The sequence below is a fragment of the Urocitellus parryii genome, chromosome 6 (genome assembly GCF_045843805.1).
Source record: "Urocitellus parryii isolate mUroPar1 chromosome 6, mUroPar1.hap1, whole genome shotgun sequence".
Lineage (NCBI taxonomy): Eukaryota > Metazoa > Chordata > Mammalia > Rodentia > Sciuridae > Urocitellus > Urocitellus parryii.
Window position 1 is genome coordinate 104132544 of NC_135536.1, and position 72089 is coordinate 104204632.

The window sequence follows — 72089 nt, forward strand, 5'->3', positions numbered from 1 at the left end:
CAGTCAGAGATGTCATGAGTATGACCATATATACCCAGGAACAAACATTTATAAGAACTTTAAGGAGATCCCTCCTCCTATCAAGGGAAGGGCTTCAGAGTGACCCCTGGCTCCCATCTTTCACAATGTATCGACATGCAGAATGCTGAGTTTACCAAGAATCTAGACTGGATTACTCATCACTGATTTCTATGAATGGACAAGGAAAGATTTCATGAAGGAGGTGGTGTTCAGAGTTTACCTGGAAAGTCTTTCCTAGAAAAGACTTGGAAAAAGTACCATAAGAATAGTGGTAAACTTCCTTTCTTCCTTCCTTTCTCTCCTTTCCCTCTCTTTCTTTCTCATTCTGAAGACTGAACTCAGGGTCTTGCATGTGCTAACCAAGTATTCTATCACTACACATTTGACCCCTAGCAGTTATCTCTAATGAATTAAGAGAGTGTGCTGCTAGTACTGGGGTAGGGTCAGAGCTAGATCTATTTCCTAGAAACAAACATCCAAAGACTTCCTTTAAAGTTCTATGGCTAGTAAGTTACTTTGTGGATCACACCAGAAAGGACTGGAGGACTAACTCCTAAAGAGCTGGAAACAAAGACACATACACTTCCAGGTGTGGATTTTTATTTTCACAAAAAGACAACAATGTCTTTCCACATACAAGTATTTACAAAACCCAACTGATTCACCAATCTAGAATCTGGGTTTTTTCCACTTCTCAACATAGTTGGGAACATGGAAACATTAATACCCACACAATTCCCAGAGATGGAATTTATCCATCACACAGTGCAGATTACCTAAAAGTGCACTTACCTGCACAACTCAGTCTAAGAACTTCGTGATACAAACCTTGGCCAAGGTTTTGTTAATCTATTTGGTTTCATACCATGCAAACCTGAACAAGTGTGCTGCTACACTAAACTGAAAATCAGTTCTCATTTTACAATTAAAAAGGTTCTCAACACTTTAGCAACTATACAGAATATGAAGGTTTATTTCAAAAAAGATTACATTTTTTTTTAAACCAGGATACACAGATGCACTTAATGTAACAGTACCTTCTGCAAAAATAGGTTACATAATACTCAGAAATGCAAGGAACAATCTTATTCTCTAAAAATTAAGACAGCAGACTTTTAAGCTTAGACAGCCTCCAAAATGGAGCCTGAAAATGCTTGGTGACAAGAAGTAACTCTAGAGCCCGACACCGCAGAGGTAACGCTGCAAATTAAACCACTACCACACGGCTGCAAACTACTCTTCATATTCACACAGCATTAAACAAAACAGTTTCAATTCCAATCTTTTCGAATGTGTCTTGGTGCTGCAAGAAAAAAAGTTGAATGATACACAAAACTATTAAAAGTTACAACAGAACTATTTAACATCTTCTCTAAAATTGAGAAAAGCAATCATGTTAAATTTTTAAAAAAGAAAAAAAAGTCTGACAGAACTCTCAAGCAAGTCAGAGGTCCTCTTCATAAGTAGTCAAGTAAAGTTTACAGGAGATTTCAATAAATTATCTCAAAACCATGGCAGAGAGCTCATTTTCAAAATCGCCGTGGGGGTCCACCCTTAAATGGCTTAAATCCAGAGCCACTTCCTCTTGGCATGGAATTGCCACTGATCTGTACAATTCTATTAATTGGAGATGCATTACTGAAAGAGGTTTAAAAGAAAAAAATGTCAGAGAACAAAGAACAAATAATCACACAAATACCAACATAGAACATTTTATCAGACTTTGTTCTTTACTGTACTTTATCTACATTAAATCGATTACTCTTTTCCAAAGCCCTATGAGGTATATATATCAACAGTAATCCTGATTTACTTGATGGAGTAATTGAGACCTTGAGATAAAGCAACTAATGGTGGAGTGTGAATCTGAATTTGGCCGTCTTATTTCTGTGTCCCTCTTCAGAGGCCATTTGATGGCCTACGTAAGAATGGACCGCAGATCAACAACATTAGCACCAAACAGAAGGTTATTAGAAATGCAAATTCCACCTCCCCAATTCTACTGTAGTACTAGGGACTGAATACAGGGGCACCCTCCCACTGAGCTATATCCTAAGATGTCTTTTTGTTAGTTTTTAATTTGGAGATGGTCTAAGTTGCTGAATTCTCCTGCCTCAGCCTCTAGAGTTGCTAGAATTACAGGCATACACCACACTGTGCTATTAGAAATGTGAATTCTTTTCAGATTGGACCCAGGGGTGCTCAACCACTGAGCATATCCTTAGCCCTTTTTTATTTTGAGACAGGATCTAGCTAAATTGCCAAGACTGGCTTTGAACTTTCAATCCTTCTGCCTTAGCCTTTAGAGCTGCAGGGATAACAGGCATGCTGCACCACCATGCTCAGGTTAGAAATGTGAATTCTTAATCCCTACCTCAGACCACTGCAGGAGAAATTCTGGGGGTAGGACCCCCAACTGTCTGTTTTAATAAGCCTTTCATGAGATTCTGCTGTTCATAAAAGCTTGAGGAACCTATGTGTTATAAAAAGTCACTCAAGAAATGTTTCTGGAATCTTTATATATAATGCAACTTTATGTATAATTGTATTATATATAAAGTAGTAAAAAGACCCACTCCAAAAGAACAATAATGAAACTGACAAAAATCTACAGTAATGGATAGGCACAGCAGCATATGCCTGTAATCCTAGCTACTTGGGAGGCTGAGGCAATAGGATCACAAGTTCATGGCCAGCCTAGGTAACATAGGGAGACCCTGTCTCAACCAACAATCGCACCACCCCCCCCAAATAAAATGGTTTAAATAGAATAAAACCTATTATAAAAAGGTCTGAATTCCAGGCTGGAGCAAGTAAATGATATACCAAATTGGGAATTTCCAACAGTTAAGACCAAGATGAGGTTCATGTTTTTCTAGTTGGAGAAAGTGAGACAGTTGCTGGCATTGGCCAAGTAAAAGAAGTTTCAGGCAACAAAAGGGACATGAGGGTTGAAACAAGAGAAAAATTTACTTGTGACCATGAATTGATGGAGATAGTTAAAGCATTTTCACGGAGGTGGCAACATACAGTTAACAATAAACAGCAGTGTCTACAGCTCAGTCATTGGTGGAGCCAGGAAAGAGAATCAAAAAGTGAAAAAATTATATAACCTTAGAAAATAAAAGACTTTAAAAATGAGGAAAAACAAAAGTGTAAAATAAAGCTTAACTATGTTAAGGAGCCTGAGAACTAAGAAAATTATCAAGAAAAAGTCATTGGTGATCTTCAGACAGGTAGGGATTACAGGCCTACAACATCATGCCCAGCTAATATTCAAGTCTGATGATATAAGTGATCAATAGGACAGCAGTGATTGGGGTCACTCAGCCAAGCTAGTATCTTCTTTAAGACAAGGAAATGGGAAATAAAGAACGACAAGAGAGAGATGGAGGTAGAGAGGCTAAAGATTGCCTGCTGAAGGGCAAAAGGACGATGATGTGAAGGTGTGGGGGAAGGAAGCAAAACAAACTTGCTTCTTCGCATATGAACAGGCTTTGGGTTAAATGTCCAAGAGTTTTGCTAGTTATTTGAAAGAGCAAGAAATAGAACATACCTTCAATTTCTTCTTCCTATGAATATTAGGAATGCTAGGTAGTGAATAACATGATGGTTCCAAAATGAGGTTAATGTTAATTACCCACTGAATTCTGACACACAGGCATACACGTATCTAGATGAACTTGCCAAAATGCCAATCAATCAACTTCAATGAGGAATACAAACTAACAAATTAATATCAGTTGCCCTGCATGTAATCTTGTAGAGATTCTGAGTCAATAAAATGGGATATGTTTGGCAGACCTAGTTTTTATTAACTGTAATTTAATCTCAGAAACTATAATGGCCTTTAAGGAAAGTATAAAAGTTTGGTTGTGTGATAGCAGAAAATGTCTTAACAGATTAGCTATTTACCTTGAATGTTGGCTTATCATGCCCGTTCCTGCCCGGCCATCACCCATTCGCCTTGTATCATGATAGCCAGGCCCTTGAGAAGGTGGACCATGCCACTCTTTCCTTGGTCCACTTGTGTCCCGTCCATGGCGTTCAACCACATGTCGTTCTTCAGGATAGTGCTAAAGAATAGCATATGAAAAGAAAAGTCACTGACAAAGTCAGTTTCATACTAACTTATTTATACTGTTGGATTTTTTTTTTTTTAGTTGTAGTTGGACACAATACCTTTATTTATTTATTTTTATGTGGTGCTGAGGATTGAACCTAGTGCCCCTGACGTGCTAGGCTAGCCCTCTACCACTAAGCTATAACCCCATTTCTAAACTGGTATGCTTTTAATACTAGAAGCAAAGTAATAAAGTACCCGAGAAGATCAAAAGGATAAGCGATAGAACAGTATACAAAGAGTGCCCATCTGTGTTGTACTGAGAAGCTACTCAGGCTTCGGGGTAGTGTTTAAGGGAAAGGGTTGAGAACCTTAATTTCTATTTTTATAGCTTTCAGCACCATAGCATTTTTTGGCCCTAAGTATTTCAAATGCCTGGATCTATATATATTATATGAAGGCACATACACGCACACACTCAAAAAAGGTCAAAACCTTAAGACAAATCAGGTTGAGAGTATATGAGCAACCTATCAGGACAATGTGCAAATGGAACCTAGAAATAGGAGATGTCATCTTCTTTTAAATTAATTAATTAATTAATTAATTAATTAATATGCAGCGCTGAGGATTGAACCCAGGGCCTCACACATGCAGGCAAGTGCTCTACCACTGAGCCATAACCCCAGCTCAAGAGTTGTCATCTTATTTTACACAATACTAGTTAGTGCTATGGCTCTTACAAGGTGCCACATCCATGACTACAAAAATACAAAGCAGTTAGCATAAAGAAACGGAAGCCATAGAACTAAAGATCTGAGGAAGAGTCAAGAGTTGTGACACCTAGCTTACAGGAAACTGAAGGTGTCCACAGAAATACTTAGAGACAACTTAAGGAGCAACATTGTGAAAAAGAGAATTTTCCTGGGATAATACAGGATCTCCTCCTTAAGATATGTTTTCTAAAAATACACCTGAAAGCAGGTGGTCAGTTTATGAGACTTACTTAAGTTTTACTCTAAATGAGGCAGAACATATAGACTACATACTCAGTCTTAAAAGTTCTGTTCAACCAACCTAGGTACCCTTCAACAGACGAACGGATAAAGAAAATGTGGTATAAATACGCAGTGAAATAAAAAAAATGAAATTATGGCATCTGCAGGTATATAGATGGAACTGAAGATTATAGTAAAGGAAATAAGCCAATAATAAAAAAAAAAAGAAGAAGAAACAAAGGCTAAATGTTCTCTCTGACATGCAGATACTAATATACAATGCTTGTAGTCCCTATCAACATTCACTGGATTAGACAAGGGGAATGAAGGGAAGGCAAGGGAGGTGGGAATAGAAAAGACAGTGGAATGAATTGGACATAACTTTCCTATGTTCATATATGAATACACCACCAGTAAAATGCTACATCATGTATGACCATAAGAATGGGATCCTCATTAGAATAAGTTACACTCTATGTACGTATAATAAGTCAAAATACACTCTACTGTCATGTAAATCTAAAAAGCACAAATAAAATTTTTTAAAAAAGAGAAACTTATTATAAATACTTGTCCAAAAAAAAGATCTGGCTGAGCACAGTGTTATATGCCTGAAATCCCAGAGGCTCCGGAGGTTGAGGGAGGAAAATTGTGAGTTGAAAGCCAGCCTCAACAACAGCGAGGTACTAAGCAACTCAGTGAGACCCAGTCTCTAAATAAAATACAAAGTAGGGCTGGGGATATTGCTCAGTGGTTGAATGCCCCTGAGTCCAATCCCCAGTTTAAAAAAAAAGTTCTGTTCAAGATAAATAGCTCAATGAACCTGTCTATTAAACATTTTTACTTATTAGAAACATAAAAATTTATACAGCCACAAGGCCCAAATCTGTTTCATATATATGCTGGGTAAAATGATATATAATACTAAAAAGAATGCAAAGAGATTTTTGGCCAGATTCCTGGTCAAAAAATATTATTACAAAACCTAATATGTATGTATTCAAATGCAAAATGAAACACCAGGATACAATACAAAGACACACTTCAGAGGATTCTTTTTCTTTTTTTTTTTTTTGTAGTTGTAAATGGACAGAATGACTTTATTTTATTTGTTTATTTTTATGTGGTGTTGAGGATTGAACCCAGTGCCTCACGCATGCTAGGCAAGCACTCTGCTGCTGAGCCCCAGCCCCAGCCACTCAGAATTCTTTTTGATATTCAATTTTATAGAAGTATATTCTATTCATGCTAGTGTCAACTCAAATACCAATATTTCATCAATAAAATGAATTTATATAAGGCAAAAGTTTTTTGCCCATTCAAGCCATTAGGAAATCAAAACTTTCCTCTGCCTAGCTCATTAATTTACAAAACTTTCAAGTCAATACTGTCACAAGAATTAAGCAATTAAGGAGCTCGGTGGGATGGCACACACCTACAATCCCAGCAAGTCAAAAGGCCAAGGCAGAGGAGAACAAGTTCAAGGCCAGTGTGGGCAACTTAGTGAGACCCTGTCCAAAAGCAAAAATAAAAAGCACTGGGAATGCAACTCAGTGGTAGAACACCCCTGGGTTCACTCCTCAATTCCACAAAAATAAAAAATGAAAAGCAATTAAAATATATATTCTACTCATCTTCCTTTATTTAGAAGAGAACAAAAAAAGTTTTATTGCATTTCTATACTAAGCTACTTAATGAAGGAAAGGAGACAATTAAAATAAAGTCATCATTAAGAAGGTTCATTTACCAAATGTAATAATTCTCAAATTATAGCAGCAAGCTTAATAAAAATGAAGTAAATATGTCAAGGTTAGTACCCTACTTTTTTACTACTGATGATTACTGACAGTTCAACTGAGAAAGAGTTAGATTTTTTGAAAGAAACAGTCTCTCGGTCATTTCAATCTAACTAATTTAGGCCACATTATAATGATACTCCATATTTGCAGAGTATGAGTTTCCAGTAAATCATCCTCAGCATTTACCTGGGCTCCACTCCCTCGATCTGAGATGATTCCTCTGTCTCCTTCTCTGCTTCCATAACCTGTGGCATTACTGCGATTTCCAGGGGGAGCGCCTCTCACGCTGTGTCCTGATACTTCTCTACCGGACCGTTCCGGCCTTTCAACTCTATTAAATAAACCACAGAAACAAGATATAATCAAAACTTCATTATAATTTTTTTTAAATCCAAATGCATTATATACTGTTAGAAAGGTGTTAAAAGTACACAAATACCTTGCCTCACGTTTATCTGCAGACATGCTTCCTTCACTTTTCCAGGAGGTTGGTCTAGAAGGATTGGGCCCTGCTTCTCGAGGGTGTCTAGCGTGAGCAATATCAGGCCTGTCATGAATGATCACTGTTCTCCTCTCATCTCGTTCCCCTCGTACCTCTCGTCTGTCTGTTTCTCTAAGTTCGTTTCTTGGTGGTGGAGGCTCATTTCTTCTGGAATCACTGAAATTTTTGGGATACCTTTCAAAGCTTGGATCTTCTCTTCGTGCAGTTGGTCGTGCTTTTTTCCCTTCACTCGGACCAACAAAGCGTTCTCGCCTGTTGTGGAAAAACAACGTAGGTCCTAAGAAGTACTCACTTTGTCTTCTTCTGAACTTTACTCGTATAACCTGTAACTTATGCCACCTTCTTTTCAAAAAAACTAAAGGCAAGACCCACCAAAAAGCTAACTTTAAGAATTTTCATTTAAATTTAGCTAAATGGGGGCTGGGGATGTGGCTCAAGCAGTAGCACGCTCGCCTGGCATGCGTGCGGCCCGGGTTCGATGCTCAGCACCACATACAATCAAAGATGTTGTGTCCGCCGATAACTAAAAAACAAAATATTAAAATTCTCTCTCTCTTTAAAAAAAAAATAATAAAAAAAAATTTAGCTAAATGTCTGGCAGGATAGTTGTTTTTTTTAGAATAAGGAGAAATAATGTCACTCAAATCACTAGCAACTTTAAGAATATTTTATTGTATGTAACAACTGAAGTACTTGTTAAGCTATGTGTTCCCACTCAGTATTAAAGGTAAGAAGATAAAGCCAGCCAACCCACTTAACCTTGCTATAGTGGCCTATTTAACTAATTTTGAATATTGAACCACATTCCCATTAACAAAAAGCAAAATTAGACAAACACATTTTGATCTGAACATTCACTTCTGGCTTAGTACTTCTTTTTTGTGTAAAACCCAGGACTTTGCACATGCTAAGTGTTCAGTGTTCTCCACTGAGCTATACCCCAGTCCCATGATTCAACACTACTTAATTAATATTTTAATAGAGAACCAGAGTTAGCAATAACAAGTCTCAATTTTTAACATATCTACCTACCTTTCAAAAGATGAAGACTGTACAGCTGAACTCTCGGGAAACCTGCCCCTTTCCCGGTGATCAAAGTCATTAAATCTGTTCTGTTGCCGAGAGTAGTCAGATCCATGACTGAATCGTGCATCTGTATCTAGAGACAACTTTTTATTCTCGCTCCAGTAAGGGTCATCTCGCCTTAAAGAGAAATTTTTGCTCATTTATATGAAATGACTTTTACAATAATCAAAACCCATTCACTTGGAGTCATACATACCATGTTAGAACTGTGGACACAAGAAGCTACTAAACTCAAGACACAACACAATTTAGTTAGGAGTGCAAACTAGCAAGGAATTAACTGCTAAATTCTGTAAAGTCATATAATGTTAGAGGAATTTAAACAGAAGAGAAAAATAGTCTTAAAAATCTGCCTGTTTTAAAAATCATTAAATGGAAAAGACAGATAAAACACTTGATGCAATGTTATAATAAACTCTAACTAGCAGTCCACAACCTTTGCAGTTATCTTTAACTTTGGAAAAGCAAGTCTCAAGCACATTCATTCCACCTAGTTGTTCACACAATCTACTAAAGCTCACAGTATTTATATTAAGATAATTAAATGAATATATTTATATTTTTAAATCTATTATTAATGAACACAAACACAAAAGAATTCAGTCTTTCCTAGTTTATGACTTATATTTTTGAACTATCTGCATTACTGATAAAAACTTTCAAAATGGGTCTGAGTTTGAGAATCATTATCAAAACCTACCATGACTACATATTTTCAATCATAACAAAAAATCATTTGGCATTAAAGAAGGAGAAAAGGGAGAGAAAGAAAAGCAGACTATTCCTACTTGATACTGCACTGGGTCCATTCCAGTACTGAAATCCTTCCCATCCCACTTGGCCATGACCTTTTATTCCAGGGACAGGAGCCTGTACTTTTTAGTTCTTTAGTCTTGGCTTGATAGGAATGATAGAGCAAGTAAGGAAGAAAGTAAACAAATACCTATGATCTACATCATGTGGGCGTTTCAAAGAATTCCTTTTTTCTTGTTCATAACGTAGCTGCTGCTGCTGCCTTCTGAGTTCCTCTCGTTCTCGAGCAATCCGTTCGGCTTCCTTACGACGTTCCTTTAGATGACACAGAAGGAAGAACCAGCCAATACAAAATGAAGATAGAAGGTAAGCATATATGCAACTGTGTTTTAATCCAGTCAGTAAAAACCCATCATAGGCTAGTGCCAAGCAAAACACACACCTGGGACAAATAAATTTGATTTCAATAATCTACACTACATGTAACTATTGTTCTGCAACATTAAATATAACAGGGTTGAGTGGTGAAAGCTGGCAAGTATTTGGGAAGGTCAGATTTAGTTTACTCATTTGACTAAAACAAAAGCACTTAAAAGGGAATTAGATATAGAACTCTTAATATGTAGGAAACTAAGTGCCTTAAAACCCTGGATTGCAATTGTACAAAGAGAGGCATTATTTCCTTCCATCCGTGGGATTTTATTCCCACTATCATATGTAAGAAAATACTTATTGTTTTCTAAGATTGGGATAGTGACAGAGCCTGGATTACAACTACTCTGGACTCAGAGTCCTATGCTCAGACTATTAGGCTGCCATTATATTGCAGAGCTACAGTTATTACCAATTATCTAGAACAGACTCACTATTAAACGTATTTTGAACTAGTACCTAATTCATTGTTATCTTTCAGGGATACTTAAATGCTCATTAGTTTAACTCAATCTATAAAAGCTTTACAATAAGTAAAGCAAATTTTAGGAAAAAAATCACAGTGTTTGAAAAAGGTGAGTTATTTAAGATGAAAAGATTTTCTGACTGCACCTGTTCAATACGAATGCGTTCCCTTTCCAAGCGTTCGCGTTCCATTCTCTCTCTCTCTAGTTTTTGCCTTTCAATTTCTAGGCGCTCTCTCTCTCTCTGTAAGCGTTCCCGTTCTTCCCGTTCACGAATTATTCTAATGCGTTCTCGCTCTCGACGCTCTCTTTCTGCAATCTCTCTTCGTCTAACAAAAATCAGTATTTAGAAATACTTAAATTATGCTAGCACTGTGTGAAAGAGAATAGCTGTTGAATTTTTCCTTGAGGTTGTCAATTTTAAACTTCAACTTAATCTCAGTCGTTTTAAGGTAATTGGAAAGAGAACTCAAAATAAAACTTTAAACAGATTCCAATATTGTCACTTTTTTATAAGACTGTCAACTGAACGCTAAATTTTTATAGAATCGTTGCCTTTTAGATGATTCCTGTTTAAACAAAAACCCCACTGAAATAGCCCACTAATTGTCATTTTTAAAAAGATATTCTATAATATATAAATTTATAAAAACTACAAATTTGTCTAACATATATTCTATCTCCTTAAATAATTAATGTACTTTATTCTGATGACTTGGAATTATAACTAAAAACATCAATTATAGCAAATGCTATATATTAAAAAAAATGGTGCTCAAGAGTCCCGTTTGGTGCATTTAACAGATGGCTCCAGGTAACATGCTTTCTGGAGTCAGAGGTAGCTCAATCATTTAAACTAAATTAAAACACTATTTATACTTTTTATAGTGTTTTTGTCTTTCCTCACTCTCAGGTAGTCAGCATACTTTTCTGTCCCTCATCATGTCTTCCTCTAGCAACCTAGTGGTTCTCTCATTGAGTCAATGTTACTCCCATGGAAGCTGAAGGGGCACTTTAAATGACCATGGGGCTGTTCCTAGAATTTAGTAGTTGGGGACCAAGAACTCTAAAAACCTTATGATGCATGAATTGTCAAGAGTAATCCTACACAACAAAAACCATCCAACATGCCTTTCAAATGCTACAGTGGATATTCATGTCATTTATAAATCAAAAGCCTTAAAATAACATCTGAGTCTAGAACCTAACTTCATTTTAATAAATGCTAGTCTTGTTTACTTACTTTTACATATTAATATGTAAGTATTAGTTTTACATATTAAATTTTTTCAGTAATGAAACTCCATGTAAACAGAGGGAATATAATGCTTTTTTTGAGAACTTCACCAAGAGTTGTTCACCATTTCAGAAATCACATTATAATGTAAACACCACTCCTGGTATTTGACTCACCAATCAGTCTGTATTTGCAGTTTTCACATTCACAGTGAGTCTAAATAAGGTACAAATACCTGACTACTCCATTAAGTCTTCTAGGGAGTCATGCCTAAACATTCATATCTGGAATATATATTTTATAATAATAATAATAATAATAATATTATAATTATAATTATAATATATTATTCATTTCTCATTTAGACTTAAATCATTATGTTGATTCTCTGGAAATTATTTGTATAGGTGGATATGTTATGCATCAATGTCATTTCAGGCAAGTAAGAAGGGCATCTGAAATAGTTTTTTATTTAAAAAGGAGTATTTCGGCTAGGTGTACTGGTGCAGGCCTTTAGTCTTAGCAACTTGTGAGGCTGACAAAAAGGATCCCTTGAGCTGGAATTCAAGGCCAGCCTGGGAAACAGTGAGTCTCTATCTCAAAAATAAATAAAAAAGGGGTATTGGTCTAACAGGTTTGAGAATCCCTGTCCTACCAACTCCTTATTCTTCTCTCCTCAAAACCTGTTAATTAAACAAACAGGAAGCTAAGCACATTGTGCCTTCATCTAAAAAGGAAAAAAGGTTTTAGTGAAGCTGTATGGTAATGACTGTATTACTTAAGTTGCTAAAAGTATCTCTGGCAAATGAGTAGATGAAATCCCATAATTGACCTCTGGACAAGATAGTTTAGCATTTGGAAAAATATATTAAAAAACACATTCACAAGAATATTTCAAATGCCATCCAAAAATTGGTAGATGAAGGTAAACTGGAACTCATGATTATCTGTTGAGGTATCACCACTAGAAACAGAAACAAAATTTTTTGTTTTCAGTCTGATTTAAAAAAAAAATGCCTATGTAGGGATGGAATTTGAATACAGTAACATTTATTGGTTGAGCAAGTCTTCCCTCACTTGGGCAATAACAAACTAAAGAACAATATATTTTTATTGATGAGTTTTGTGTTAAAATTTAAGCACAGCATTTGAATTCTGTAACTTACTGTGAAACTATCTCAAAATTTTTTTCCTTTAAAGTCTTTTTTTTTTTTTTTTAATGGCAGCAGCTTTGGAGTACAGGAAAGAGCATTGGACTTGGAGTCAGAAGACTTGGATCTGAGTCCCGACTCTGCCACTCAATAGCCATGTGGTTTTAGAAGAGTCATTTAGCCTCTCTGGGCCTCCACATTTTTGTATGAAATACTGCACATAACTAACCTTAATAAATTGTGATTGGAGATAACAGATGGGAAAATGCTTTCTAAAATTTTGTAAAGTGCTATGAAAATTTAAGAAATCATAAATAGTACTACATTTCTTTAAAGTGGCAAATAGTCTTCTGCAGGACTATAATTTCCAGAAATCTGGCTGGTAACTAGAATTAAAGATGTACTAATATAAAACAAGTATAAAATGGACTCTTTCCTACCTTCGGAGGGAAATTGCTCGTCGCAGTCTTTCAAAACGAACTAAATGTTCTCTCAATCTTTGTTCCTTCATCTTTTCAAAAGGCAAAATCTCTTTCCTTCTGTAGTCTTTGTCCCTTTTTTTATCTAGGCTAGCTCTGTCCTTTTCCTTGCTTCTTCCATGAATCTATCAGGGGGGAAAAAAAAGAGGATTAAAAGTTAAAATTATATTGGGTTTTATTTTTCAGTTTAACAGATCAATTAAAAAGTTCAAATGCTTGAGTAACATTTTTTCTTAGGTTTTCCAGCATGCACATATACAAAAATGGTTACACAATTATCTTCTTTGGTAAACAACTGAAAGAGTCTCAAAGACTTACTTTTTCATATCTTCCTCTTCTTGATGGCCTACAATGATCTCCCTTAGTTTTGTCTAATATTACCATGTGTCCTGGACTCTTTGAACCTAAAAAGAGAAAAAAATATACAGGTAAACAAACATCTAAAAAATATTTTGTTGAAAAGAACATATACACGTAAAAAATGCTGAATTCTTATACAGATATTCACAAGCCAATACATGAAATAAAAAAAGTTTCTTATTCTGAGAAATTAAATGGGAGATTTTTAAATAGTTCAACCTGCTAACATAAATAATTTCAATGAAACTAAAAGGTCCTAACTCAATATTATAAATCAATGATCATTTTAAGACAGCTTAGATTTTTTTTTTGCTACATTCCAAATCAGCTCAAATATTTAAAGAGAAGACAGTTAGTCCTACTAAAACTTCTTCTCTACCACAGACACCTAACAACAAAGCTTAAATATTCACCTGGATTTGTAATCTCAGGTTTTCCCTTCCACTGTAAAAAGTAAGTAGTAGATTGCATTAGAAAGGGATTGAGAAGAAATATACATAGCATACTTATTCGCTTCTTTTCTTCACTTTTTTTAATCGATTCTGAAGTTTGGCCACTTCCTCCATTATCATTCTTCTCATCTTTACCTTCTATTTTCTTAGCATCCTTGCTTTCTTTTTTTTCAAATTTTTCAGATGACCTTTTCTCTTCTTTTTTGACAGAGGCTTGTATCCTGACCATATCACCCCAGACAAGAAAACAGAATGAGGACTACTTCATTAATGTACCAAAAAGTCTATATGTATATTAAAAACAAAACAAAACAAAATGTAACCTAGCACTAAATAAAACTATTATGGTTTGGATATGAGGTGTCCCCCAAAATCTCCTGTGCTAGTGCAGGAATTTATAGATGAAATGATTGGATTGTGAGAGGTGTAATCTAATCAGTCCATTCTTGTTTGAATGGAATGATTGGATGTTAACTGTAGGCAGATGGGACATAGTTGGAGGTGGCAGGTCATTGGGTTGTACCCTGGAAAAGTGTATTTTCCCTGTTATCCCTTCCCTCTCTCTACTTCCTGACCCCTCCATTTGCTGAGCAGTAAGCTGGGGCCTTCCTTCATGATGTGCACAGAGTAACGGAGTCAGGCACCTCCAAAATGAGACCTCTGAAACCGTAAGCCCCAAATAAACATTCTTCTCAGGTATTTGGTCACAGTGAGAACCACTTCACTAATGTACCAAAAAAGTCTGCTTAACAAAACAAAACAAACCTGAACCCAGCACTAAATAAAATAAATAAATCCTTACTTGCTACTTCTATCACTCATATTTTTTTTATCTCCAGAACTTCTTGAACTACTCTTTTCATCATTTTCTTTCTTCATTTCTTTCTTAGAAGGATCACCTTTTACCTGAAAGGTTTAAGCCAGAAAAAAAAAATAAATCTTTAAATTTTAAAGTTACATTATGATTATAAAAAGTGTGTTGATAGCAGAAAACTTGGAAAACACAGAAAATTATTTTTATAAAAAAGTAAATTAAAAAGTGAATGCAGGGTCTGGGGTTGTGGCTCAGTGGTAGAGTGCTCACTTAGCAAGTGTGAGGCACTGGGTTTGATTCTCAACATCGCATATAAATAAATGAATAAAATAAAGGTTCATCAACATCTAAAAAATATAATTTTTTAAAAAAGTGAATGCATAAAAATAAAACTCACTCTGATATTACTTCCTGCCCGTATCATCCTTAAATTGAAAATTACAGATTGATTATCTCTTCTGAAATGCTCAGGACCAAACTGTTCCATGTCTGAATTTTGGAATATGTACACAGGCTTTACAATTTGAGCATACTAATTCTGAAACTCTAAAAAATAAACAATGCTCTGAAGTTTGAAGCAGTTTAAAGAGTTTCAGATTTTGGATTTCCAGATTTGTGATTTTCAACCAGCCTTTGTCATCGAATTAATCTCCTTCTTATGAACAATTAGGCAAACTTACTTTTTCAACAGAAATCAGCTGACCATGCAGCTCAGTGCGATGAAGATGTGCAATACATCTGGCCACCTCTGTGCTTGACGACATAGTTACAATGCCATAGCATTTTGCCCCAGGACTTCGAGCATTTGTAACTACCTTTGCACTAAGAACCTATAAAATGAGATTATACTTTAGTAAGTTTTATAATTTAACAACTAATTACACATTTCAAAATAGATAAAACTTCAGAACTGAGACTATTCAAATTAAAGGATATAGTGAAGACATTAATTCAAGACAAATTCTGTATATGTGCCATTCTGTTTCAAGCTCTTATGATCAATATATCTGCCTTATCAATATGAACTTAGTGCTCACGGGAAGGTAAGTGTTAAAAAGCAATTTAAAATACTTTTTAAATTTATTTATTTACCTATTCTCCCACCCCAAAATGTACCTCCAAACAACTAGTCATATCAATAAAGTAATGATATGATTCACAAAAGCAAAGTGACCAGATACGTTTCTAGATTATAGACAAATGTTAACACTTTCCTATGAGTCACTTTGTATTTCAAAAATGAATAAAGAACCAGTCACTTGTTTAAAAAAAAAAAAAAAAAAAGCAAGACTTAAAAATACATCCTTGGGCTGGGGTTGTGGCTAAGTAATAGAGTGCTTGCCTAGCATGTATGAGGCACTGGGTTCAATTCTCAGCACCACATATAAACAAATAAAGGTTCATTGACTACTAAATTAAAAAAAAAATCCTAAAAATATATATCCCCAAATTTAAAAAACAACACCTATATAATTTCAAAATATTTATTAATACAAAAATGACAAATACTTTCAATTCTATAGAATGGATAGTTAAAAGAGACAAAGCAGGTATGGATGAGTGAGAAGAAAAGTGAAAACAATAATTCAATGCTGAGCAAGGAGGAACAAAGACACAATGCCAGGAAGAGGTAAACAGTTAATTTAAGAGGTTTTACAGTATGAGTGGCAAGAAACTATCAGGTTTTATTGTCCCACAACAATTTAAATTTTAAGTCCAAGGTCCTATTATATCAAATAGATATATCCTTATATAGGTTTAGTCCTAACAAATACCAACATTCAAATATTGCTTTTGCCTAACAATACATTACTGAAAATAGAAATATATACCACAGTTGATTAAGGTACTACAATCCTCAGTGTCCTAAATCTGATACCTCAAGAACCTCATTTGCTCAGGTTACTCTCTAATGCTGAAGAAAAAAGCCCTCCTAAAGTCAGCAAGACAGGTTTTTGCAATATTCATTAATGGCTATATACCAATACTGGCTATTCATTTAATAAATATTCAAACCCTGTCATAGACAAAGTACAGTAGATAAGGCTCCTGCCCTCAAAGAAACACTGATGTAAGTGAAAAACTTAATGTAAGGAAAAAAGTACTTTGTGCCTTAAGAGATACACACTGCAGTCCAATGCCACAGGAATACATTGACTCTTCTTTAACCACTACTTCTTTTTAGTTTTCCCCTTAAATGCCAGAGAAACATTTCCTAACGAATGAGACACCCCTCCCCGACTCTGAACACTCCACAGTCTTCCTTCCTTCGCACTCAGAACAACTTCTGATTATTTAAACACACACACACACACACACACACACACACACACACACACACGGAAATCCCTAGAAATATATATCCAGTTTTACATTTTTCCGTATCACTGGAATGGAATCTCTGAAACAAATCATATTTGGGGTTTTCCTCCTCAAAATACATAACTCCTATTACCTAATACCAGCCTGGTTACATTTGCAAGATGACCAAATTAACCTCAGCAACGTGCTAGATCCCATGCTAAATAAAGTACTAGAAAAAATCATGACGAATAAAACTCAGTCCTTTTAAGCTTTGGAAAATAAAGATCATCAGGGCTCAAAGTGAGATAAAACACCATTCAACCCTTTACCCCAATCTATCATTACCTCAGTATTCAATAATTATACTTGTAATCATCCAAAGAGATACAAAAATGACAATACATTTAAATAATATTGTTTTGAATATAATCTGTTTCAACTGCAGATACTAGAAAGATGGATAAGAAGGTAAAAAGAATGTACCTTTCCATATTTGCCAAAGAGGTTCTTCAAATCAGCAGCTTTGGTATTAGAAGAAAGTCCACTAACCCAGATATTTTTAGTTGAGCTTCCACTGCTACCACTAGTACTACTTGTACTTCCTAGAATAGATTTAATATCAGATGTTTAAGTATCTTACTCAGAATTTTTTTTTCAAAAATTAAAAGGGCCATGTTCTTTCAAAGTATCAAATCCTTTCATTTCAATTGATAATATGATCATACTATATGCAAAATCCTATGAATCTGCTAGTATTACAATCAACCAGAATAACTTATAACATAATTAGTAAGCAAAGAAATATTATTTGAACACTTCCTATAACATGAATGTTAAGTCAAAGTGGGTGAAAATCAAATGTGTGTCTTGGACCTTTTCTGTTCAGTTTTAATAATTTAAACACTATTACTGCACTGAACAAGACAAACAATAAACAGTCATCTGGAATGAACAGACTGCTTAATTCCTTATCTGTTGGGGGCTTTAGATTTTGAGAAATTGTAGTGGAAGAGGGATAAGTCAGAGCAAAGGATAAAGTGCTTTCAAGTATCTAAATGGTTAATAACAAAGCCTAAGACTAACTAACCGATTCATCACCTTCATAGTCTTTTAGAAAAAGGATAAGAGAAAATGGGAATTATATACAGTTAGATAATACTGGATCCATGATTCATACATATACATTATATATGAGAATACAAGCCCAGTCAATCACCCTTTAATGCTTTTCTTCAAACATGCCACAATAGAACAATTTTTATAATTCCATGCTACTATATGTAGAAAGAGTAAATTTTTCAATACTTTAAAGAGTTGCATGACATAGGCAGTTGAAAAACTACTCAGTGTCCACTTATAGGAGAGAGACAATGTATTGATTCAAATATTTTAAATATTAATGGCTTATGCTTTTCTAATTTTAAGAATAACATTCATCAAAGAATCTATTTTATCTTATGAAAGGTTAGAAGTTTGTGTATCTTTTTTGTTACTAGTAACATTCTGGGTCACATATCTTATTACAAAAAAAGAAAATAACAGGAAAAATAAAAAGCACTACTTAACCAAGAATCAAGCTTCTACATTTAAAGGATAATTTTATGAACTTTTTGTATCTTATTCATTAACCTAAACTATAAGAAATGTGAGTATTCCAACTGTCAATTAGTGAATCAAATCACTATAATTTCTAACTATTAAAATATACTAACAAAATGCACTAAATAAACCATAAAGGAGGCATATGATCCTCCTTTAGACACTAAAGAGGTATTTTAGGACTTTGTATTACCTAAATGGTAGATTTACTCTAAAATGCTTTTATTAGAAAACAAACATTTTTCAAGTAGACACAGCATTATATACAAGATGATTTTTTGTATGTATTATTTACAAATAATATGTATTATTTGTAGCTTGTGACCATGAGATAACCAGTGATTTTCCAAAACAAAAAGCAATCAAATATTACATCTTGAAACTTAAAAGACTTTTTTTAAAAAATTATTTTTCCACAAAGTAAGCCAAGTTAGGAAGTAAATTCTAAAGCATTAAGATCATGTAAGCAGGTTGTATTCATAGACGTATGCTCTGATTTAAAGAATGAAGAAAGTAAAACCAAAGTGTAGAGACTAATTATCTTTAAAAAACTTGACTCCATGAATTCACACAAATAATATTTATTATTTACATTTCCTCCTCAAGAGAATGGGAAAATGAATGTGGTCCATGTACAGTGGTTACAAATGACTGCAACTAAAGATAAAATACTTCTGAAATTATAAGCATGAAATATCTATTAATGTTCAATACAATTGCTTAGAATACAATCGATAAATTTCCCTAGCAAATGGTTTTTTAACATACTCATACCAATTTACAAAGTAATTAAATAATAATACTTTATTCATAGTTACACAAAGGCAAAATTTTTAGTTAATAAAAATTATAAGAACTGAATGTCAAAGAAAATAACAGACAACTATTACTTTTTAGTGAAATTATGCAATGCTATCACTGAAATAGGAAAAAATCCATTACCTTTGTCATCTTTAGATGATGTCTTGCTGTCTTTAGATTCCTTTGAAGAGCTAAAGAGGCAAATCATCAGAAGAAAATTGAAAACAAAAAACAAAAACAAAACAAAAACCGAGCAGTTTGATATTGAATATATTGCAAACTAGTGCTATTCATACAAATTAACAATTCCAAAAGCCTAGAATAGGTTATTTGAACAAATGACTCCCTTAGGATTCTTGCACTGATTTTCCCCAAGATGCCTGAAGATCTAGATTTTCTGATAATTCTATTCAGTGGATATATGGCCATCTTCTCCAGATTTCAGGACTGGGACTTGACTTCATTTTGTGTTCTTAGAACTGATAGTTGTTCATTAACCATCATCACAAGGATTTTTAAAAATAAAACACAAAAAAATTGTCAATTTGAAAAACAAAAACAAAAACAAAAACAACCAAAAAACCAAATATATGCTGACAATTCGACAATGCAATCAGTAGGACACACTGCATATTATGAAGGTCTTGAATTTTTTTTAAAAGTAACTTATGACGGTCAAAAATATTATAGGCAGGATCATAAGATACTAATTACTGTACATGGTCTTGAAGCCACCCCCTTAATGTAGAGTGATCTTATTGAATGCTGGAATTCAGTATCGTAAAGAACTGACATAGAAAAACAAACCTCTTTGCTTGACCAGAGGCCCCAGTAGACGAGGGCCCTTTCTTCAAAGTATCCTTTTCTTTTTCTCCAGATTCTGCTTTCTTAGAACTTTCTCTGGCTTCCTTCTCGACAGGATCACCCTTCACGCAGTCTTCCTTCTTACCATCTTTATGGTTCGCATTCATCTCATAATCCTTGGTTTCCTTCTCCGGGCTCTGTGCAATGGCGTCCTGCCCATCTTTTGGCTTACTTGCTTCAGAATCTGTAATTTTCACATTTTTACCTGTTTCTAGGAGGTCATCACCATCAAAATCCAGAGTGATGGCATCTTCAGCCTGGATTGTGACCGAGATGTTGTCATCCTCAGCTTCTTTCACAGTCGCATTAGCTTCCATCTCTTCATGAGCTGTGTGATCAGCCTCAGCTAGGTTCCCTTCTGAAGGAAGAGGTTTAGATACTTCTTGTGTACCATCACCAGAACCTGCTATATCTAAGAGGATTTAACAGGAATAAATATGGCAAAACAAGAAGTTTAAACAATTTCATATTCATAAGCTAGAATAGGACCTAGAAAATATAAAGCCAGTTATTAGCACTGATGGAAGGTTAGGGAGAAAAAAAAAACACAAGGGTATTAACTAACATAAACAATCCTTTACCCAGGATCACTTATTCTTCACGGAAAAAATGATCTCTACATACAAACATCAAACAACAATAGTGAGAAAATGTTCCATCCTGAAGATACCAGTTCTTCATTTCTGGTTAGAAGTTAATGACATGTGGAAGATTTTTTTTTTTTTTCCCCTCCATGTGGGATAGTGACAAATGTGTAGATTTGTTTTTTAGTGTTCAAATCATCTTGGGATTTAACCCTCTGACCTTCAGAATTCCCACAGTGACTTCTTGGAAGGTCACAGTCTGAGGATATCAGTCTTCAAAGTGTTTCAGGGCCCCATCTTTTTCATTCTTCAATTCCTGGTAGTCCAGAATCGAATGGAAAACTGCTACGGAGAGCTCCGATGATGCTCCTGCTTCATAACGTCCAGGAAATTGGTTATTTCCAGTCTTCATCCTGTCCAGCCAGTCCGCAATTACCATTTTTCAAAGATGTCTTGCATTCCCGAAAAATAGAAAGGCCTCAGGCATGTGTGATTTTCAGTCAGTAGCTTGATTTATTCATCATTACTTCTAGGCTGTTTATTCTGCCTTCCTTAGAAGCCTGCTCCATGTCCTTTCTAGTCCAAAGTAGGATCCTTTGTGACTTCTGTCCAAGAATTCAACCTCATATTGATCACAAGAATTGCTACTGATGTCCCTGTAATTGTATTGGATGATATAGCTCTCCTAAACTACTAAAACTATTGAAATACTATATGAAAATTTCTTTAAACAACAAACACAAAGTCAGTTTCCTGGTCACTCATCATTTTTAGAACTAGTTGCAAAATTCATTATGAGTTATATACCAGGACTCCAATAAGCACATATGAGTTACTGCAGTGTTGGTCTTAAGGACACAATCAACTTACCGTATGGTATGGTAGAAGTTATCTTTAAAATAAAGTACAAAATGGCATAGTTCACTTACAGTAACTGATATGTACTATTAAGATAGAACATATCTTAAGTGGTCAAAAGAAAATTAAAATCAATTGAAAACTTAAATCAAGACGCTAACTTAATTCACTAAATTGGTAAATTTAAAAATAAACTCATTTTAAAACTAAGATTTCATATAATAATACTGTTTTATGTAATTTACTTTTCTAAATGTTAGCAATTTTTACACTCTACTTAGCATCAAACATACCTTTCTCATTTTCTTCTTCCTCACCATCCTGAAATTTAAAGAATAATCGAATGTAAAATGAATTTATATAAAACTAGATTTTAATAAGAACACAAAAATCAGTTAAGTTAAACTGGTGGATAATTTAAGAACATTAATGAGGGATAGCTATCACTAAAAAAAATAAATATAATATTCCAGTCAGAACCAGGGCCCATTTAGAGCAGTAGCACAAGCTTGGTATATGCAGTTTTAGAAAAGAAAAGGGAAATCTGTCAAAAATTACATCAACAAACGGGGAATATTTAGTTTCATTATTCAAAGTAAGTTCATGTAACCTAAATCTTACTCATATCAAAGAACTGCCAATAAAAAGACTGACCTGATTATTTTATGTCACTCAGTTCACAGGTACTCAGTGCATATTATTCAAAACAGTACTAGAAAGCATAACCTGTAGATACATACTTTCAAGAGCTTGAATACACATTAATATATCAAAACAAATAAAAATACTCCCTCATTAAGCATTTCAGACATAAGAAGGATGACTGAGTAGTAGTCAGTTTCATACTACTCATTTTATTATTTAAAAATAAATTCATAACTGTCACATATACTGGGGGCTGACCAATTTAAAAGTGGTACTGGTGTTATGGGTAATTTTAAAATATTTAACATGTTTAATTAATCTAAAATTAAGAATATGCTATCTTGAAAACAAGAATGAATGCTGGAAAGGGAAAAGTTTTTTTATTCTATTAAGAAAATATTGCAAAAATCACTGAAGTGATCCACAGAGATACAACCAACATTTCCCAAAAAATAAGACCATAAAGAAAAGTAAAAGTAATATGCATTACAATCTCAAATGAAAATAATTTTAAGGATTTTTTTTTTGAAGGAGTAATGGGTATTTTTTATTTTGAGACAGGGTCTCATTAAGTTGCTTAAGGCCTTGATAAGTTGCTTAGGCTGCCTTGAACTTGCAATCCTCCTGTCTGAGCTGCTGGGATTATAGGCATGTGCCACCAGCACCAACCATCAGGAATATCTTGATTTTTATTTATAACTCTTAAAATTAAGCTGAGTAGAAAGAAGTAGATTGTTATAGGCCAGGTAATATGCTACCATGTTCAAAGCCTTAAAGCAGTGGTTCTCAAATTTCAGCACATATTGGAACCCTATAAGGCTAATTAAAACAGACTCTGGGCACCTACCCCAGTATTTCTGTTTCAAAAAGTAAAAGCAGGGTTTGAGAATGTGCATTTCTAACAAGCTCCCAAGCGATGTTAATGCTGCTGGTCCAGAAAGAACACTCTGAGACGAATACTGTCTTAAAATGACAGCTTCTTAGAGAAAAACTTGAACCAAAAACTTAAGCTAAATTACCATATAAATGTCCAGATCAAGGAATGAGTCATTATTTTATATATTCAAGAAACAAGAAGAAAACTAAAAATACTTCAACCCCACACCACAAGTGTAGGAAGTAAAAATAGGCCAAAACAAACAAATCATTAATTGTTAGAAAAGTAAATCCCATTATTACATAATTATACTATATTTCATTATAAGAATTTCCTTTCTTTCTTTTTTTTGGTACCAGAGATTAAACCCAGGGCGTTTAACCATTAAGACACATCCCCAGCAATTTTTCTTTTGGGTGCAGAGCACCAGAGATTGAACTCAGAGGAATCTGACCACTAAGCCACATCTCCAGCCCCATTTTGTAATTTATATAGGGTCTTACTGAGTTGCTTAGGGCCTCACTTTTGCTGAGGCTGGCTTTGAATTCATGATTCTCTTGCCTCAGCCTCTTGAGCCATTGGGATTATAGGCATTTACTACCACGCCCAGCCTTCCCTAGCTCTTTTTATTTTTATTTTCTGATAGGTTCTTGCTAAATTGCTGACATTGGCATTGAATTTGCCAACCTCCTGCCTCAACCTCTCAAGTTGCTGGGATTACAGGCGTACATGAAGACGTCCAGCAGAATTTCTTAACTAAAATCTATATGAATTTACTTTCAATTATATCTCTAATCTGCAACATTTTAAATGTATTTTTTAGTTGTTGAAGGACCTTTATTTTATTCATTTATTTATATGCGGTGCTTAGAACTGAACCCAGTGCCTCACCCATGTCAGGCAAGTGCTCTACCACTGAGCAACAACCCCAGCCTCTCTAATCTGCAAGATTGGAAAGGAAAAGAAAACACTTTTATTTGGGTGAAGTGATAGGCAGTGGCAGCAAGAAAAAGATGAATTGGACAAATATTTTCTTTCAAACTCTTTTTTTAACACAGTAATGGGGACTGGACCCTGGGCCTCTCACATGCTAGGCAAGTATTCTACCACTGAGTTACATACTCAACCCCTTTCATTTTGAGACAAAGTCTTGCTAAATTGCCAAGGCTGGCTTCAGCCTTAGCCTCCCTAGTAGCTGGAATTACAGACTTGAGTCACAGCACCCAGCTCAAACTCTTTTAGTAATCTCATTTTTTTTTTTTCAGGGAGTGGGAGTGGGGGGTGAGGGGTGTTACTGGGGAGTAAACTCAAAGGCACCGACCACTGAACCACATCCATGGTCCTATTTTGTATTTTATTTAGAGAAGGATCTCACTGAGTTGCTTAGTACCTCGCTGTTGTTGAGGCTGGCTTTGAACTCACAATCCTCCTGCCTCAGTCTCCTGAGCCGCTGAACCCAGCCTCTAATTTATCTTGAACGAGGGCAAATAAACTGAGACACCTTAATGTTTACTTGAAAGTAGAACAAATGAACTTAAAGAATGCAACTTGACTCTCCTTTATTTACCTGTGATGTCAACAGCACACCTCTTCTGCATTATTAATTAATTAATTAATTAATTTGTGGTACTGGGGACTGAACCATGCATACTAGGCAAGCACTCTACTACTGAAAAACATCCCCAGCCCTGCATTATTCTTTTAGAGCTGTATCATTGATTAGGTTCAACAAAAGGATGACCAAATTATTTGCTAATATTTGAAAGAATAAAAACTTAAAATACTATGATATAAAAATCAAAATTCTTCCTGTAGTTCCTGCCAATTAAAAAATGTTATTTCTAGTTGCTAAAGTAACTGGTAAAGTCTGGCTTACTTTGCTGAAGAATTTTTAGATATTTATCTTAATAATTCAACATATCTTCTGTAGGATCTCATAACTTCAGTTTCTCTATACAATGGTTATATTAGCCTTATTACAAATTCTTAATGTCTGTAAGAAAAGGGCCTAACGGAGCCGTCAGGAAAAAACTAACTACAATGGAGATGAGGCACAAAAACAACTGATGTTAGTACAAAAGATGAACCACAGATGTTAAGTACATATTCATTTTATTGTGTAGTACAGTAAGCACAGCACTACTCAGGTTAAGCAGAAATTCTAAATAAGCTCCAAATTCCTTGTAATAAGGAAACAAACCAAGAAATAATATGGGAAATTTTTCCTCTTTAAATGATATAATATGCTATGCTGAAAGATTTAATGCAAAGCTCTTCTAACTTTTATTTCATCCTAGCAGCAGCAATGACTACTAAGAGACAAAAGGCAATACTAAAACTTATTTTTCAGTTATCAAGTATTTACTGTGTACCCATTATACTACCTCCTCCTAGATACAGGGTGATATAGGTACAAATATGTGCTATATATGTGATATAAGTCCAGGTACATATATTTGCTATAAGTACATATGTATTTATGTGCTAAGATGATTCCCCTTCTTCTGACCTGTATTCAAGTTGACTGAATAAACCTTTAAAATAACCTTAAATCAGTAACTGCCTGCCATGTATTTAGCTATATGCTAAATATTATGAGAAATACAAAATGCTTGGAATATCATATGCAATAAATATTTGTTGATATGAATTACTGACTACATGTAGTACAAGATACTAATGTTTTTAAAGGGTTTAACTTCAACATTAAGTCCATACAATAGAACATTGACTAGTGAGGGGTTTATTTAGTGACAAGAATACCCAAAGACTAGGCATTATGAGTCAATTGCTTATTCTATCACTGTTTAACTAAAACAGTTTCACTTTGTGTTATATCATCCATCTAGACAAATTTAACTGTAAAGTAGCAATCACGTGTGATACAAGATGTATCAAGAATTAAGATGGATGGAAAAAATTCTCTGTGTATAGTAAAGCACAACATAGACAGACATTAGAGAAAACTTTATGAAGATAGAGGACAGTCTGGCTTTGAAAGGCATATTGATGTCATTTGACCAAAAAAAAAAAAAAAAAGTCACTTCAGGTAAGTGAAACATTAGGTAGGGCCAAAGGCAAATAGGAAAAGAGATACACATATTGTGATCATTGAAGACTGAAGAGGTTTTTAAGTCAACATCAAACTTCTAAGAATTAAAGCACAAGCAAGCAAAAACATCTTAAAGAAAAATGTTCAGAAAATTCTCAAGTAATTGATATCTTCCAAACTAGTAAAACAATACTATAAATAAGTACTAATTGCGAATGCTCTATGTGCCAGGATCTAGGATTAATCCTTACTCCAATCTAGCAAGGTAAAATTTACAATTTTCACTTTATAGACATAAAAATTGACTAACAGAACTGGTCCAAAGTCACAAAATTAAACTAATAGATGTAGAATCTGAACCAAAGTCTACTAAGCACTGCACCTAGAAGTTAAAGCCTAAGATTTAAGCTTCAAAGTCAAAGCCTGAGAACTAGTTGTAAACAGAGATATCCCTATACAGAACCACTATTTATTTATATTTTTAAAGCAAATAATAGAAAAATAAATCATGAAGTTTTAAAAAGTTACTAATAAGGGGACAATAGGGAAGCAGACTACCCTCCCCCAAGTTTTGGGCATTGAACCAGGGGCGTTTTATCACTGAGCTATAGCCTCAGTCTTATTTATTTATTTATTTAGAGACAAAGTTGCACTAAGTTGATGAGGCTGGCCTCAAACTTATGATCCTCCTGTCTCAGCCTACAGAGTCACTGAGATAAGAGGCGTGCACTGCTGTGATCATCTAGGAGACTTTAAAAATATTGTCTCATGATTTTGACTTTATAACTTTTGCCTAAAACACATTAATCTGTTCATCCCTAGTGGGGTACATCATTATGACAAATATAACTTAGAAAAAAAATCCTTAAATTATGTTCAGTAATTTGGTGGTGGTTTTATCATTCTAAGACTGTTGTTCCTGGGTGTACTACAAGATGCAGGAAATGATTACCTTGGAAGTACCCATATGAACTAAAAATTGATGTTATTTTAAAAGAAAACACAGATGAAAATGGACAAAACCCAACACATTCCATTGCTCTATACATTCAAAAAGCCTAGAAACAATGATCAACTCAGTAACAATAGACACCCCTACTAATGAGATTGTTGTCCTGAAATACCATTTACCACTAAAAGGAAGAACTGGCTACCTGTAGGTCTGGAGGAGGAATGGAACATCTTTACATAATATCAGAAAATAAGAATCAAACTACAAAAATCATGTTGAAAGGACTCAAGAGCCAACTTGAAGAGGCTATCACACCATTAAGATGGAACACTTTGAACATTATGAAGGATAATAATGGCAATAGACATCAACTTAGAAGGACATTAATTATACATCAATTATATTCAATTCTTCAGTTCAAAATGAAGGGGAAAAAAGAAAAATTCAAAACTCACTGGTCACTGTTGGAGATGTTAGTAACCAGATCATTATTCTGAAAATTGTTAAGTAAAAGGAAAGAATCAGACATATATCCTAGCTTTCCTTTACAAATTATACTTCTGGGTAACCAAACAGACTAGGGGGTGGTTTTTCTTTATAGAAATATTCCAGCTAATAAATAAAGAAATGATGGCATTAACACATTACCATTTTGTAATCCTTAATGGGATATGGATCAATAATGACTGATATCACCATCACAAAGATACAACCAGATATTATGTGTATCTAAAGAATATAATACTACCTATAAAATAGTTATTTTTTTTAACAGGAATAGACAAAATTTGATAGAAAGCCTTAGATCTTACCAATTTACAGTACAACTAAACCACACTAGATGCCTGTTTTTAGAAAGATTTTTATTAAAACACAGTCAAGCCCACTATTTACATACTGCCTATGGCTGTTTTCATGCTACAATAGCAGAGTTGAATAGTTGTGACAGAGATCATATGGCCCACAAGGCTAACATATTTACTATCTGGTCCTTAGAAAAACTGTGAACCCCTACTCTATAGGATAAACAGATAAATTTTATCAGTAAAATAGTGGAAAGAAATAAAATGGAGAGAAAAACTAAAGATTAAAATGCATAGATTTTATTTATATTTGGAAGAGGGCATGGCTGATTGAATGTTTAAATACTAACGTATATTTAATGGTCTAAATAAACATTTTTATATTAGGAATTATATAGAAAGGAAAGAGTTCTCCTTTAGAGATACATACTGAACTTTTTTTTCCATACTGAACTTTTTCAAGGGATAATATATCTGTTTCAAAATACTGCACAAGGGGGAAAGCGAATAGAGGTATACAGGAAGTAAGATTGACTATGAGTTGATAACAGCTGAAGCTGATAAATGGGTACTCTTCATGTAGCATCACTTAATGCACATATTAATATATTCAGGAAGTGTGTGTAAAAGCATTAGATCATGGTGGAATCTAGATACACTTGCATGTTTCTTGATGTTCCACTATATATTGTTTATAACGAAGAAAAAGATTATTTTACTTGAAGAAAACTCAAAAAAGATGTAAGGTCCCTTTTTTGATACAATATAATGAAATCTCATCCTCTGCAAAGAAATAATTACTCTTTCACTATCAGGATGGAATGGTAACAAGGCCATCTTTATCCTACAAAAATTTGTAGAAATTAGAAAATGGTACCCATTTCTTAAGATACTTTATATCCATTTGTTTAAAACGTTTATAATCAATGGTCTACTATGTAAATGGGGATCCTTAGATATGATTCTATCACACAACCTGCAACCTGTATAACTGAAGAAATGGTGCTTAAATGGGAATTGACTAGTAGTCAAAAGAATATAAAGAGCTCAATTTCTCCTTTCTGCAAATGAGTAATCTAGGAAGGGTTCTCCCCCCAACTTGAAAGTTAATTTTTCTCATATGTTATTATGCAGAATTGAACACATTTGTGGATAGGATGGATAATAGTCCTATTATTTCCCTCCTGAATATTCCAAACAAAGGTATTTCTTCTTCTCTACTGCAATAAATACAGCCTCTGTGTATCTGGGGCTGTGTATAAAGGCAAGAGAGCTGTATTAAAGAAGGCATGACCAGAGGCAATGAGCTAAGCAGTCTGTGAATATGAACCCCTCTAAATACTGGTTACTAGTAAATACTACAGAGAAGAAATAACAGACCAGAACACTATTTTTTCTAAAGCATATAAACTTGGAAACTCTTGTTTAAATATACACAATGTATATTACATTAGCAAAACCAATTTTATCACACACTGAAGTACAATCATACACACAACCAAGTAAATGTCTAGCACAGAGAGTTTTAAAATCACTTACTTTAAGCTCATCCTAGGAATGGTAAATTAACAAAACTTAAATAAGTTTAAAAAGGATATTGATATTTTAAATAATTAGTTTTATACCAAAGTTACAGGGGTGGGGAGAAATCAAGAGGATTTCAAAAAGAACGACACTTTTAAATTCGGAAATAACAGAAACCTCGTAACTCCCAATTACATTTGTGGCAAGAGAAATTTTAGCTACCAAGAATTTGTATATGCCACATAAATAACTATTAAATTTAATGCAGCTTTTTAAATCAATTAAAGAATTATGTAGTCGAAATAAGATTCTTTTTCCAAGCCCTTCCACCCACAATATCAAATTCATAGGACTAAATGTAAACTTACTTGGGCTGTTAGAAAGGTATCATCTTCACCTTCTTGAGCTTCAATTTCCTAAGTAAAAGGGTATACAATAGCTTTGCTTTACAAAACATCTGGGAAACATGAGAATTCTTTTATGTTTATACCAGATTATCATTTGCCTCATGTTATGATACTGTGGGTACTAAGTCAATGCGTAAGATTCAGACTACATTTTTTATACCAACACAAAAAATAAGTCACATTGCCACAGAATTAGAAAAATTTTGAGCCCTTATTCACTAGGTTAGGAAGAAAGGAAGTGTTTTAAGTATGAATATTAGTAGCAATGACTTCCCTAATCCATTGATTTTTCTTAAGATGTACTAATGTAACTTCAAAGCAGGAAAAAAATGGCAATTTCAAATGAAAGATCTGAAAAATTATCTGCTTTAAATTTCCCATCCTTGATATTAAACTAAAAAAATGCACATTAAATTAGCTTTTTTATACCTACTGAAATAGCAAAAAGTGTTGCGGGGTTGAGAAGAATCCACCACCAAATAATGTTGACAATATCAGAATGAATTGGTATACTCATTCATAGTGGCATGGGAAAAAAACTAAAAACTTAATGCCAAAATTACAGGAATAGCTATTAGACACACAGAAAGCAGTCTAATAAATTATGGTATAACACATGGATTATGAAGTCATTATGATATGTTATGTGAAAGTAGAATATAGAATAAATAGCAACTTTATGGCATGAAAACTGTAAAAATTTATGTGCAATAAGCAAAAATTAAAAGATCACCTTAGGTGGTAGGATTCTGGTTAATTTGTAAGTAACTTAAAATTTCTTTCTTTCTTTTTTTTTTTTAATTCTGAGACTTCCAAATTGAACTAGAAAAAAAATATATATTACTTAAAAATTTATTGGTGTCATATTTTAACAAAACTGGCTAAAGACCTGACTTTCGATGTCCTCTTTTTCTATATCTTCTATTGCTTCTGCCTCTATTAATTCATGAGCTCTCTTGTTTTCTTCTGCAGAAAGTAACTCCTTGGAATGCACACAGTCTTCTTCATTTTCACCAAATTCTTCAGAGTCCTTTAGTTCATCATTTCCGTCTTGTTCATGTGCCTCTTGATTCTCCAATTCACAGTCCTTTTAATGGTAAGAAAATTTGGTACAACTAGAGGCAAAGTAGTGTAGGCTATCCACCAAAAGTTTTTGGTAATTTACATCTCTAAATGTGTCAGTTTGATCATATTTTGATATTATTCCCAAAGTTAAAGCTCAGTAATTTTACCTTACATATTAACCGTGTCTTTAGAAATACAGGTCTAATATCAAGATCATTAAACAATAAATCTGAGAGATCACACTGAAATGCACACTAACTGAATTGCTACTAGAGATATCTAGGTTCCAGTTATTTAATATTTACAAGCCACATTCTAGAAGCACTCCAGAGATATGGCTTCAAAGGGTTGACTTAATTTCTCCATGTGTCATAGTCTATTTTAATGTTAAAGTCCCTGGAAGTCTTAATATATTGAAACAAAGTTTATTTCTATCAATGGCTCTTCCTGAAAAATACACCGAAAAAAAAAAATTATGTTTTGGAAGCTCTCTGTGCAACAATTCAAATTAGGTGGGCAGGGGGGTTAATATATATTGGAGTAGCTCTGTAAAGGAAGGTCTTTGTGCCCTTGAAATTTATGTATTTTGGTAGAAACAAAAGTAGCCATTTGCTTACTTTCATCTTTAATTAACAGTAGAGAAAGGGTTGAAAGCAATGAATATTTCTTCCTCCTTTCTTATTCTTACAGTAACTGGCGATATGAGAAAAGGTTTCTGAGTTAAAAGGCAGAAAGGGCAGGGTAGGGGCAGGACTACTAATTACTCAAAGCTCAACTGCTGTGAGTGAACAAAAATTTCTTAGCAAGGAAGGTGTGCATGGAGGAATATGACTGTTTGGGGGTATAGATTGCTTAAGGAGCAGGGCTCTCTGATTTGACCAACCTCATCATAGAGTAGGGGAACACTGGAGGTTGAAATGGTTTATAATATGAGGGGGAAAAAAAAAAATCAAGGGAATTTAACAAGGGAACTTCAGGTATTCTGAAGTGGCAAATTTGACCAGTCTCCTCACTTATTTACAGAACCAATATACTTCTATACTATCTATTTAGGCAGTAGGTGATGTTTATTCACCACTATTATATAAATTTCAAAATTATCAACTCTGGGACACAAGAAAATAAATTCATTTAATCTCTGTCAAATGCATCACATAAATGCTGGTTAATTTGTAACTTAAAATTGAAAAAAGTGAAACACCTCCAAAGTGAAAAAAGAAATACAAAGAAACTGAAGATATATTCAAATCAGATTTTTAAAAAGCTCTTTTGCTCTTGTAGGCATATGACCACTTTCATTTAATAACACAAAGGCATCCTTTATAGCACATATAAGAGGCAGTACAATTATTCTTCCAAACAAGTTGTGTCTCCTTGTAACATTTCAAATGACTAACATTTTTATAAACTGAAGAAACTGAAACACATTTGAAAATTAAAAGATTTTTTTTAACAAAATCACAATGTTTTTCCAGTTTAAGAATAATATTTGCTTAATCATACACTTACTAGTGAAGACAACTGAAGAAAAGAAAGAAAATTTGACCTAATGAAAGGTATACCACAAGGATAACAGAATACAGAATAGTTCTTAAGAGTTCAAACAAAAGCTGGTTATAGACATGCAATCATTAATTTAATGATCCCTGGGCAATACCTGCTTTCATGGTTAACTATTCAACTGAACACTTCTTTTTTTCCATGCCTCACCCACCCCAAGGTAAAAGGAGCAAAAGTGTGGGCTGTGTGGTGTGTGTGTGGAGAGGGTAAGGTAGAGAGCTATGAGGTAGGAAAGACAGGTGGGTGAATGGATATGAGTTGACTTCATGGTGGAGCACATAAACACTCAGAGACATTATGACAATATGGACTAACTACACAAGAAACAAAATATATGGGCATAAAAGTGTACATAATTTAAGAGAAACTATGCTCCTTAAATAATACCTGCAAACGCCACATTATTTAAGACCTAACAATGAGTAAGTAGATCATTTTTCATTAAAATGAAACAAAATAAAAATCCCAAATACAATTTAAAATAACTTGTTTTATATCAACATTACACAGAACTGCCACAGCCCCAATTATAACTACATAAGTTTATTCTTCTGGCTGGTCAGTTTTGAAGTATATTCTTTTTACACCAAAAGGACCTGGCTTGCTTATCTTTGAAGGGCAAAACTAGTTTCTTAATTTGATCTTTACCAAGTAGCAACACATCAGCAATTTCCTCTCTCCATTTTAAGGTCTACATTGATCTAAGTCCTGTAATATTATATACAAAAGCTAAATACAATGAGCAAATAAAATATAAATCACCAATATCCTTCACAGTGGTACCCTCTTTAGGAACTAGCATACTAATTTTCCTAGAGCTGTTCCCCTGGTCCTTATTTCTCAGATTTCTATATAAAAGATGGAATAAACTTAGTATTATTTTAGCTTTATGTGTCATCTAACTAAAGTAAGTTATTTATTATAATTCTCAAATATAATTGACAGAAAATGAGGTTGACAATATTCCATAAGTCTCCATTTTTATTTAACCCACTTATTTCAGTGTCTATTGTTCAAGTACAATGCATGAAATTCATCATGCAAAATACAAGGTTCAAAATAAACAACTTAACCTGAGTAATTAACACTTTACCTTGACAAAAGCATCATCTTCCACAGAAGCATCTCCACTCAACTCATCTGCTTCTTGTTTTTTACCTGTGAAAGAAGGAAAATGGGCTAACAACCAATATTTTACCACTTTAAGAGCAAAAACCATTCCAATTTTACTCTGCAATTTCACTCTCCACTCCAAAGTCAGGTAACAAAATTAATGCCAACTGCTTATAAACCATCTGGTCACAGCTGTCCCCCCTCCAAAGAATAAAATAAAAAACAACCAACCAAAACTATATACAAATCCATGTGGTCTTACTGAAATAAGCTATGCCAACAATTCTACATATGAATCCAACATCTCAACTGACTTAACAGATATGGTATATTTTCCTTTACACCACTTGAATTCTCTATCTTCATTTTTCTCAGAAATAGCAGTACCCTTCAATGGTGTTCTATCAAGTATATATAACCAAATACCTGCTAGCTAATTAAGTTCAAGACTTGTATTACCATAAATAATCTTCAACAAGGTTTCTCTAAAATAAAATTCTCCCACTTTAATCTCCACCTTTCAATCCAACTTGATTATGTATTGCTCTGTAGTGTTTATAGGACATTTTGCTTCCCAACACAGAAAAGCAAGTCCTCAAATACAGTGACTGCTTTTATGCTAATTTTATGCATTTCTCCAAAAGCCTTAGTATGAATAGTGCTGGTCACTTAACATAATGACTGATTTAACTGACTCAAGAAAAGTAGAAATTATTTCAAAATAAACTGTTGATAGCTTCCAGATGGACTAGACTTTCTCTGCCCAGCCCACATCTCCAAAACTTTGCAATTTGGTTTAACTTTAAATATGTTATCCACATTTCAAAAAGCTTTTCACAGAGTCAACGCTAAAAGTTTATTATGTCTTCAATCTAATCCATAAAAACCTACTTAGAAATCAGCAAAATGCCAGAAACGTGGCCAAAAAGCACAGCTGCTGGAACTGTAGTATTTAAAACTTTAAAAAAAATTTTCCGTTTCTTTTGAAATATGAATGGCCATTCTTTCCTGAGACTAGCAACTAATAATAAACTTTCCCCCACTTTGCCTATTGCAGGCACTGACAGTGCTACTATCTAGTTCAGGCTTCAGTGACCCCTAGGGTAGAGAATTTAGCTGTTGGGGTAAATTTTTTTTTTTTTAAGTTAAGGAATATCTCCCTTTCCCTTGTCTCACCCAACCTCTTTCACCTATTCCCAATTCAAAACCCTTTCCATGAATAAGTGATAAAAGGGAAACAGGTCACTGCCCTTCCAGGTATGTTAAAAACAAGATCAGGAGCAGAGATTTTTCTTTTACTTGAGTAGTACCCAACAAGTTGTGAGAACCAAATGAGAACCAAAAGTGTGGAGTTTAGTGTTGTATAAATTTCCTATTTAGAATAATTTTACAATTATTGTCTTCATTCCCTGTGTCATCAAGTTTAATTTCTAAGTTAGAATTTCACACAACCACCAAAAAAATCTGTTATTCTGTCCAAAAGTCTAAAATTAGTCTCAAATTAGAAGTTACTACAAGGGAAACCGCTAAGAAATCTATTCATCGTCAAGTGTGTATCAGTTGGGCTTAGTGGTACATGTGTGTAATCCCAGATACTTGGGAGGGTGAGACAGAAGGATGGAAAGTTTGATGCCAGCCACAGCAATTTGGTGAGACACTGTCACAAAATAAAAAAATAAAAAGGTCTGGAGCCATAGCTCAGTGGTAGAATACTCCTGGGCTCAGTCCCCAGTACTGCAAAACAAAGGTAAAGGGAGGAAAAAAAAATAAAGAAAATGTTTAGTAATCCATTAAAGAAGAAGGAAAAAAAGTAAAGCTGTCCCTTTCCTGTGTGTGTGTGTGTGTGTGTGTGTGTGTGTGTGTGGAGGGGGAGGGGAATGAGTACTAGATGAGAAAGAGCTCATTATATTCTTCTTTCTCATTAGAGGAAAAAAAATCATAATAAAAATATCTTAGATGCTATCTTTTGGGAAAACAAACTTTTTAAGAATCTGGAAGCCAGGAACAGTGGCATATGCCTATAATTCATGAGTTCAAAGCCAATCTCAGCAACTTAACAAGGTACTAAGCAACTCAGTGAGACCTGTCTCTAAACAAAATATTAAAAAGGGCTGGGGATATGGCTCAGTGGTTAAGCATCTCAGCATTCAATTCCTGGTACCAGAAAAAACCCTCTGGAGCTCTTTCCTCCATAAATGTACTATCAAATAACCTACAGAACAGAACTTTGGGGAGAACTCCTTAGATCATTCACAGATGCTAAACCTACTCCTTGCAATCAAAACCTGCTTTACAATTTGCAAAGCATTTTTTTTTTTTTAAGTGCACTTCATTTTACCAAACACCCTATGGTACATGGAGCAGCTTATCACAATTTTACAAAAGTGAAAATCAGTCTCAGAGGTTAAATAGCTTGCTTCTAACTAGCAGAGGAAGATGAGGTCTCTCAATTCTAGTCCTAAATTCTTTTTTACTACATCTTATGACCTGCTTAAAAGACATTATTCTAGTAAGGAGCGGGTAATAAACACAACTCATAGACATTATCTTGAAAAGGCAGCCCTCAGCGTAATGACAAACTATATAGATTATGTGCACTCCATGGTGAGTCCCACTTGCTTTACTTAAAGGAAAATCAAATTACACTCTAGCAACAAAAACAACAGCAGTCACTACTACAGCTTAAGCTGCATCTACAGGTCAGGCACTAAGACATATGCTTTATATATGTACATGCTTTCATAAAAGAGAATATGGAGGTTGAAAAACTAATAAAGATTACAAAGCTAGTAAATTTAAACACAGTCTGTTTTCACTCCTGGAAGCCATTAGTGTTTTCAGGGGCTACAATGTATCAGCTGCTTAAATGTTATCTCTTTTGCTGAACATAGAGGTTCCAAAAGCCACATCTATAAAATTTAAAAACTGTGAGATTCAGAGAGATGACGCAACATGGCATATGACACACAGGTAACAAGAGGCAGAGGTCTAACTTTGCTACTCCATACTGTTTCTATAGGCCATATAACATGAAAGCACTAGATGTTTAATGTTATCTGCTTATAAACTTAAATACCATGAGCCAGGAGGACAAGATTTCCAAACACACAGTGACAAAACTGGAGCAATACCTGATAGGTACAGAGTGTTTTAAGAAAACTGAAATTTTACACTAGCTTCCATAATCTAACTTTGGGCTTGTTTTGTACATCACGATTGAGAAACTACATTGTAATTTCTTCTTTTCTGACAGAAATAATATCCCTCCCCAACTAACTCACTTTTGTTTTTTTGTTTGATTGGTACTGAGGATTGAACCCATGGTTGCTTAGCCACTGAGCCATATCCCTAGCCCTTTTTGTTTTTTTTTTTTTTATTTTGAGACAGGGTCTTGCTAAGTTGCTTAGGGCCTCACTAAATTGGTGAGGCTGGTTTGAACTTGTGATCCTCCTGCCTTAGCCTCCGGAGATGCTGGGATTACAGGTGTGTTCCACTGTGCCCAGCTTATTGTTAAAATTTATGATGTGCATCATCCAGCTGAGAACCCAGTACAACACAAAAGAATGAGGAGATGCTCAACATTATTTATTTCTTGGAGTAAGTCCTAGGTTGGACACTATATTAGGCCCAAGGCCTGGACTTCTACCTGCTCCAACTGGTCCAAAGTAAACAAGGTCTGGACTTCTATCAGGACCAAATGGGACAAAGGTAAGAGGTGATACAGCAGTCAAACTACCCTCATGTGCAACCCCATCCTATCAGCAAGATTATATACTACTAACTTTCATGATGCCACCAGCATCTATAGGTCCCTAACATTTGTGAAATCACAAGTGATGACTTAAAGAAAAATCAAATTCCTTCTAGAATCCAACAAGTAAAACTACCTTTATATTTTTCATATAGTTAGTGTTCCATTTAACCCTGTGCCTGCTACCAATTAATCAACAAACAGCTCTACCTCTTTTGTTCTTCAAGGAATTTAGCCTAAGCCATAGAAATGTGAATTGGCCCAAAGCAACATGATCACGATGAAGAGGCTAACTGAAAGTTTAATGTAGACCAAGCCTAACTTAATGCTTTGAGGAACAAAATTAGAAAATATGAAAACATTGTCTGAAAAAACAAAATACAAATGGAAGTAAGATTAACCTTCCACATATTTTTAAAAAACATATTTTTAGTTGTAGACGGACATAATACCTTTATTTAACTGATTTTTTTATGTGGTGCCAAGGATTGAATCCAGTGCCTCACACATACAAGGCAAGCGCTCTACCACTGAGATACAACCCCAACTCTAACCTACCACATCTTAAGGAGTATAGTAGTATCATAGCAACAGATGACAATTTTGAAGTTACATAAAATTTATTTAAATGTTCTTTGCATGATTTTAGGGTCTGAAATAAAATGGCAAAGTAAAACCACATATCAAAGTTTTCACTAGAAACATACCTTAACAAGTGAATTTCTACAGGTCCACAGAAAGTGAGCTGCTAGGGCCAAGACATGTTTCAGAGCTCAGAATTCTAGGATTTTAGATTAAGTGAAACCTCCCAGTGCCTTCTAGCATAGTATTTCAAGCAATCATATAAACATTTAGGCAATGAAATATATGCATAGTCACATATCAATTAAATGCATGCATATTCATATCAAATGGATAAATCACTTTATCCATCACTTTTGTCACCAAACGTAAGAAAAAACTTTCCTGAACAAAGGTTTTCAGAACTTTTGTATTTCAGGATTATAAATAAAGGATTATGGATCACCAATTGATTTTTCCCTTCAAAGGAAAACTGGTTCTTCATCTAAGGGTTTACAATTTCCTTTTTTAAATTTAGAAGTACCTCCCAAAACAAAATTCATTTATTAAGTAGATTTTTAAAAAGTAATTTTGCCAAAATATTCTGTGGCCAAGTAACTTTACTCTTTAAATATTCAAGATGCTACTATGAAATGCTTAAAAAAAATAAGCTTAGTCATAAGATTCAGAGAATAAGCCCAATGAAACAGTATTAATGCTTCCAGCTACAACCTCTCCAGAAGTGCATGCAGTAAATATCCTAAAACAATCAAAGAAAATGCCTTGTGTAAACTGCTTGTGTTTTAGCTTCTATTACAATGGCATTTTAGTAATGAAGCCATATCTCTAAAGCAACTTGTACACTGTCTTAAATATAGTCATCTAATAGTTTATTTTTTTCAAAAAAAAATTTACTTATAATTTGAGCAGTAACCCACACCTGTAATCTCAGGAGGCTGAGGCAGGAAGATGGCAAGTTTGAAGGCATTCACAGCAACTTAAGAAGACCCTGTCTCAAAGTAAAAATAGGGCTGGGGATATGGCTTAGAGGTAGAATGTCCCTGGATTTAATCTCTAATACCTAATACCACCACCACCACCAAAAAAAAAAAAAATCTACTTTTAGGGGAATGTGGGGAAGAGAAAGAAAGAAAGAAAAAATACATGCTATGAAATAGTTTATATTCATTATAATAAATCTGGAAATACCAAAAGTATAATTTTAAAGTCTCTTAAATGTATTATCTAAAGATAACCAGAATAAGCAATTTAGTGAGACCCTGTTTCAAAAAAGGGGTGTGGGGGAGGGACTGGGGCGCGGTGGTAAAGTACCCCTGGGTTAAATCCTCAATCTGTGTATGTGTGTGTATGGTGGGGTGGACCAGGATGAACATTTCTGGCATTCACTCATACACATAGGAGATTTCTTTTTTAATATTTATTTTTTGGTTAGATACAATACCTTTATTTTGTTTATTTATTTATTTTTATGTGGAGTTGAGGATCGAAACCAGGGCCTTGCGCATGCTAGGCAAGGGCTCCACTGCTGAGCCACAACCCCAGCCCCCGCCACATAGGAGATTTTTGAAAGGTGGTAAAAACTGGGTTCCTAATGGGTTAACTTTTATATCTATCAATTTTTAAAAGTTCTGCTTAATACTCAGAATAGTTGAAAGAATCAAACAAAGCAATGTAGAAGTTTTTTGAAAAATGTGAAGTATAAAAAATACTTTGGAAACTGGTAGGGGGTAAGAGAGATGAATGGAAATGATGTTAAATTTCAAGCTTTAATCTAGAACAGTCAATAGTTCTTAACTCTAGTTGCATTTGAGAATCAATGCGTCTAGAAATGACTCCTGGGCCCACAACAGGGAAATGGAAATCCAATCTCAGTGGGGACAGATAAGCCTGGTGTCTCCTGTATTTTTTAAAAGTTCAAATTATTCTCTGCATTGCAGAGTGTAGACTACTATTTAGATGACTGAATGTAACTAAAGAAGCATAAAGAAGGTTATCATTTTCAGATTCTCCAGATAAGAGAAAAAATTGAATTCTACCATTAATAAAACATGTATATAGTATGAAACTATTCTAGTTGTTGAAAAGTAGGAGCGCAATGTTTAAAATAAACTTCCTACAAGCACTTATACACATACCTACACACACCTTAGAACAACAAATCGTTACCCTTATGACAAATTAAGGGTAGTGGAATTAAGAGCAATTTCACTTTTTTTGTATTTTTCTGGACCATCTTATTTTTAAAATAGAAACATTTCACTCTTATAATATGGAAAACATTATCATAAAGGTACAATGCAAACTAGTATTGTGAGGTAGCAGGAATACCATATAAAGCTACTCAGGCTGTGAACTTTACAATGTGAACAGTTAACTCCTGGAACTACAAAACACCAAGGCCCTTATTATTATAGTCAAAGAGTATAGTTGATTAAATCAATCAATAAATTCTACCCATAAAGTCTAAGCCACTGTTCAACATCTTCACTAAAACCTTTTCTTATGTCATCAATAAATAATATATGTATTCCCCCCCCCCCCAGGCATAGTGCTATATGCCTGTAATCCCAGCAACTCAGCAAGCTGAGGTAAGTTTGAGGCCAGCCTCAGCAATTTAGTGAGGCCTTAGAATTTAGTGAGACCCTGTCTCAAAATAAAAAATAAAAAGGGCTGGGGATTTAACTCAGTGGTGAAGCACTCCTGGGTTCAATCCCCAGTACCAAAAAAAAAAAAAAAAAATTATTTTTTCTGTAATTCCTGCAAAATCAACATTTTATTTTACATGAGTTCATAAAAAAGAGAATAAAGACTAAAAAGTCTTCCTCTGTCTCTAATTCAGAATACCTAGAAGATGACTGATTCAGAAAAAGTACTGCAACAGAAATTTTTAACTCTCTACCAGGATTCTTGATAAATACCATAATTGATATTTTAAAAAAATGAAAAAAGTATCAAAGTGCTTTGGTGATAAATATATTGTAAATTAGTTTCAACATCAGTAAACCCATTATATATAATTCTGAATACTATACTGATTAACCACATAACTTTTGCTGAAGTTTATAGGTAACTTTAAAAGTTAAAAATCTAAACAAAAATAATATTGCATTAACAGATGAACCAAAAGACTTTATAATCTCTACAACAAGCTAATGAGGAATTAGTTCTACCTGTTTAACTGCTTTCTTGACATACGCCCACATAATTCAACAGTAAATCTCACTGGGTAAAACTTTCATCTAGGTTACTTATTAAAAGGCTCCTAGCAAAGAAACTGTAAAAAGACTCAGAAGGGAAAAACAATCCAAGACACAAACTGTTCAACTATATTTACTACATGTAAACAGATTTTATAAATGTTACTATAAATACCAGAACCCACTATAACATAATCAACACTTATTACAAGTAAGTGTTTATAACTGCATTTTAAAAAGTTCCACAGTATTCTTAAGTTGGGTGCAGTGGCACACAACTGTAATACCAGGATTGCAAATTCCAGGCCAGCCTCAGCTACTTAGCAAAGACCTAAGCAACTCTATCTCAAAATGAAAAATAAAAGGTCTGGAATGTGACTCAGTGGTTAAGTGCCCCTGGGTTCAATCCCCAGAACAACAACAACAACAACAAAAAAGTAGGTTCCTTTTAACATGTCTAAGCACAATCATTTTAACAGGCTTTCTTTGTGTGTGAACATGTGAGAGTGGGATTGAACCCAAGGCCTTGCCCGTTGAGCAAAACCCCCAGCACATACAACTTTTAAAAAAGAAAAAGCTACCCTATATTTATCTTCTAAAAGAATAAGCTCCATTTTTCACTAAAGTAATTTTTCCAATTCCATGAAATTTCTTTCTTGCTTTCTTATCATTTAACTTTTATTTGTTACCTTAAAAATATCGTAAGGATTACTTTTCCAGATAAGCTATTATTTATGTATATATTTTAACAGAAAGTGCTTTTGTTATTTCTTCTGATAATATGTAAGTATTAAATTTCAAAACTAAGAGTCTTATAAACTAGTAAAATTTCCAATTTCACAGTAAAAGAAACAAACTAATTGAAGGTGGAAAAATGGAATGACCAAGATGAAATTATTTTCAATATAGATACCACAAAGTAATAAAATTTGGCAAAAATAGTTCAATGTAGTAATTTAGCAACTAGACTGAAAAACTGACATAATGGTAAAAAGCCAATACTTAATAGTTTATAAACTTAGTTTTAAAAATACATTAAATATCAATCTTGATCAATTTTCCTTATAGAAGTTTGATCTCTAAAACATGTTTTTCAAACTTCTTAATTAAAACAATCTTAGGGAGCTGGCAGATTAGTTCGTGGTAGAGCACTTGCCTAGGATGGGTAAGGACCTGGGTTTTAGGCCCTGTACAACAAAGTAAATATAAATAATAATCTTATCTACAGGTACCTTAATTGTAAATTAATTCAAACTAAGTTCTGATTTGGGGTTTTACACTATGCTCTTTGTAATTTATACAATATTCAGAATAATGGTAGGTGAAATTCAAGAAGACTAGAGCTATTTGTCATGCATGTCCTAGAATAAGGCTTATTAATTAAGTACTCAGTAGTCTGTACAACTTCTAAAGACCTTAAAACACCTTAACATCAAAGTTATGGAAAAAATAAAGTTCAAGTATCTTATAATCTTATTTTTAAAAAATATTTATTTATTTTTAGTATTTGGCTGACACAACATCTTTGTTTGTATGTGGTGCTGAGGATCGAACCCGGGCCGCACACATGCCAGGTGAGCACGCTACCGTTTGAGCCACATCCCCAGCCCTCTTTATAATCTTATCAAAGGAAAAAATAACACACTGACAAAAATAAATGCTTATTCTTTAAAAAATACTGATACTGAAAAATTCCTTAAGTATACTGCTGAAATTATTTCTAAGGGTAAGATAAATGAAGTTTCTAGTAAAAAAAAAAAAAAAGAGGGGGGATATAAAAAGAAAAGTAGGTGAGGACTGAATAAATCAAGTGAAATTTACTCTAAATGCTAAAATCATTAATAGTCAACTGTGATTAGTACACAGCATCTGTCATATTATCACAACATGCCAAATAAAAGATATGAATCAAAACCCTAAGAAAAATGGTTAATTCTTAATATACTTATTTTTTAATTTTTATACTTCTCCATTTTAGAAGATCCATTTGACTTCTCAGCAGAGGAATCTTGACATAAGCTTCTCTAAACACAGAGTAATGTATCTTTCAAGGTGATACAAACTTATCTCTCAAAGGGCTACACTGAGTCCCCATTACATTAAAAGCCACAGCCCTTCTTACTCTTCTAAATTCTATCTGCACCTCTGCCATTCCCATCTCACCCAGGAAATGCTTCTTAGCCCTTTTCAATTTCCTTTTGACACAAACAGGGGTCTCTTGAAATAGTGAGTTGGACTAGTCCAGATGCTGTTTTCCTTAAGGATAAAGTTCAAAGTCCCCTCTTTTCAAGATTAACCAATTCAATTATTTTTTTTTCTAATTATAATCACTCAGTAGTAGTAGTATCATTTGGATCACACAAAGCAGTAAAGAAACTTATGATTACAAAACAAAATGCTTTAGATGTCATGACATATTCTGCATGGAAACTATAGATAGCTACCAGGTTAGGATACAGATAAAAGTCATGTCCACCCTCTGCCTGTCCTTTGAAGGGAGGGATTTGCAATTATTCAAATAAAGAGTTTACTCACCAGATGCTTCAAAAAACACCTAAGTGTTCAAAATGTTTATTCAGCTATATACTAAATCACCATATCCTGGAAATATACCTAGCCTAATTTAGAAGTTATAAAATAAAAATCTTTAACATTCCTATAACTTCAAACTTTTTTTTTAAAGCTAATTAATCATGATTTTCCCCCTACCTTGTTAGTACAATTGGTGAGGTCTCTTTGAATTTCACTGAAAATTATTAGAATGTATAATGGCATAAATGCAAATTAAGTTCACCAAGTCAAACAAAATACTAGCATTAAAGTTACAGAATTTTAAAAAAACTAGAGAGAACAGCAAGGAGCCAAGGTGAAAGATTTGGTAGGAATTCCATCAATACTCTGCCAATTGTGGGGCAAGGTAGACAGTATTAAAGTGGATTTTATTCTTCCAAGTCTTCACACTATGAAGAATCATTACGCAACTTGACTTTATACTTTTGTATGGAAGCAATAAAGAACTGTTCTAACTTTCTGATCAGCTTTAGCCGAATCTTAAAGGATACAAGTTACACAGAGCCTGGCAACAGTAACTTTTCTTCCTTGACCCAAGAAGGCAGAGTGCCAGAGGGAAATAGCAAAGAGTAGCACTATATAAACAGGGCAAGTGGCACAAGAGCAGAGGCAAGTTATATAACCAAAATATATTTTAAAATATGTTCATAACTCGTAACAACCTTTGCCTTTGGTTGGTTTCTTGTTTGGAGTATCAGTTGAAACAGTTAATTCAATATTATCTGGATCGCCTCCTTCCTCTTCAATAGCCTACATTAGAAAGAGAAGTTAATATGCTACACAATCTATCTAAACTTATTTTATAAAAAAAGAAATGAAAAAATTAGCAAACCTCAAGCCTCAAGACATTAGAATTGCCAGTTATCTCATAAACCGACTTCAAAAATTAAGCTACACCAAAGAGTGAAGGAAACTTTCAGGGGAAAAATATTAGGTATCAAAATCACATGGAGCTTTAAATTCTACCGAGTCGATAATTAAATAGCATACATCATTGTACTGAAGAAAAATCTAAATATGCTCTATTGCAGAAAAGTTTCTAGCTACTAAAGGAAATAACTAGGTTTTTTTTTTTTTTTCCTTGATCTCTATAGCGCAAACTTACTGCTCCTCTACTACAATTCCACCGCTCAAATAAACCAGAAAGCTAATCAGGGATGAAAACGGTTATTATACTGATACAAAAACTAAAAGCCCAGTGGAAAACAAGACCTTTTTCTCACCCACCCATCAACTCCCACTACCAATTACCCCAAGATGGGGAGGAAACGGTTGGGCACAATTAAACGGTAACTTCGCAGAAGTCACCAAAGTAACCATTCCCTCCAAACCCAAGAAATGCACACGCTCACCATGGCTAAGGGCTGGGAATCCAGCGCCTCCCAGGTCTCCACGATCGCCCTTGGGAGGCCGCGCCGGCCGGCCGCTGCCCTCGCAGCCCGGCGGGGACGTCCCGGGGGAGGCGGGGCGCGCTCGGCTGCGGCGGCCGGTCCCGGGTGGCTCGCGGGCCCGTCGCAGGCCCGGCCCGGCGCGCGGGGGCGGGGGCGACACGGGAGGGTCTTCGCCCTCCTTGCGCACGCGGGCACCGCCCAGGGCCTCCCTAAAGCGCTGCCCCGCGGGTCTTGGCGGCTGCGGGCAGCCAGGGTCTGCGGCGGAAGGGGGGCGCCGAGGCGCGGCCTAAGCTCCTCTTCGCGGATCTCGCCGGGCCTCACCTGCTTGAGTCGGGAGACCAGCACAGTCTTGACTCCGGTGATGTCTAAGTTCCGCCGCTTCAGCTCGGACTTGAGATCGATGACCCGCAGATCGGTGATCTTTTTACCTTCCGCCTGACCCGGGGCAGCCGAGGCTGCCACAGCACCGGTAGCGGCAGCCATCTTAGAAGAGCAGCGCGCTGCCGAGGCAGCGAGTGGGCTGCAGGGCGGCGGCAGCAGCGCCAACTTCCACCCAGGCCTCGGCGGCCGGCGGCGCCGCGCAGCGCTGCGCACAATGAGCCGCTGGCCCCGCCCCCGGTCCGCCACCCCGGCGCAACCTGCAGCCGCAGCCGGCACCCGGATGACGGGCGCGCGTGCGCAAACTGGTGCGGGGACGGATGAGGCGCGCTCCGCGAAGCCGGCTGCGGCCACCTGGGCGGTGCGACCCCGCTGCGTGGGCTTCGAGGTCAGCCACGTCCAACCGCACCAACGTCCGTCGCGCCGCGGTTCCCCGCGGCTTCGTTAGCCATTTTCTTGCAACGTCTCGAGTTTTGAGCAACAGCAGTGGGCTGGACGCTACCAGGCATAGATAGTTCGCTCGTTACTCAACACAAACGAAGGGGGCGTGTGCACGCGCCGAACCTCTCCCAGGGAAATACTTATTCAGTTCTGCTGAATAATCGAAAAAATGTGGCCAGTAGGCACTAATGAACTGGGGTCCCCGAGTTCCATTCCAAAGGCCTCCAAGGAAACCTAGGGCCGTCCTGTGCGACACTGTCTGTCTCAGAGAAAAATGTCACGCTTTCAACCCACTAAAGCTTACTTTATTTCAGGGCTCCCCCTCCTTGCTTGAAAACCAGGAAAACTTCCATTTGTTACGTGCCTCGGTTTGCCATCCTCCATGGTGGACCCGACGACTTAACACGAAACTGTTTACTGAATGAGGAAATCAGTTTTAAAATACTTGTTGCCATAATCATATGCGATGTTCACTGTTTTGTCCCTCAAACTTTGGGATTCCAAGAACGGTGACCTTATGGAAGAACGATCAGAACAAGTGAGTACCTATTCCTAATTTTAGCCAGTATAGTTAATTATCAACACATTGATGGAATGAAACTATAAGTTCTATAAACTGAGTATGATGCACAATTATATAGTCTGGCATTTCCTGCCTCTCCCCGCTCCCCCCCACACCCCCTCCCCCAATCATTTCCTGGTTTTAAAACTGAAATTGATGAGGTCAGGACTCACTTTAGGTTGCTTTTTAAAAATTTTTTTTTATCGAATAATTAGCTCAAAAGGAGGAAAACTTTATAAAATAATTATTATATAAATAATTATATAATTATAATTATAAAATAATTATGTTATTTAAAATAATTCCTGACGTTCAAATAGTTCTTCACGGTTTCTAAGACACTTTGACATACAGTAACCCCCTTAATCCTTCCCAACTCTACGAGGTAAATCTCTCCAAGGCTTAGAGAGATTAAATGACTTGTCCATGTTCACACAGCTGGTAGGTGGCATAGCTGTGCTCCTGATCCCAGCCTCCTGATTAAAAATCCAGTTCTATCTCTACCAAAACATTGGTTTCACAGTTATGAGTTTTAGAATTCAAAGGCTCTTTGGAAATTTTCTGGCCCAATCTCTTCTCCCTCTGTGTCATAATTTGGCTCACTCCCCTCCACTCTCATGTAAATAAAGATTTTAAAAGGTTTACTAAGGGGCCAACAATTAACTATTGGCCCGTTTGCTTTAAATGTCAGATTTCAACCCAATGTCTTTCCCACTCCTCCTGCAGACACTTTATTTATTTATTCATATATTTAATTTTTGGTACTGAAGACTGAACCCAGGGGTGTTTAACCACTGAACCACATCCCCATGCTTTTTAATTTTTTTTTTTTTTTTTTTTTTTGAGACAGGATCTCACTAAATTGCTGAGGCTAGCCTTGAACTTGCAATCCTCCTGCCTCTGCCTCCCAAGTCTCTAGGATTATGGCATGGCCACCATGCCCAGCTACTTCCTGTGTATACTTTAGAAGCAGGAATGGGGGTAGGGTGTGTTACAGCAACCCAAAACTAGCAGTATGTTTAAAGGGAATGGATTTTTATTTGACTGTCTTTTAAGAAAACAAAACAAAAAATCTATAAAGAAGTTACCTTAAAGTAGGTATCTATTACTTCTGATCTAATGCACTTGAGGAAGCTATAACATCACTAGCCAAAATGCTGAGAGTATTTAACCTGAATCTGATAAAGACAATCAGACAATTGTAGTTGAAATAACCGATCTTCTGGACTCTTTAAAAGAGCAGTATTGTGAAAATGAAAGCAATAGAATTGCTGTAGAATAAAAATGACTAGCTGGGGATGTAGCTCAATAGTAGAGCTCTTGCCTACCATTGTCCTGGGTTCAATCCCCAGCATTGCGTAACAAATAAACAAACAAAACCCCCAAATATTCAAACTGTTAGAATAAAAATGACTAGACAGCTAAATTGAATGTGTGATTTTGTTTTGGATCCTGAATCAAAGTGAGGAGGAAGGTGGCTACCAAGGGGACAATTAGAAAATTTGTGATGATTGGGAGTCTTGACATATTAGATTTTGTCATTATACCAATGTAAAATATTTGGAGTGTGATATAATTATGTAAAATGTCCTAGTTTTTAAGTGATGGATGCTGACATTCTTGGAAGGTATTCTGTCATTCTATCTGCAGTTTACTTGTGATTGGGGGAAAGAGAAAAAGCAACTGTGGCAATATGTTATCAATCATTAAAATAAATGTAGCAAAATGTTACTAATTGGGGGATATAATAAATTTTATAGTGCTTAAACATTTAAAAAATAGATTTGAAGTTACTCATGATAACTTGTGGGGGAGACCCATACACAAATCTATGGGTTCTTTTGTTTGTTTGTTTTTAGTAGAGAAAATATAAAATGGAGAAAATGTCACTTTTAACATAGAATATTTAACTTTGCCATTTAACCTATGAGTATTATTTTTAAATAATTCACTTTTCAATGAATGTTTCTTTGGTACAATTTTTTGTTACCATATTTTAGTATCTTAAGTTAAGAAATATGAGAGTTTTTTCTCAATATTCAGCTTATTGTTTGGATATATTCCATTTCATTTTTCCTACAGTTAATAGTCTTATCTCCCATTCTTTGCAAATGCACTAGACAGTGTTATGGATAAGACCAATATTTGACCTGTTCTAGCTACAACTATTTTATATACATATTTATATTTTTTCCATGTAACAAATAATCTTCAAAAAGCATTAAGAACCTACATTTTTTTGTATAAACCTCTCACCATTTGAGTTTTTGGCATTCATGTTATTTTGATTCTATAAAATCTTATTCAACAAATATCTATTGAGTATTCGATATCTTAAATGTATCTTAAATCAGCTGTGGGAAGGTAATGATTACCTTACCTACCTTGTTCATTATGTATGAGCTCCTACAGAGTGTACACTCAATTCTGATTTCTTTAATGAAAACAGAAACTGACTTGCCCTTATGAAGTTTACACTCTGATGTTAAACTGAAACATTAATCCATCATAAAAACATGTAAAATTGCAACTGTAGCTAGAGCAATGAAGAAATAGAACATAGAGCTCTGAAAGCTTATAATAAAAAACCTTTAGGATTGATCAAATGATGGTTATTTTATGGAAGTAAAATCTGGCATTAAAAATGTCAGTAATTGGGCTGGGTTTGTGGCTCACTGGTAGAGAGCTTGCCTCACATGTGTGAGGCACTGGGTTCAATTCTCAGCACCACATATAAATAAAGGAATAAAATAAAGGTCCTTCAAAACTAAAAACTATTTTTTTAAAAATGTCAATAATTAGTCTGAGAGCACAGGGTAAGTTGAAGATCGAGAATGATTCAAATTCATTGCAGTTTTAAAATTATGACATCTTGTTTTCCATCAAAGTTTATTTGCATTCCCAAAGAGTTTTCTTCCTTCATCCTAATGCTAAGTCCCAATCTTATACTGTTTATTCCATTGTTTATTTCATTATTGTATGAGCTTCTATAGAGTGTACACTCAATACTGATTAATGAAAACAGAAACTGACTTACCCTTATGAAGTTTACACTCTGATATTAAACTGAAACATTAATCAGTTTGGGGGGGCACTTAAACTCTGCTAACCATTTTCCTGTTCAACACCATCATTCCTTACTCCTACTTTGGAATATACTTTTAAACATTTCTTATCTTGCAACATCTTTACTTGACCCAGTTGTTTCCTATTGGCAACAGTTGAATTATTGTGTTCTTCTCTTAATGGAAAGTGCATAGCTTCTGGTTATGCCAGAGGTAGTAAATCAGATACAAAATCCTTAACCAAATATGTATTTTTAAAATGTACATATCAAAAGCATCAAAGAACTAACAAGATAGTGAGAAATTACTGGGCAAAAAATTGAAAGAAAGCAAAATCGAATGAGAGGAGCCCATCATTTGGAGTAGAAGGAGGTATTCGCTAATGTTCTAAAGCTGTTGAGATATTGAACATCACGTTTGAATGATTTGAGCGTCAAAGATACAAAAGGAAAAAAGAAAATCTTTTCATGGTACTAGAGATAGAACCCAAGGGTGCTTTGCCATTGAGCTACATTCCTAGCTCTCTTTATTTTTTATTTTGAGAGGTCTCACTAGGTTGCCCAGGCTGACATCCTGCCTCAAACTCCTAAATTGATGAGATTAATATATAGGTGTGCACCATGGCACCTACCCAAAGGTACAAAATTTGAAGACCAGGATCTGCTAAAGGAAGGAGACCATTCCAGGCTTTGTTTTGAGGCATTACAGGGCTCTCTGTGGAAGAAAAGATAAATTTGTGGAAAGGAAAACCTGCATGGACTTCAGCTATGCTTGGCATCACACAGATAACATGAAGTCATATCCCAATACCTATGTCACATTAGTGCCATTGCTATGCAATTATAAATAATCTCTAAAGGAATATACAGAAAGGTAAACTATGTCCACAAATATTTCTACAAATATTTAAAATATTGCATTGTCTAGCATTCACTCAGTCTCACAAGGAGACAAATCCCATGAATACAAACTACCACAAACAACAAAAAACAGGTCCTAGGTTCTGCAGGTAGTAGTATTACCGGATACCTATTATGAATAAGCAAGTAACTACAACTTGGAAAATTAAAAAGTATCATTACAGAATCAAGAAAAGAGTCAGTAGAAATTCTAGAATTGAAAAATGATATAAATAAAACCAAGAAATTGGTTTATGGATTCTTCAGTATATTAGACACAGCTGAGATAGATTTTATGATTTGGAGAGTGAATCAGAAAAAAATCATATAAGGGCTAGAGATATAACTCAGTGGTAGAGTCCTTGCCTAGCGTGTGTAAGGTCCTGGGTTCAATCCCTAGCACCATAAAACAAACATAATTAACCAAGGAAAGGCAAAAAGATGAGAAGTATAGAAGAAAACATATTAATTAGTGTCTTAGCAGGAAAAAGATTAAAAACTGGAATTGAATAGGTCAGGTTTTTTAGTTTGTTTTGTTTTTCCTTACACTGGGGAAAAAGCCTAGGGTACTCTATTGCTAAGTCATATCCCAAGTCCTTTTTCTATTTCTTTTATTTATTTATTAGTTTTAGGTGGACACAATATCTTTATTTTATTTTTACTTGGTGCTGAGAATTAAACCCAGTGCCTCATGCATGCTTGGCAAGCACACTACCACTTGAGCCACATCCCCAGCCCTCTATTTCTTTTTTCTTTTCTTTCTTTCCAGGGATTAAATCCAAGGGCACTTAACCACTGAGCTGCATCCCAGTCCCCCTCCCTTTTTAATTTTTTTTTTTTTTTAGTTGTAGATGGACACAATACCTTTATTTATTTATTTATTTTTATGTGGTGCTGAGGATCAACCGCCCCCCCCCCCCCCCCCCCGTGCCTCATATGAGTTAAGCAAGTGCTCTACCACTAAACTACAACCCCTGGCCCCTCAGCTCTTTTTATATTTTATTTAGAGACAGGATCTTGTTGAGTTGTTTAGGGTCTCGCTAAATTGTTGAGGCAGGTTTTGAACTCGAAGTCCTCTTGCCTCAGCCTCCTGAGGTGCTGGGATTACAGGCTTGAGCCACTGTTCCCAGCTCTATTTGTTATCTTAAGACAGGGTCTTGCTTAATTGGCCAGGCTAGCCTCAGATGTGGGATCCTACTGCCTGAGCTTGTGGAACATCTGGGATTACAGATGTGTACTACTGCACCCGGCTCAACCCAGACAAGTTTAATAAAGGATTATTTCATTTGTTTTTTACAGTGCTGGGGATCAAACCCAGTGCATTAGGTATGCCAGGCAAGAGCTCTGTGAACTGAGTTACATCCCTAGCCCAATAAAGGGATTATTGACAAAGCTGTGAGCAAGGTTTAGTGAAATCACAAAAGATACTATGCTTGGGTTAAAACTATTGGAAGCTGTTACTAACTCTAAGCCTCGTAAGCAAGGAATTAATAAACTTTTAAAACTCAGAAAAGATAGCCCTATGCAGAGGACTGTGAGACAGGCCCATGGCTCTAATGGGGGATATAGCCATGGTGACTTCATAGCAAGGAAGCCATGGGATCGTGGTAGCAATAAATACACCAGCCTCAACCTAGATGATATTATCCATTTTAAAATTTGTTAGAATTTATGAGATAGTTCAGCTTAGTTTCTGGACACAGTATCAATTTCATTTCTATATAGCAGTCATTAACAAAATGAAATATTAAAAAATATCATTTAAAATTATTAAAAGTCAATCAAATTTAAACTGGTTATATATTTATGCCACAAAATAATAATATATTTACAATAATATCAAAAATATCAAGTGCTAGGCTGGGGTTGTAGCTCAGTGGTAGAGTGCTTGCCTAACATGTATAAAGCTCTGGGTTCAATTCTCAGCACTACATATAAACAAAATAAACTAAAGGTCCATCAACAACTAGAAAATTTTTTTTTAAATATAAAGTTTCTAGGAACAAAGCTAATAAGTATGTGGAAGATTTTGTATAGAAAACTATACAACTTTCTGAGGTTAATTATGAAAGACCTAAATATATGGAGAGATATCAGGTTAAAGGATTTAAAAAGCTCAGTATTGCTGGGTGTAATGGTGCATGCCTATAATCCTTGCAATTTGGGAGGCTGAGGCAGGAAGATCATGTTTGAGGCCAGCCTGGGCAATTTAGTGAGATCCTGTCTCAAAAAATCACTGAGGATGTTGCTTAGTGATAAAGTGCCCCTGGGTTTAATTCCCAATACCACAAAAATAAATAAATAGCTCAATATTGTAAAGCTATCAAGTCATCCTAAATTGATATATTTATTCAATGGAGTGTGAAGCAGAAAACTTCCCTATTTTTGAGTAAAATTAGAGAAATTCATTCAGATTTTATGTGGAATGCAAATGATTAAGAATAACCAAAACCTGGCTGGGGTTATGGCTCAGTGGTAGAGCGTTTGCCTCTCACGTGTGAGACCCTGGGTTCGATCCTCAGTACCACATAAAAATAAATAAACAAAATAAAGATATTGTGCCTATGTATAAATAAACAAATATTAAAAAAAAGAATAACAAAAACCTTTTGTTTACTTATTTATTGAGTGCTGGGATCAAACAAAGAGCCTCACACAGGCTACCAAAAACCTCTGAAGAATGAAAACCAGGCATCAGCACTTGTTGTGTGGTAGGTCAAGCATTATTTTAAAGTGTGGAGTTAGCAAAGAGATTGATAGACCAGTGGGATAGAATAGAGAGATCAAAAATAGATTCATGGGGCTGGAGTTGTGGCTCAGTGTTAGAGCGCTCCACTGGCACGTGCCAGGCCCTGGGTTCAATCCTCAGAACCACATAAAAATAAATAAAAAAAAAAGGTATTGTTGTTCAATTACAACTAAAAAATAAATATTAAAAATAAAATAGATTCATGAACTTGTTTTTTTCCCCAATCTAGTACCCCAGAGCAGTGGTGTGAGGACAGTTTTTTTTGTTTGTTTGTTTGTTTTTGGTTTTTGTTTTGATAAATTATGCTGGAATTGCTCCTTTACATCAAACACTAGAAATCAATTCCCTGTGGATTGTAGATCTGAATATGAGAGGAAATAATGTTTTTAGAAGATTATCATGCTGAGAACACAATGTCACAGTGTATAAATATAAAATGAAAAATAAAAGTGGGGAAATATTCAAGGTAAGATGTAAGAAGACTACACACAATGAACCATGAACCAAGAAAACTAATAGGCAAGGACATCATCCTGTTAAAGCTTTGTATTTTTCTAGAACAAATGCAGACAGTAATGAGGGTTCTGTATAGTTTCCTGACCCAGGAAATAGGTTGTTGTTGTTATTGTTGTTTATCTTATTTTGATTTTCCTTTTTTTGCAATGGAGAATCCTTTGGAGTTCAGTCTCTAATATCAACTAGATTTTCCATTGTGTTAAGTTATTTGAGGGAGAAATATAACACATCAGTCCTTAGATTTGTCTCTTCAAAGATCAATTAAGTGAATATTGTCAGGATCTTGGATTTGGAAAAAATTTACTTGTAAGTACACAAAAAGCACCAATTACAAATGAAAATATGTTTTTATTTATTTTTCAGTTTTTGATATTGGGGATTGAACCCAGGGATGCTTTACCACTGAGCTCCATCCCCAGCCCTTTTTATTTTTTAAGGCAGGTTCCCACTAAATTGCTGAGACTGGCCTTGAACTTGTGATCCTCCTGCCTCAGCCACTTGAGTCACTGGGATTAAGGCATGCATAATGGCGCGAAGTCAAAGGAAAAGACTGATATAAATGACTACATTAAAATTAAGAATTTCTGGATTGGGGTTGTGGCTCAGTGGTGGTAGAGTGCTTACCTAGCACATGTGAGGCACTGGGTTTGATTCTCAGCATCACATAAAAATACATAAATAAAGGCATCGTGTTCATCTATAACTAAAATTTTTTTTTAAAAAATTAAGAATTTCTGCTTATGAAACAATAGCATTAAAGAAAGAATACTGCAGCCAGGCACAGTGGTACAGGCCTATAATTCCTGCAATTCTGGAATCTGAGGCAGGAGAATAATAAGTTCAAAACCAGCCTTATCAACATATGAGGCCCTAAGCAACTTAGTGAGACCTTATCTCAATAAATAAATAAATGAAACAGGCTGGGGATGTGACTCAGTGTTGAGGCCCTCTGTTCAATCCCTGGTACCAAGCCAAACCAAACCAAACAAAACACACATACACAAAAAAAAGCTGCAATACTAAATCCACACACCCCAGCATAATGCCTAAAGCAGAGAGCTTAATAATATACACGTTAGACAAGGATACGTAGTAACTGGAACTCTTTTAACAGTGAGAGAAAAAAATAGGTACAACTACTATAGCAAACTACTTATAACTATCCAAGAAAATTACATCACTTCATATTATTTGACCCAAAAATTTACTTCTTTTTTTTTCTTTATTTTATTTTAGAGAGAGAGAGAGAGAATTTTTTTAATATTTATTTTTTAGTTATTGACAGACACAACATCTTCGTTTGTATGTGGTGCTGAGGATCGAACCCGGGCCGCACGCATGCCAGGCATGGGCGCGCTACCGCTTGAGCCACATCCCCAGCCCATAAATTTACTTCTAATGAAGGCTCTATAGAAAAAAAAATATAGTCATGTGCCATATAACATTTCAGTTATCACTAAACTGCATATAGATGGTGGTCCCATTAGATTATATCACCTCATGACATTGTAGCCATCTTAGTTTGTGTAAGTACTCTCTATGATGTTCACACAATGACAGAATCACCAAATGATGCAATTCTCAGAACATATCTACATCATTAATCAGCACATGGTTTTGCAGTGAGCAGCAATATTTATAATAGCCACAACCTAGAAGCACTCCAATATCAATTAACAGTAAAACGGGTAAACAAATTGTGATACAGTTATGCAATGCAATACTCTACAATAATCTGAAGCAATTGTAATTTCATGTTGCAATGTGGATAAATCTAACAAAAAGTGATGTTGGAAGAAACCAAATATAAAAGAATATAGTTGGCCCATTTATCTGATTGAAATAAATATAATATTTAGAGATACATATCAAAGTGGTAAATCTATAAAGGAAAGCAGCTAGTGATTGCTAGATTGCGGGTATAGCTCAAGTGGTAGAGTGCATTCTTAGCATATACAAGGCTATGGATTCAATACCCTAGCACCAAAGAAAGGAGAAAAAAAAAAAAAGAAAGAAATAGAAGAAAAAACATGAATGAATGAAGAGAAAAAAAGAAGAAAATGATTCTATTAGAAAATGAAAGTGATCAATGAAGCTCATTATTATGTATAATTTTAATGTACCGAAAATTATCTTAAAAAAAAGAATGTGCCATAAAAGTCCGGATAATGTTTAATCTTTGTTGGAATTGGGCAGTCTTTTGCAATGATAATAAGATTCTATTTCTCCTGCCCCCACCTTTTTTTTTTTTTTTTTTTTTTTTTGGTACTGGGGATTGAACCCAGGGGTACTTAACCACTGTGCCAGATCCCTATCATTTTTTCATTTTTTATTTTTTATTTTTGAGACAGGGTCTTGTTAAGTTGCTTAGGGTCTCACTAAGTTTCTTTTTTTTTTTTTTAAAGAATTTTTATTATTTATTTTTTAGTTCTCGGTGGACACAACATCTTTGTTGGTATGTGGTGCTGAGGATCGAACCCGGGCCGCACACATGCCAGGCGAGCGCGCCACCGCTTGAGCCACATCCCCAGCCCCAAGGGTCTCACTAAGTTTCTAAAGCTGGCTTTGGACTTGTGATCCTCCTACCTCAGCCTCTTGAGAAGCTGGGATTATAGGTGCCACTGCCCCCAGCCCTATTGTACTTTTTTTTTTTTTTTTTTTTTGATACTGGGGATTGAACTCAGGGGCACTTGACTACTGAGCCACATCCCCAGCCCTATTTTTTATTTTATTTATGGACAGGGTTTCACTGAGTTGCTTAGCACCTCGCTGTTGCTGAGGCTGGCTTTGAACTTGTGATAAAGTTATTATGTCCATCAGCCTCCCGAGCTGCTGGGATTACAGGTTACAGGTGTATGCAACCTTGAAAGGCTATTATTGCACTTCTTGATACAGATGTTGGTTACATGGTTGTCATCCCAATACTAATTGATCAATATGTTTGTTTTCTAAAATTTCTGTATGTATATTACATTTGTAATTTACGAAGGTTAAAAATTGAAAACATGGATTTTGGGACCATATAAACATGAATTTAAATTTTACTTTTGAAGTTAACAGATGGTGATATACTTTTATCTTAAAAATTCATCTTGCTAGGCATGGTGCTGCATGTTTGTAATCTCAGAGACAAGAGGCTGAGGTAGAAGGATCAAACATTCAAGGCTAGTCTGGGCACTTAGTGAGACCCTGTCTCAAAATAAAAAATGAAAAGGGCTAAGGGTATACCTCATTTGTAGAACACCCCTGAGTTAAAACCCCAGTACCACAAAAACAAAAACAAAACTCAGAAAGCCAAGGTAGGAGAATCACAGATTCAAAGTCAGCAACTTATTGAGGCTGTAAGAAACCTAGTGAGGCCCAGTCTCAAAATTTAAAAATTTGAATAAAAGGTGTATGTGTTGTGGGGAAGGGGAGGATTTGGCTCAGTGGTAAAGCACTTGCCTAGCACATGTTAGGCACTGGGTTCAATCCTCAGCATCACCTAAAAAACAAATAGCTAAAATAAAGTTATTATGTCCACCAACAACTAAAAAAGGGGGGATGCTGGGGATATGGCTCAGTGATTAAGTGCCCTTGGGTTCAATCCCTGGCACCAAAAAAAAAAAAAAAAAAAAAAAAAAAAAAAGTGCCATGTAATGAGGACTTAGTCTTGTTACTTCTAATTTCTTTCTTATATCTTTTAAACCCACCAAATAATAAATGCCTGTATGATAATCTCCAAAGAGGTTATTATGGTAGTCAGCCTCTAAGTAGCTTCTGCTATTCACACCATCAAGCAGTCTTCTTCCATATTGAATAGGGCTGAACTGTGCAACTAAAAGGATACTGAATGAGTTGAATTCTAAGACTAGGCCATAAAAAGGTTGTGGCTTCCATCTTCCCATCCCTTGGATCATTTGCTCTTGAGAAATGCATTGCTGTGTTGTAAGAGTACTTAATTAGTCTAAGGAGAAGTCCACGTGGCAAGAAACTCAGATCTCTTGATAACAACCTGTATCAACTCACCATCCTTTTGAGTTAGCTTTCTTGGAATGGGATCCTCCAGCCTCAGTCAAGTCTTAAATAATGCAGCCATAGCTGATATCTTGGCTGAAAGTTTATAAGAGATTCTGAGTCAGGATCTCCCCATTCAAGCCACTCCAAACTTCCCCTGACACACAATTACTGTGTAAAACATTTTTAAAATTTTTATGTTATACTCTTACATGATTTTTATGAAGTAAAATGAATTATGCAGTAATTATTATAATACAATACAAAGGAGCAATAATGTAACAAACAGGAATTTGATTTATTCTGAAATTTGTCTTCAGGAGAGATGATTTCTAAGAGATGGACTAAGAAGGAAAAAAAGAAGGAAAAGGAGAGTGCATAGAGCTAGGATGGGCAAGGAAAGGGCTGTGTATTGAGGTAAAAGTCTTTACTCAACAAATAAAGCAGCATTTGTTTTCAAGATCTGTTATTGGAATGTCAATTCCATGCTCTGCATGAGTCAATAGATAGAGAGAAAAAGACACAGGAGACCCTAAAGGATATACAGTCTAGTGGAGAGACAAACAAATTAACATTTACTATTCAATATAAATACTGAACTACTTTAAAATGATGGAGATAGAGAGTGCTATGGGAATCAGGAACAGTGACGCATGCCTATAATCCCAGTGATTTAGGAAGCTGAGGCTGGAAGATAACAAGTTTGAGGCCAGCCTTGGCAACTTAGCAAGATCCTAAGAAACTTAGTGAGATGTTGTCTCAAAATAAAATAAAATAAAATAAAATAAGAAAGAAAGAAAAAAGAAAAAGAAAAGACTAGGGATGTGGTTCAATTAAATCCCCAGTACCAGTAAAAAAAAAAAAAAAAAAAAAAAAAAGGATGATCTATGGGTCCTAAAATAAATTTGGTATACTTTCTAATGAAGGTGATATCTGAGCTGAGGTTTTGAAAGATCTGGAGAGGCAGCCTGGAGTTTCCCACATGTACTGTAGTAAGAAAGAAGGCAGAAAGACCAGTTAGGGAGCCGTTGACGTATTAAGGTGGAGTGGGAAGGGATGAATTACAAAAGCAGAATCTAGGGGCTGGGGTTGTGGCTCAATGGTAGAGTGTTCACCTACCACGTTTGAGGCCCTGGGTTCGATCCTCAGCACCACATATAAATAAATAAATAAATGAATTGTGTCCAACTATAACTAAAGAATAAATATTTAAAAAAAAAAGCAGAATCTATAGGTCTTAGTCCTCAGATGGATATGACATAATGATATTCACTGAGATACTTGAGAAACACATTCATAGTGAGAAAGGGATTAGAGTTGAGTTTAAAGTTAGGAACATTAAAGTTAGGAACCTTAAGGCAACAAGCTGGGTATGTGGCTTAGTGGTAGGATTCTTGCACAGTATGGGAGAGGCCCTGGGTTTGATCCCTAGCACTGAAGAGGGAAAAAAATAAAAAGTGAGTGATGAGGAGGAAAGGACTGAAAAGGAAATTCTGAATTTTCAATCTGGTCTTTTCTTTTACAGTTAAATTTTCCAGAAGATGTGTCTACTTTTGCCATTTCTTCCTTCCTCAACTCACATTTCCTCTTAACCCACTTTGGCATGACCACTGTCTCTACTAATTGCAATGAATTTGCTCTTCTTAGATTTGTCAGCAACCTATTAACTGCTCTATTTAAGTATATTTTAAAGTTTATGTCCTATGTTTCTACCTACCACCTCTCATCATTTCATGTGGACACACTTCCTGTTTAAAACTCCTTTCCTGCTGTTCCACTTTCTTCCTACCTTTGTAAATATACTGTTTTCTTTGTAGATTCTCTTTATTTCTAAGACAGCATCCAAATGTCCCAATTCTCAGGTTCATATGATAGATACTAGAGGTTGACTCAACTAACACCCCTTTTAGTCCCCCTTTTCCTAGCTTTGTTCTGCTATAAAGTTTGGAAAGATGAAATACTCAATTCTTTATCTTTCCTTGAAGTTAGGGATGTCCATGTGACGTAGTTTAGGACCATGAGCTACAGAGAGAAATCTCAGGAGAGTTTCCCCTTCCCTTTAAAAAGACAATCTGGTAGAAGTGGGAATGTGGCTCAGTGATAGAGTGCTTTCATAGAATGTGCAAAGTCTTAGGTTCAATCTCCAGCACTGAAAAAGAAATTAATTTTAAAAAGACAATCTGAAAGAAGAGTTTTTTCATCCTTTTTCCTTTCTCTTGCCTAGAACATGTATTTAAACTTGTGATCTTTGGATCATGAGAATAAAATCTACATGACAAAGATGGTTTAAGAGAAAAATTATGTTTACTTGCTGGTATCTTTAAGCCATATGGACAATGAACTGCCTCCAGTCTTTTTATTACATAAGTAAACTTCATGTGTTTAAATTACTCATGGTCAAGTTAAAACCCTGATAAAAGTTTGTGTTCTGGGCATTTTGTATCCTTTTCCATTACTCTTCAAGGAAATCTTGTCTACCACCTTGACTTCAGTTATCATCCATACAGACTTGACTTATAAAAATCCATATCTCTGAGTGTCAGATGAAAATATCCACTTGCCTATTGGATATTTACACTTAGATTTCCACCACAGTGAAATTCAATACATTCACATTTTCTTATGACTTTCACCTTAAAAGAACAGATATTTTCTTAAGCATAACAAACACCTTAAAGAATAAACATACAGAGGTTATTGCTAGACAAAACACTAAAATGATATTCTAGATCCAATTTTTACTTGTCTCCAAATTTATTCTAAGTTTTCCCATGATTATAATCACTCACTCAACAATGATGGTGGAGATTTGCCATCTTAAGGAAGCAGAAATTTCTGGGTTGGAGAATATATGACTGTGGAGTAATTACAGCTGAAAGTTCAGATTGGAACATGAGATCTAAGGACTACATTCTGGAATGAATGATTCTACCAGACTCCCAGAGGGTAGACTGTCCTTTCTTATTATTGCTATCGGAGTAAGGAACCTTGAGTCAACACATTTCAGTTAAGATTTTTATCATCTACCATTTTGGGATAGAGGTATGGCTCTGCTACAACTCTATTGCTATTTTACTAATAGTACATTTTTTAATATTTTAATTTAAAACAAAACTTTTCACCAGTTTTCTGATGTATGGTTGAACTGGTCTGGACTGAAAGGATTGTCTAGGTTCAAAGATTACTGAGAGGTCGCATAAATGATTCACTATTAAACCTATAAAAAAAGCCGTGAACAAATACATAAAAGATCAATGATATGAGTAAATGTGGTTCCTCAAAGCCTACCTTTATTCTTCATGATGGTCAACAGTCCAGAATGGTGATGGAAATGAAAGAAGTCTTCCAGGCCAGAAGTGCCAGGTCGAAGAATTAGCTGCCTTTTGTGTTATTTTAAAGCTGCAGTGAAGTGAGGTGAGGCAAACACAGCTGTGCTCTAATGCACTCTATTGTCATATGGGGAAATCCTTCCTGTGCCATAATTTATTACTCTTCGGTTTCCAGTTCAATGGCGTACTTGAAGTTTCAGTGCATCAGGTCTTGCTATGGCTTTTCTTTCCTTTTTCTTTTCCCCTCCCCACTGTGGTACTAAAGATCAAACCCAGGGCACTGAGCTTGCTAGGCAGGTGCTCTAGCACTAAGCTACATCCCCAGTCTTACTGTGGCTTTTCAAAAGGATAAAGAAATTTCTTTGAATTTTATAACTCATGTTTCTTGGACTTGAGTAATATTTAATTAAGTTACATAATTAGAATAACACATGAAACTGGAAAAACAGGTTTTGGAACAAATGTGTCTGACTCATGGTAAGCAGACAGCCTAATTTTTTGACAGCAGACATGCATGATCATTTTAGAGAGTAGCCAATTAGCTTTAAGAGTTTGATATGCCCTGGGTATCAGATAGCATATTTCACAAAGGGAATAGTGAATATTGATTATAGTGAATATAGATTAGGATGGTGAGTTAGGTAAGAGAAGGCCAGTCAAGAACATTTTTATTCAATATAAATATGTAGACAATTTGGATTTGTTCTATGTTAGAGTTTAGGAGCATCTCTTCATTTGTCCATATTTTCTTTAATTACTTTCTGTAGTTGCCATATCCTTCAAGGCAAGTTCTTCAGTTGTTATAATAGATTCTTTGTCAATAACTTTAAATGGATCCCCATGCAAAGGTAATGCTGTATTTACTTTCATCTTCCTAGATGCCCAGGTAGTTATGTTGTAACCTCTATAGGTTACAATCTATATGGCCAATGGAAATTGGGTGGAACTGATGTAAGTCATTTTTATGCCTTGCCTTTCAAAATAACTTGGGCAATCTTCCAGTCTTATCTTCACCTCTGTTACCTTGAAGGCCTCATGATCCAGGTAATATACCTACAAAATGGCATAGGTTCACTTGAACCACAAGAACTGGCACAGAATTGAGAAATAAACTTTGTCATATTAAGTCACTACAATTTGGGGGTTTGTCTGTTGTGGCAGATAGTGTTGATTCCTGTTTTTAATACAACAGCTCACATAATACATGAAATTGATAAGATGGGTTGCCCATAGAGCACAACTGGATGATTGCAGGACAATTGTGGAATGAAAAACTTTCATGACACACCCTTTTGCAACAAAAATATATATAGTCATATTTTGCTTAATGATGGAGATATGTTTTGAGAAATGTGTTATTTAATTGTTGTGTGACCATCATAGTATTACTTAAACAAAATAAATGACTACAAAGTCACTAGGCAAAACAGTTTTATGGGACCACCATCACATATGGTGTTCATTATAGACCAAAATGTTGTTACGCAGAACATGACTGTATCCCTGTGTAAATATACGTGGATCAAGACACAAAACATTTTAAGGGGAGTGGTACCAGGGATTGAACTCCATGCTCGGCAAGACACAAAACATTTTTAGCATCTAAGAAGATTCTTACGCTTCTTTCCAATTAATATCTACCCTTTTCAAGATAACCACGATTCTGACATCACATGATCCATTAATTTACTCATTCCTCTTTCATATAAGTGGATTCATGTAATATTTACTCTTTCTTTTTGGCATCCTTTTATACAACATCTGTGAAATTAATCTATTTTGTTGCATGTATCAATAGTTCTTTTTATGCAACTTTATTTTTAATTAAATTTTTTTGTGGTGCTGGGGAGTTCCTTTTATCTTACTGTGTAATATTACATTGTCTGATTTTACCACATTTGTTTATTCATTTTCCTCTTAATAGACATTTGAGCAATTTCCAGTTTGGAGCTGTTATGAATAAAGCTAAGAAATAAAGCTATGATCCCAGCGGCTTGGGAGACTGAGGCAGGAGGATCAAGAGTTCAAAGGCAGCCTCAGCAAAAGTGAGACACTAAGCAACTCAGTGAGACCCTGTCTCTAAATAAAATACAAAATAGGGCTGTGGATGTGTCTCAGTGGTTGAGTGCCCCTGAGTTCAATCTCCGATGTCAAAATAATAATAATAAAATAAAACTATGAAAATTCTTGTATATTCTTTTGCGGATGTATGTACTCAGTTTTTTAAATACTGTTTTTCTAGAAGTAAAATTACTGTGCTTAAAATAGGCACATGTTTAGCTTTACTAAACAGTTTTCCAAAATGGTTTATGACTTTCCTGTTTAACCAACCTTCCTTCCTTCCTTCCTTCCTTCCTTCCTTCCTTCCTTCCTTCCTTCCTTCCTTCCTTCCTTTCTTTCGTGCTAGGGATTGAACCCAGTGCCTCGCTTATGCTAAGCATATGCTCTAATACTGAGCTACACATTCAGTGCTTGTTTACTCTCTTAAAGATATATTTTGATGAACAGAAGTTCTTAATTTTAAGGAAATCCAATTTAACATTATTTTCTGTATGGTTAATGTTTTCTGTGAACTACTTAGGAAATTTTTCTACCACAACAACATGGAAATTTTTTTCCTGTCTTCTTTTGTTTTTTCCTATCTTGTTTTGGATTTTTACATTTATAGATTATCCAATTATAATCTATGAATTAATTTCTTATATGGTATGGAGTGGGGATCACTATTTTTTAATCCATTTGAATATACAAACTGATTCAGTCCCATTTGTCAAAAAGATTATTCTTTCTTCATTGAATTGTAGTGGTATCTCTATCATAAATCAAGTGATTGTATATATGTGATTCATGGCAGAGATTACCCAGTCTTGGGTATTTGCTATAGCAGTGCATGCATGCCACACATACACAATCACTTGATTTGCTATAGTAAATATTCAAGAGTAGGTAATTTACAAAGAAGAGAATTTTATTTCTCACATCTCTAGAGGCTGAGTCCAAATCAAAGTGCCAATAGGCTGTGTCTGAAAAGTGCCAGCCCATACTTCTAAGACAGCTCCTGCAAATGCCATGATATCATTCTCTTTTATTGCTGAGTAATATTCTATTGTGTATATATACCACATTTTCTTTATCCATTCATCTATTGATGGGCATCTAGGTTGGTTCCACAGTTTAGCAATTGTGAATTGTGCTGCAATAAAAATTGACGTGGCTTTGTCCCTATAGTATGCTGTTTTTAAGTCCTTTGAGTATAAAACAAGGAGTGGAATAGCTGGGACAAATGGTGATTCCATTTCAAGTTTTCCAAGGATTCTCCATACTGCTTTCCATATTGTCTGTACCATTTTGCATTCCTAACATCAATGTAAGAGTGTGCCTTTTTCCACACATACTCACCAACACTTACTGTTGTTTGTATTCTTAAAAGCTGCCATTGTGACTGGAATGAGATGAAATCAGAATAGTTTTGATTTGCATTTCTCTAATAGCTAGAGATGTTGACCATTTTTCCATATATTTGTTGATTGGTTGTATATCACCCCTGAGAAGTGTCTGTTCAGTTTGTTGGCCCATTTATTGATTGGGTTATTTGTTGTTGTTGTTTTTTTTTTTTGGTGTTTAGCTTTTTGAGTTCTTTATACACCCCAGAGATTAGTGCTCTATCTGATGTGCACATGGTAAAAATTTGTTCCCAAGCTGTAGGCTCTCTATTCATCTCACTGATAGTTTCTTTTGCTGAGAAGAAACTTTTTAGTTTGAATCCATCCTATTTATTCATTCTTGATAATAATTATTACACTATAGGAGTCTTATTAAGGAAGTAGGGGCCTAATCTGAAATGATGGAGATTTAGGCCTACTTTTTCTTTTATTAGATTCAGGGTCTCTGGTTTAATTCCTAGGTCCTTGATCCACTTTGAGTTGAGTTTTGTGTATGGTGAGAGATAGAGGTTTAATTTAATTTTTTTGCAGCTGGATTTCTAGTTTTCCCAGCACCATTTGTTGAAGAGACTATCTTTTCTCCAATGTATGTTTTTGGTGCCTTTGTCTAATATAAGATAACTGTACTTACGTGGGTTAGTCTCTATGTCCTCTATTCTGTACTATTGGTCTACCAGTCTGTTTTGGTGCCAATACTATGCTATTTTTGTTACTATTGCTCTGTAATATAGTTTAAGGTCTGGTATAGTAATGCCACCAGCTTCACTCTTCTTAATCAGGATAGCTTTGGCTATTTGGGGTCTCTTATTTTTCCAGAGGAATTCATGATTGCCTTTTCTATTTCTATGAGGAATGTCATTGGGATTTTGATTGAAATTGCATTAAGTCTGTATGATGCTTTTGTTAGTATGGTCATCTTGACAATATTAATTCTGCCTATTCAAGAACAAGGGAGATCTTTCCACCGTCTAAGATTTTTAAAAAATTTTTTCTTTAGTGTTCTGTAGTTTTTGTTGTAGAGGTCTTTCACCTCTTTTGTTAGTGAGTCCCAAGTGGTTTTTTGGTTTTTTTTTTTTTTGAGGCTATAGTAAATGGGGTAGTTTTCCTAGTTTCCCTGTCAGAATATTTGATACTGATATACAGAGAATAAAATCATGGCATTTGCAAGTAAAGGGATAGAGTTGAAGAATATAATGCTAAGTGAAGTTAGCCAATCCTAAAAAACCAAATGCCAAATGTTTTCTCTGATATAAGGAGGCTGATTCATAGTTGGGTTGGGAGGTGAGCACGGGAAGATTAGAGGAACTCTAGATAGTCTAGATAGGGCAAAGGGGAGGGAGGGGAAAGAAGGGGGCAAAGGGTGTAAAAACGATGGTGGAATGAGATGGACATCATTACCTTAAGTACATGTATGAAGACTCGAATGGTGTGAATACACTTTGTATACAACCAGAGATTTGAAAAACTGTGCTCTATATGCTGTCATATGTAACAAATTAGGAATAAAAATTTAAAAATTAAAATAAAGACATTCTGTAAAAAAAAAGAAAAAGAAAATAAAGTGGATTGGGGATGCAGCTCAGTGATTAAGCACCCCTGGGTTCAATTCCTGGTACCAAAATAATAATAATAATGATGATGATGATGATTTAAAAAAAAAACAAACTTTTTTCTGTTTAAGGAAAAAAAAAAAAAAGATAGCTCCTGGTTGCTATGCCCTTCAGAGGAAACAAACACTGTCTTCACATGGAGTAAAGGATAGAAGGCAACAAAAGGATCTTGCTAGTTCCCTCCAGCCCCTTTCATAAGGCATTCATCCCATCCGGAGAGCTCTTCCTTCATGGGCCAATCAACCCCTAAAAGCCCCATTTCCTAATATTGTTACATCTGGGATTAAGTGTGAATGTGAATTTTAGAGAAGAACAAACATTCAAACCATAGCAATGTGGGTCTATTTCTGGAGTATGTTCTATTCTACCAGTCTTTTTTGTCTTTCTATCAATATCACACTATCTTAATTTCTATAATTTTATACTAAGTCTTGTTATTTGCTAGTGTAGGCCTCAGCTAATCTAAATTCTTGGCATTTATTATCCCCCCTATTCATCCCTAACAACTTGCTGGGATTTTGAGTGTCTTTGATCTATACATCCAGAGTCACTAGGATTTCAGGTATGTGCCACTGTGTTGGTCCCTGCTATGACATTTTTTTTTTTTTAAAGAGAGAGTGAGAGAGAGAGAGAGAATTTTTAATATTTATTTTTTAGTTCTCGGCGGACAGAACATCTTTGTTGGTATGTGGTGCTGAGGATCGAACCCGGGCCGCACGCATGCCAGGCGAGCGTGCTACCGCTTGAGCCACATCCCCAGCCCCTATTTTTTTACTTTTTATTTTTAGACAGGGCCTTGCTAAATTGCTGAGCCTGGCCTTTAACTTGCCATTCTCTTGCTTTAGCCTCCAGAGTTGCTGGGATTATGGATATGCAGGACTGTATTTGGCTATTAATTATTAATTATTAATTTAGATTAATTTTGAATTTTCTACTTTTATAATCATGTCATCTATTAGTAAAATCCATTTTTCTTCTCCTTCAATCTTTATACCCTTTATTTATTATTCTCTTTTTCTTTTTGGTATGGGGATTGAACTTAGAGGCCCTCAACCACTGAGCCTCCCCAGTCCTATTTTGTATTTTATTTAGAGACAGGGTCAGTTGCTGAGTGCCTTGCTTTTGCTGAGTCTGGCTTTGAACTCATGATCTTCCTGTCTTACCTTTATTTCTTTTGCTTACCTTATTTTACTGACTAGACCATCAGCATAATGTTGGATAGAATTAATAGCAATGGAAATAATATCTTATTTTTTACATAATAACCTTTTTTCCCCCTGAAGATTGAACCCAGGGGTGTTGCATTCTAGGCAAGTACTCTACCTTTGAGTTATATATCCAATGGCAGTGGATATTGGTGCCTTCTTTTCAACATCCTGAGAAAAGTATATAATATTTTTTCTTAGAATAAGGAAGTCCCTTTATGGGGCTGAGGTTGTGGCTCAGTGGTAGAGCGCTTGCCTAGCATGTGTGAGGCACTGGGTTTGAGTCTCAGCACCACATATAAATAAATAAATAAAATAAATTTTTATTGACAACTGAAAAAAAATCTCTGAAATTAGAACACAAGTTCAAAACCCTTCTTTAATCTGTTTATAAGAGCATACTTAAAATGAATTACTAGAAATATTGCAAATAAAAGGAAGAGAGTGTGTCTCAAACATGACCATCATCAATTTCTTTTCTTTTTATAGACACACCTCACTCTCTCCCATTATGATATGGCATCGGGCTTGGATTGTGGCTCAGTGGTAGAGTGCTCCCCTAGCACGGGCAGGACCCAGGTTCGATCCTCAGCACCACATAAAAATAAAGGCATTGTGTTGTGTCCAGCTACACCAAAAAATAAATATTAAAAAAAATATATGGCATTTTTTTCTCCACTTTCTTAAATCTGAGCTGGCTGTTACTGTTTGATGAAGAGACTATGACAGAAATGACAATGTGTCTATTCTCAGCCTAGGTTTTAAGAGGACTGTAAATTTTTACCTCTTTTCTTGGAACACTTGCTCTAAGAAAAGACAGTCACCAGGTAAGAAGTCTGACTACCCTGAGAATGCCATGTCATGGAAAAATCCAAACTAGACACATAGATTGTTTACACAAAAAGAAAAATTCTTGGTTACCCCGCCCCCTGGATTTTTAAAAACTGAAGTATAATTAAAATGCATTAGCCACTAATAATTTTTAAAGTGTGCAATTTAGTGACACTTAGTATATTCTCAAAGTTGTTCAATCATCACTTCTTTCTAGTCAAAAGAAATTTCCTGGGGGCTGGGGATGTGGCTCAAGCGGTAGCGCGCTCGCCTGGCATGCGTGCGGCCCGGGTTCGATCCTCAGCACCACATACCAACAAAGATGTTGTGTCCGCCGAGAACTAGAAAATAAACATTAAAAATTCTCTCTCTCTCTCTCTCTCTCTCTCTCTCTCTCTCTCTCTCTCTCTCCTCTTTCACTCTCTCTTTAAAAAAAAAAAAAGAAAAGAAAAGAAATTTCCCATGTCCCAAAAAGAAACTCTATAACCATTACTCAGTAATTCTCATTCCCCATGTCCTTCCATCTCTAGCCCCTAACATGTCTTTCTGTCTCTATGAATGTTAGTCAGTTTTTTGTCACTGTAATCAAAATATCTGACAGGAGGGGCTGGGGATGTGGCTCAAACGGTAATGCGCTCGCCTGGCATGCCTGTGGCCCGGGTTCGATCTTCAGCACCACATACAGACAAAGATGTTGTGTCCGCCGAGAACTAGAAAATAAATATTAAAAATTATCTTGCTCAAAAAGAAAGAACTGCTAGATTTAAAAATAAATAAATAAACTTTAAAAAAAAAATACCTGACAGGAACAACTTAAGAGAAGGAAAATTTATTTTGGGCTCAAGGTTTCAGAGGTTTAGTTCATGATCAGACTATTCCATTGCTTTGAGTATGAGGTGAGGAAGAACATCATGGCAGAATGGTATAATGGAAGCAAGCTGCTCAGTGCAGGGCAGCCAGGAAGCAAAGACATAACACGAGGAGCCTGGGACAACATATATAATCCCCAAATGTGCCCTCAGTGACCTGCTTCCTTTAGCCATGCCTCACCTGCCTATAGTTACCACCCAGTATTCCATTTAAATAATCAATCCATTGGGTGATTAATCTAATCATTTACTTCTGAACATTACTTCTTTGTTGACATGAGTTTTTTGGGGGGACACTTCACATTTCTTAACATTGAACTTATCTATTCTATTCTATTTCATGTAAATAGACTCAAAGGGTGTGTGATCTTTTGTATTTGGCTTCTTTTACTTAGAATAATTTTTTAAAGGTTCATCTACACCTATGTATATTTAACCATTCAATTCTACCACCATACATGTGGATTGGAAGATCCAGCCCAGTCAAGTCTTTAGATGACTCTCACCTTAACTATCTCTGATTATAACCATATAAGAGACCCCAGGTCAGCCCCACCTGGCTGAGTCCAGGCAATGCACAAAAATATGAGGAATAACTAAGTTTTATTTTAAGCCACTAAGGTTGGGAGGGATACTGAGCTTGTTATAATAGTTAACTGAAAGAAAAAACAAAAGTATTTAAGGCAAATGTAAATGAACAAACTTAAGTAGTTCACAGGGTCTGTGAACTTAATACCCAATGAAATTTAATAAGAAATAAAATAGACAATAATAAGAGCATTTATAGTTGTCAAAAAAGGAACAAATCATAATCAAACTCCATTTTAAAAATTATTTTTAGTTATAGGTGGACACAGTACCTTTATTTTATTTACTTATTATGTGGTGCTGAGGTTCAAATCCAGTGCCTCACATGTGCTAGGCAAGTGTGCTACCACTGAGCTACAACCCCAGCCCTCAAACTCCATTTTTTGAACATTTTATGTACAAAATAACATAGCGTCAACATTCTTAAAGAAAATTCATCAAGAAATATGAAAAGAAATAAATTTAAATGGATTTTTAGGAAATTTACCCAAATTGATATCAGTAGAGACAAAATTTACTTTTTTTCACTTCTGGAGATTGAACCTAGAGGATCTTAACCACAGAGCTACATCCCCAGCCCTTTTTATTTTTTTAAATTTTTGGATAGGGATAAAGTTGACCTAAAACTTGTAATCTTCCTACCTCAGCCTCCTGAGTTACATAGATTATAGACATGTGACTGTAGCCTCTCTCTTATTTCTATTTTTGCCTTAAATTCTATTTTGTCTAGTATTATTTACTGTTAGCTTTCTATCATATGTATTTCCTGTTACTTATTATTCCATCAATATATTTTAAATATTTCTGTTATTTTGCTTTAGAATTTTCTCCTACAAGTACTGAGTTGTTGGATATTTTTAATTTGATGTTTTAATTATTACTTAATGGGTAAGTTCAATGCATTAACACTTTTGACTTATATGTGTATATTTCGTGATTCTGGCACTCTTTTTTTTTTTTCCTCTTTCTCTGTTTTATGTTAGATTACTAAAGTTTTTTTTTTTTTTAATAATTTCCCTTTGTTTTTCCTGTACTAATATGGAAACTATAAGCTTTATTTCTGTTCTTTTAGTCCTATCTTAAATGTTTGACTTACCTGTTTGTATCATTTATCTATTGTCTAAAAAAAGTACCCAAAAACATAGAGGCCTAAGACAACAATAAGAATTTATTATCTCACAATTTCTGTGGGTGGTAAGTTCAGGAGTGGCATAGTGGGCCGGTACTGGCTATGGGTCTTTCATGAGGTTTGACAACATTCATTTGAGGCTTCACTGGGGTTGGAAGAATTCACTCTCAAGAATGCACTTAGGGGCTGAGGTTGTGGCTCAGTGGCAGAGTGCTTGCCTAGCATGTGTGAGGCACTGGGTTCAAGTCTCAGCACCACATATAAATAAATAAAAAATAAAGGTTCATTGACAATTAAAAAAAAATTTTAAAAAGAGAGAGAATGCACGTAGATGGGAAATTGTCATTGAAGCAGGAGACTGAGCTCCTCACCACCTTAAACTTTCATGGCACTATTGAAGAGTTCTCATCACATGACATCTAGCTTCCCCTATAGCAAGATTTCTCAACCTCAGTACTACTGGTACCTTTTGTATTACATAATTCTCTGTGGGATAGGGGCACACTGTTCCATACAATTTAGGATATTTAACGGCATCCTTGACCTCTACCTACCAGATACCAGTAGCACTACCAGTTGTGACAATCAAAATTGTCTTCAGATACTGCAGATGGTCCTCATATTGGAGATGGGGACAAAACCATCCCTGAGAGCCACTGCCCCAGAGCCACTGATTTAATAGAGCAATCAGGATGGAAATTGCTTCATCTTTATTGAACTAGTCTCAGAAGTCAAAACTGTCAGTTCAGTTATTTTTCATTGGAAACACTGGTCAGATATGGTTGAATCATATGAATTCCTGGAGGTGAGGATAGTAGGAGGTACTGTTGGAGGCTGGCAACTATATTGCTTAATTATAAATTTTTCCAAAATATAAAGCTCTTTGGTGTTTCTTTCTTTTTTCTTAAGAGAGAGAGAGAGAGAATTTAATATTTATTTTTTTAGTTTTCGGTGGACACAACATCTTTGTTTGTATGTGATGCTGAGTATCAAACCCAGGCTGCACGCATGCCAGGCGAGCGCACTACCTCTTGAGCCACATCCCAGCCCCACTCTTTGGTGTTTCTATCCTTTGCATGCTGCAGTCATCCACTGAACATTCATTGAACACTTCTGCCTACCTTCTCATTATTTTTGTCCAGGGTGTTAGTTTAACTTTGAATGTTTTTTTATATTTAACAATCAACATGTGAAACTCTTGTATTTTGAATTCCACTCCTTTTAATGGTTGCTGTTCTAATATGCTGTAGTAAGGGTGAGGTGAGTGAGAGTCAGAAGAGAATAATCTATTTTTTGTATTTTGTGGGGATTCTCATCTTAAATGAGAGCATAACCACATATAGATTTTCTTTCAGCAATTTAAAGCAA

The 72089-nt window shown here is 35.3% G+C and overlaps 1 protein-coding gene across 5 annotated transcripts; it reads right to left on the minus strand.

Annotated features, from left to right (window-relative positions):
- Positions 1 to 974: 974 nt before the first annotated feature.
- On the minus strand, positions 975 to 45691 carry Sltm (SAFB like transcription modulator). 5 transcript variants are annotated; one of them, XM_026384797.2, is made up of 21 exons: positions 45433 to 45691; positions 44383 to 44470; positions 33600 to 33664; positions 30771 to 30968; positions 29843 to 29890; positions 21915 to 21942; positions 20123 to 20363; positions 19457 to 19506; positions 17399 to 17517; positions 15292 to 15441; positions 14600 to 14703; positions 13852 to 14018; positions 13304 to 13389; positions 12947 to 13110; positions 10267 to 10447; positions 9413 to 9537; positions 8416 to 8586; positions 7321 to 7635; positions 7068 to 7212; positions 3937 to 4097; positions 975 to 1659 (listed from the first exon to the last, which is right to left on the minus strand). In XM_026384797.2, exons 1-21 carry the CDS (start codon positions 45592 to 45594, stop codon positions 1551 to 1553), a joined length of 2877 nt encoding a protein of 958 aa, XP_026240582.2. In that variant the 5' UTR covers positions 45595 to 45691; the 3' UTR covers positions 975 to 1550. The 5 variants fall into 5 exon arrangements, with proteins under 5 accessions (XP_026240582.2, XP_026240580.2, XP_077655710.1 ...); XM_026384795.2 differs by having other exon boundaries at positions 20123 to 20537; XM_077799584.1 differs by having other exon boundaries at positions 13933 to 14018; positions 20123 to 20591.
- Between the last annotated feature and the right edge of the window lie 26398 nt (positions 45692 to 72089).

Bases quoted from the DNA above. Each gene is read 5' to 3' on its own strand.
- Sltm (XM_026384794.2), bottom strand. From the start codon at position 45,594: ATGGCTGCCGCTACCGGTGCTGTGGCAGCCTCGGCTGCCCCGGGTCAG. The intron at 33,665-44,382 runs GTTGTTACGAGT...CTTCTTTCACAG, and splicing joins GAAACCAACCAAAGGCAAAG to GTAAAAAACAAGAAGCAGAT. The intron at 29,891-30,770 runs GTCTTTAGCCAG...CCTTTTACTTAG, and splicing joins AAGAGGACATCGAAAGTCAG to GAAATTGAAGCTCAAGAAGG.